General features: G+C 49.4%; 1 long non-coding RNA gene across 1 annotated transcript; it reads left to right on the top strand.

Moving 5' to 3' along the window:
- Positions 1-455: 455 nt before the first annotated feature.
- LOC310888632 lies at positions 456-27125 on the top strand. The gene is made up of 3 exons (XR_014575986.1): positions 456-703; positions 19710-19869; positions 26384-27125. It is a non-coding gene; the product is annotated as an uncharacterized lncRNA (long non-coding RNA).
- Positions 27126-60948: the final 33823 nt, after the last annotated feature.

The following is a 60948-nucleotide window of genomic DNA, read 5'->3' as shown; positions in this document are numbered from 1 at the left end:
GACACTGCTGGCCTTTCAGAAGAGCCTCAATGCCCGCAGCACCACACAGGCGGGTGTCTCCCCGAGACCTTGTTTACTAGCTCCCCAAAAGCAGCCGCAAGGCTGGCCGTCAGCACCGAGTAACGCAGGCTCCTGTACTGATTTGCGGAATTTAGCTTAAAAGTGCCCCGTGGAGCTGTAAGAGCTTAGCTGCAGTGCTGGTTTAAGGGAGCAGGAGGCTGGCTGGGGGGACCACCCACCCACCCACCTGCACTCCGGCTGCCGGTGTTGCATTCCGGGGACAGCTCTCCTAAAACAAGGGCATTAGAGTGAAATATCAGGATTTAGCCCAGAATGACTCTTTTGGTTAATTTTTTAGGCCAAGTGCTATTTCAGCAGGTGTCTTTAATTTTCGTTCTGCGGCCAAAACTCGGCCCGTTTTCACTGACTCCTGCGCCACTCGGAGCGGTGGCAGGGTGACCTCTGGTAACAGTTGAGTGGCTCCAATGTCATCCCGTTTTGCAGAGACATGAGGAGATGGAGGAAAAATGTGAGTGCAGTGCCAATCTGAATGCAATACCTTGTGCTGATGTTTGCTAAGCTCTTTCACAACAGAGGAGTTATGCAAACCCAGTAGAAAGTTATTAGGAAGCCCAAAGAGCCTGAAGACAGATCTGGTTCCTCAGCAGGAAAAGAACCGTTCCCATTGCATCGCTGATTTCAGGTCAGAAATATTTTCTAAAGCCATGAGCTCCCCAGGGTTTATTTAAGAAAACAGTCTTTTTTTTTTTTTTTTTTTCCTTTTTATTTATTTATTTATTTTTTTCCTGAGAGGTTTGTGGAGATTCAAGATACTCCTTTTTATTTGAGGGCAGTAACTTCTCTCGAGTGCAATCTGAAAGACAACTGGAATTTGGCTCAGTGCAGCATCACGGCGAGGAAGAGCCGTCCCTGCGTTTTACCCAGAGTCGTGCTCTCGCAGGAGCTGGAGTCTGAAGATGAGTGTTTGTGGCATTTTTTATGTTACCATGGGGATTGCTATAGTAACAATTCTCCTAACCCTTCATTTATTAATTTACTTTGTTCTAAAACTAAAGGTAAACCAAATATCCAAAGAAACAATAGCTTTAAAGAGATTTTACCCTTCGCGCAATCCATGTTTAATGTTCAGCGCAAGGGCCTTGAGTTTGTGTTTAAAGGACAACATTTGCAGATAATTTAATACAGTCAAAGGAATGAGATTCCACAAGGTTTCCTTTGAGACTGGAAAACAACAGCTGATCTATGTCATAACACATTACAGCACTCGGCAGTTTAGCAATCCTGCAGCAGCGCTCCCCCAGGCAGGAGGCAGCTCCAACCTGCCCCTCGCTGCCCGCGGGGAGCGCCCGGGCTGGGCGCTGGGAAGCCGGGCATCTTCCTGGGCATCTCTTGCCAGTCGGGGGGTGACGGGGTTCAGAGATGCTGCCGAGTGGCAGCTCCGCATCCAGCACGGGAATGGTTTCCCTCTGCTTGCGGCCCTCCTCGCCCCTTCCCAGGGCTGCTGCCGAGGGTTTGGGGTGGCCGTGCCGAGTCCCCGCGGGGTGCGGGGTGCCTGGGGGCTGCAGCCCCACCAACACACCGGTGGGGGCCGGGGGGAGGCCAGCCCCCGAGGCAGGGACCCGCCGTGCTGCTCCTGTCCCAGCCACGGGGGGCTGGGGAAGGAAAGGGGCGGCAGCGCTGCGTTGTGGGGGAAACGCAGGCAGAGACACAAAGGAAAGCCAGAAAGTATTAAATATTTTTAAATGCCTGTTTTATTTTACAAGGTGCAAATATTACACTTTGCAGTTACGTAGTAAATACCAGATTACCAGGTAATTACGCTCAAACATTACCAAGTACTGTACCTGCAAAAATAATTGCCATATTAAGGGCAGTTATTCAGTCCCTCGATAACCCTACAGTTTAACAGTTAGAAACAAATATATCATTTATTCTCTTCACATAAAAGCTACCGACCGTTCAGGTATTGCATATGATCAATAGGGGTTTTTAATGGAAGTGCTGCTGATCTAACCTAATAACCAGAGTATCACAAAAGGCAATAAGCAGCTAAAACCAACATGTGAAGCAAAGTCTATATAGCAAGATTGGGAGCCGTTCCAGGGCCCCAAAGGGTCTTCAAATCACTTTATTTTTATGGGGTAAACGTAACCACGTCAAAAACCAAACTTGACATTTTAAAGTGGTTTAAAACTCACTGTAAAACCTTACTCCAGGCATGAGCTTTCTTTACAAGGTCTCAGCCCTGCAGCTATTGTTGTGTCTGTGTAGTTCGGCTTTCCTGGGTTTATTTTCCATGACTGGGTTGTTGTGTTCTTTTTTTTTTCTTCCCTATTTTTTTAAATAAGTTTTATTGATGTTCTTTTCTTTAAAAGTATATATATATATATATTTTTTTTATTTTTTTTTTCCTCTTTTCATTCTATACTATGTAGCAGGTCTGGCTGAAGGGTACCTTGGCCATACTGTGTAGCCACTTCCTTAGCACACAAAGCTGCATTTTCATCAGAATAGGCCAAATTAAAGGCTGGAGCTGTAAATATAAACTCTGGGATTTATAAGGCAGTGTCGGGTAGTTTGGTGGCCACCTTCCGTTGCCTTTCAGCAGACGTCTCCATCCCATAGGTGTGCTTGCAAATCCTCCCTTCGAAGGCTCTAGAAAGCTGTATTCCTCTCTGAGCGCTCAGGGGAGGGATGCAACCAGGGTCAGGCAGGGGCCATTCAGGTTTTGGGGCCAGGTTTAAGGGGAAAAAGGGGCTCTGGGCAGCAGTGAGCTCTGCTCATCTGCCCTGGCACAGGGACAGCTGCTGCAGGGGTAAGGATGGGGGCGAGGAAGGGGTCGCCTGGCAGCAGGAGCCCACCACTGGCCTTCTCTTGCACATGCTGGGGTGTCACTGAGCACAAATATTCTCACAGAAAAGTAAAAAGGAAAAAGGCCAGCCTTTCCCATTTGGTGTGTGTGATGCAGCTCGTTACTCGGCGCCGGTGAAAGCACGCTGTGTCCCTGCTCTAAAACTGCGCTGGTCCGAGGGATGATGCTCAGCATGGTGACGGCGCCTTGTGGCCACCATGCCCAGAGCCTGGAGCGTTCAGCAGGCAGCCCACGTAGTGCTGGCTCCAAACCAGCATCTCCTGCCGCCGTGACTTACAGGAAAACCATTCCAGGGGCTGGGAGCAGCACGCGGGACGCCGTGGGGATATGGTTATGCATAGAGCGAGCGCAAGGAAATCTGTCTCTTTGTGAGGGAGAAAATGTCATTCCCTACTTAGCACTGCTTTGCATATTCTTTTGTAAACACAAAACTGTTGTTGGCAGCAAAAATTGCTTTTCTGTGGAAGTTACAGGGTCACGGCGCAGGTGGAACAACACGGCGGTGACAAACAAGGTTGGCCGTGCTCATCTGCAGCGTCAGGGCAGATGCTGCCCTCAGCGAGCTGCCCCCACCTCGTCCCTGCCTCGTGCAGGTGTCACCGAGCGGCTGGGCAGCTCGGCCGCCGGGGCTGGTGCAAAAGGAGTGCTTCACACGGGCGCAGCTCCTAAATCCCCAAGGGCCAGAGCCTCTGGGGCGCCCTGGGCAGGTACAAGCGCCTGGGGACCAGACCTCTGCCCTCAGCTCTCCTCCTTCCCCGTGCTCTGGGACAAGCAGATACCAAGGGCCAGGGGACGAGCACTCCCGGCAGCAGCAGTGTGCCGTAAGAGGAGGCTGTGCTGCAAAGGGAAAGGCAAAAACTGCGCTGCGGTGCTGGGGCTGCAGCAAAGGGTGGGGAAGGGCTGCGGGGGGGTGGCCGCAGGTAGGACGGGGGAGGCGGCTCCGCGCCGTCCGCGCCCCTCCGAAGCGCTGCGTCTCTGAGCAGAAGTGGCTAACAAATCTCCATATGGCACGCGGCTCGTGCTGGCGGCCCCAAATCGAGTTAGGATGAGTAAGAGGAATTGTACTTCATTGTTATTTTTAATATTTGAAACTTCGCCTATGTTGGAGGCACGACATTGCTCAGCGTGTGAAGTACACAGAAAATAGCAGCTAGTGGCATAATCCCCGTTTCAGAGGAATCCAGGGAAACGTCACAAGGAGAAGCACGTTCCAGAAAGGATTTTTTTTTGTTGTTGTTAGTTTTCAGTGGCTCTAATATTGGTCAAAATGTTGTAAATCTGAGGTAGAAAATTCTATTAGTATCTCATTCGCAACAGCCTTAACTGTGAAGAAAGAACTGGATTACTGTGAAGGGAAATGAAGGGTTTGTGTGCCAGACTGGGGGGAAATCCAGGAGCGCTGCCGGCCGCAGCCCGTGCGGACACAGGCCCTGGGGGGCTCTTGCCACTGGGTTTCCACCTGGGCTCCGACCTCGAGCAGGGTTTCCTTCAGAGCTCAGTGGGTAGAGGCCTGGAGCTCACGGGCATTTTGAGCGTGCTGTTCTGCAGTAAGAAGGACTTAGGCACTGCATCACCTTGGCACTGACCTCCGGAGTCAGTCCCAGACCAAACACCATGGTTTTCGGAAAGCCCCCCCCCAAAGCTGGGACTGGCCACAGCGGCGGTTAAATAGGACTGGGGAATATGGATCATACGGTGCCTCGGGAAACTTTACTCCCCATCTAGAAAATCGGTTTACAGCTCTTTGAGACGATAAGACATTCTCTGCCCTACTTAGAAGTGGGGCAGATTTCCCAAAATGTTTTGGTATTAAAAGATACGTCGAAGATCTTACCAGGTCCTTCAAAAGCCGCTAAGCACTGAAACCTGTGACAGTGAGAAGCCTACTTTGGGAAGACGTATCAGGTGCCTGTCTCTAAAGTTTAATTTTAAAGGAGTGATCCCCATGTGTTGAAGTGCCGAGCAGATCAGCACCCAAACCCGGATCCTTGGAAGATTTTTTTGGCACTTCTGAAGCCAGTAGCATTGGGCACAACCCAGACCCATGCACCCAGAGCCAGGCCTCCGGAGGGGAACCCGGAGTGCCCATGTTAGCACCCGTCCCGCGGGACCACGGTGGCTCTGCGGGGTGAGCGAGGCACAGCAAGGCTGCTGGAGCTTGTGCTGGAATGGGGCTCGGTGCTTTCCAGTCACTGTGGTTTCACCCACGCAAAAATGTGTGACAAGGCTTTGGAAGGCTTCGGGCACCGGTAGCATGGCTGAAGGAAGGGGAAGAAGAGGCCAAGGAGGACGGGTGGGGAGGCTGCCCAGGCGCGCGCCTCCTGAGCACCTTCCCTGCCCAAGGCTTCCTGAGAACTTTTGAAAAACTCCATTAGCTCTCTCCGTTTGAAGGTGACATTTATTTTCAATTCTCCCCACAATATGATGATGAAATTACATGAACTTTAAACCAAACTTTTGTGCAACAGGATAAATAAGTCTCGCAGCTGACTGCGCCGATCCGGCGTCAGAACAATCGCGCCAGCGCTGCAATTTTATCATCTTAACAAACGTTTGTTTTGCATTTGCATTTGACAATGGAATTAATAAACTATTTCACCAATTTAAGTTTAATGAAAAGTGTATCTCACCACTCAGCTCCTGACCCCACTTATCTCGTTTATAGAGTTTGCAGTTTACATAATGGTAAAACGAGGCATTTTCTTTACATCATTTCAAACGCCTCCGTTTCCAATTTTCGTGGTAACAGTAAGGGCTCTTAACAACAATGGTCCATTGATCTGGGCTGTCTCTTACCTGCCCCGGAGCCGCCGGGCAATTGTTAAATGCAAAAGCCACAAAACCAGATAACAAAATAGACCATTAGTGTATAAGCTTTGGCCACAATGGTTTCAATAATAATTAATATGCAGGATAGCTAGTCGTGTCACACACCATTTCAGACTCGAATTGCATCTGTCAGTCCAAATTCTGACTATGTACGCGGCATCCAGCACCGAATCTAGTTAGACAGCTAACTGAATTAAAACAAAAATCTACAGATGCATGATAAATGCACAGGATGCTATGTCACACATGAATGACTTCTGTGCAGGCCAAATGACAGATGTATTTCCTCGACTCCAGGCCAGACTCCAGCACAAACCACTCTTCATTTATCAATAATTGGGCCTTAATTTCATTTGGCAGTGCTAGAGCAGCATGCTCAGCTTCCTCTCCAATAGACTAACACTAATTAGACTTTTTTTTGGGCATCAATCTTTTTATTTTATCCTCTAATAATCAACCATAAGCATAGCTATATCTTGCCTTTTTCGAGGGACATGGTGCGCTTTACTCATAACTCATTATTAGCAATAATGGAATGGGAATGGGAACTGTTCTATTATTTATGTCTGAGAGAGAGAGAGGCACGGAGGCAGGAGTGGGGGATCGTATTCTGCCTATTCACATCGAATCAATGTCTCGATTCGTTTGCCACCTCTTTTGAATAATAAATGTCATGTTCTATTAGTCCTTATATACCAAAAAGGAGATTTTAGTTAAATAGAGACTATTTATCAGGGAGATTTTGGGTAGAGTTGAATACAGGCACAGCAATTCTGATGTAAATGTGGCATGCAATATCCAGGCACTGGTACCATTAAGGCTCAGTCCCGAGGAACTGCTGAGCACTTCTGAGCAGTGCTGGGCATCTCAACTCCACTTAAAAAAATAAAATAAAATCAGTTCCGTGGTAATTATGGGCACCAGACTGGACTGCGTTTCTTAACTTCATGGTTTGCTAATGGCAGACAGTAAGATCCCAAACAAATCTGCCTTACTCATTTTTTTTTCCTACAGCCCATCAGATATGTGTACCTTAATGATTCTGTGATTCTGTGTATGTGGGCATATGTAGATACACACATACATGCACACACGTTTGTAGAGAAATGAAAGAATATGTAGGTGAGAGCGTGCATGCATATGCATAGAGGCAGAGACGGGATAATCTTATAGCTTATTTACACTGCACATTGTGCCATCAAAGGATTTACCCCTGCAGAGTTGAGCTTTGCAGCTAAATTCCCTGCAGTTTCAAATGCAGTGATTGAACTGACCTTGGTTTACGTAAGTTTTGATCTTATCACCCATCTTCCCCATAAGCTCAGAGACAAGCATGATATTCCCAAAGCCTTTTTCTGCCTTCAGGTGACAAAGTGAAAAGGCTGTTCCCATTTGCAGAGAAGACCTTCGCTTTAGGTAAGTGTTAAGCCCTATTGATTTGCTCCAGGGATCGGTGCTGTTCAGCGCCACTCGCGCTCCCGTCAGTGTTTTCGCACACAGCACTGTGTTTATTGGCACAGACTAAATCAGTGATGTGGTCCTCAGGGCTGATTGCTATGCCCAGATGATCTGTTGGAGTTTGCTGCATGATCCAATCTATGGCATAATTGAAGAGGATGAGGAACAAAATTCATCCTTGTTTCACCCCAGTAACTACGCCAAATTCAACAGAGAGCTCTCCATATGGTCCAACACAAGTTAGGTAATGTGTATATTATGCCATAATAAATGAAGTCTCATAGGTCTTAGTGGCTAGTTATTATCAGAGATCTTTCATAGCAATTCATTGTGATTGGAACAGAATGCAGCAACTGGAAAAATGATAAATAGTGCTGCTGTACGGTTATGATAGTGATGGAAAAATCTGGGCTCGCAGTCTTTTGCTAAATAACAATGTGCCCACATGTGTTCGCTCTCCACTTTTGGAAAAATCTAACTGCTCTGAATTCAAATTTATTTATTTCCAGGATGAATGCAGATGTATTTCAAGGGCCTCTTCCTAAATAAGCTGTGTAACTCCTGGGAGACATCTTTTCCCAGAGGGTACGAAATCTGGGAGTGCTCATTAGCTCTAGTGGCTGTTCCAGCAAGTGAGCGAAGGCAAAACATGCCTGGGAGTCAGACTCTCCTTTCCTTTTAGTTGGTGCCACCCAAATAAAAGCAGTGTTTAGACTCTTCCTTAAGGTGTCAAGCAGTCCTAAAGCTTTTTTTTTTTCTTTTTCTTTATTTTTTTTTCTCCTCTGGTTGGAAACGTGCTTAGATTCGTATCTTCCTCCTACTTCTTTGTTGTTGTTATAATTAAACTCTTTGTGTAATAAATTCACTGAAAAAAAAGTTCAGGTGGAAAAGTCATATCATGGAGTAATATCCCATGGGGGCAGTGGAAGTGCCGTCAAGGATGCATTTAAATACAAAGTACTAGTAAAAAGTTGTTTTTCTCTCCAGCTCCATTTCCATGCCCTCAGTGCACTAAGTAGCCACATATTATATTGCAATTCTGACAAATTATAGTGTTCCTTGTCGCTGCTACTCTCTACAGCAAGGAACTTTATTGTCAGTGTGATACCTGCCTTGCTGACTTATTTATTTCACTTGATGGGAACAATGAGGAGGCTCCTTCCCCCTGGTCCAGGTGCTCCTGGCTGTTAACTTACGCCCACGGCCTCAGCGAGTAGAGAAGATCCAGCACTGCCCCCACATCTGCCAATAGCCTAGCAGATATGCAGCCCAAATGTTTGGCACAACCACCAAATCAGGGCCGCTTACCCCAAAAGAATATTTTTCCTTTCTTGTTATTTTATTACATGTGATTTTGAAAATATAGATTTGCTTCCCAACCTTACCATTGCTTTCTAAAGTAACCCCAGAGCATCAAACGCTATCTATATATACACTCATTTTCACCATAAAAGCAACAAGACCAAATCTTCAAAAAAGTCCGCTCCAACTCAATAGATTGATTACCAGATTCAGCTCCTGATTATCTGGAAATGTGCAACTGCTTTTTCTGTCCATTGACTCAAGATGCAAGCCTGCCACTTAAAAAAGATTTGTTAATGAGGTTTCAGTGCCACTGGGCCCTTAACATTTCTTTTTTGCCTATAAACTAATTTTATTGTTTTACCGTAGTGAGGAAAATTGCTGCATTTGTCTCGGAATGAAAAATATTGCCCTATGAAAGATAAAGAGCTGATTAATAAAAGAAGGTTTTTAAAAATATATTATTTTGGGATAAAAACAAAGTCGATAAGCTCAGGAGCACTAGGGAGCTTTTTTACTTCCTTCGCGCTTCTCCAAGTTCAAATCTCAGCCCGAAACACCGGGAGAGGGCTTGAGTGGCCGACGTGCTCCGCAGGCATCTCCCGAGCTTGGCCCGCAGGCTGAAACCGTTCGCGCCTGCCGGGTCCTGGGGAAGCTCGATGCCTGGAGGAGCGGCGTCGTTCCGGAGAGCAGGGTGGTGGTGGCACGGTGGCCCGCACCCAGCCCTGCTCCACGCTGCCATGCCCGCAGGGACCCGCGCCGCAGGAGCGTCCCCGGGGCGCCCGCCGCACCTTCCCTCCCGCTGCCCCCACTTATCGATACCTTCCTCGTTCCCAGACTTTTCTGGTCTGTTACCATGGCAATCCCTTGCCTCAATGGGGTCCTTGTGAACTTGTTTACCATCCCAATTATAACATTTTCAAATCCAGGCTGATTATGACAGCTCTGTGTCGCCCATCTGTGCCTGATCTGATCAGCACTTCCACAACAATACGTTGGCAGGTCACCACCGCCCGCACCGCGCGCTCCCCAGCAGAAACGCAGTGCGCTCGGGTAGATGCTTGTGGGACGCGGAGGATCGGCTGCTCAAAGCCCAGCCTGCGAGGCAGCCAGGGGTCAGTGCCACGTCGAGAGGGCAGTCGCCATGCCGGCACATCCAAATCTCCTTAGAGGGAGGTAAAACACAAAAAGGAACAACTCCGCTGGCTTTGGGATCGTGGCCCTTCTGTGCATGAGCCGGTGCGGCCCTGCAGAGAGCAAGGTGCTGGTGCAACGACACCCAGGCTGCGTCCGGCCAGAAGGGCTGAATATGAGAAAAAACATGAGAAAAATATGAGAAAAATATATATGAGAATATATATGAGAATATATACGAACATATATATGAGAATATGAGAAAATATGAGAAAAAATGTGAGAAAAATGGGCGAGATGATTACATCAAGAAGAAACCAAACCACATACCTTCTCCTTCACCTCTTTTTATGACTACTGTTCAAAAAACAGCATGGTTTCACATGCTTTGTAAAGAAACCACTTTTTCCAGTAAAAATGCAATTTGTCCAGGGCATCGGACATGGCGCAGCCCAGGTAAGGTTCAGGGCATACCCATCGCTTTTTCCAGTTGACAAAAACCAGCCCAGCTCTGAGGCGCACAAACTCTTCTTCAGATCCTGCATATTCGCAGCTATATTTTGTGTGGAAAACCTGTTAATTTAACAAAGAGGACGGGGAAGGGTACAAGAAACCAGAGGCCTTAACATATCTGCCAGGGAATAGATTTGAACGGGTCTCTTAATCCTGCGGGCAGGAAGCTACCGAGATCCATGGCGGAAGTCACAGCCAAATACTTTCAGGCTAGAGATAAGCAGGTTTTGGTACAAATTTTCAACAGGGATGAAAATTTAGCCATTGGAAGCATCTAGCAAGAAACATAATGGAAAGTCTGTCCCTTCAAGTCTTAAAATCAAGACAGATATCCTTATGAAAGGGCTGTTCTAGCTCGGCAGCAGGACTGTGCTGGATGCAGCTATTCTGGGGTTTAGATTAAATTAAATGATGATAATGGTTCCTTGTCTCTGAATCTGTAAAAGAAAAGTACACTTAAAAAAATATGTTCTGGTGTCACTTGTGCCAACTTGTGACTCAACTGCAACATGCGCATATTTCTCACAGTTGAGGATTTTTCCAAATAACTCCGTGTTCTCAATAGGTTCATTATGAACCTCTGAAAGAGCATTGTTAGCATCAGCCCGGGACCGAGCCTCCTCCCGCTCCATTTCCGTCCCCTCTCCAAATCTCCTCCGTCGCCGGGAATGCTGCTTCCACTGGGTTTTCCCAATGAAGATAAAGCAAATCTGTCTGTCAGCATGTGTCTGATTAAGTATTTTCTTACTGTGCTTAAAAAAATAAAAAGTGCTTTGGCTGGTAACCGGGAAAGTGCAATGTTGCAGATGTCCAAAAGAAGTTCCTGAGACACCATTATAAAAACAACATTGCTCTGGAAAGGAACAAAACAAAACACAACAGGAATTCGTGTTCCCTCGACGGAAACATTACAATGCTCCGCAGATACCACGATAACTGGCTGAACACTTGCTTGGCGCTTAGGGATGCCTGTCTCAGAAGACATCGCTTTCCTGTGTACCGACAAAGCTCTTCCTGTGCAGTTTCACCCTGACGCGGCGGAGCATCACCCCCTGGCCCTTCCCCAGCAGAGCTCGGGGCGCTGCGCACAGCCTCTGAGGCAGGAGCTGGGAAAAGCTGTGCTGTGGCTCCTCGCGTCATTTAAGAACTGAGGGGAATTCTTCTTTCAGAACGGATAGTAAAAAACGGCCTTTTTCTCTTTTTCTCTGGCAGGGTCCCAGCCCGAGGTGCTGTGGCTGCGGGCAGCCCGTGCCACCCAGCCCGGCCGGTGGCATTGCCCCCCCGCCCGGAGCCCAGCGTGGGTTTGTTCTCTCAGTACAGACATCACCGGAGATCATAGGCTTGAACAGGCTTCCAAAGCACCAGTGCTCTCTGTTTTTTCTCTCATGTCATTTTCATCCCGTTTCTGTTTCTCTGCTCCAGTTCCAAATTCTGGAACAGGAATTGGGAGCGCTTTGCTTATGAGCAGCAGCGAAAGCCACCGATAACGGAGTGAGCGGGCAGCACTGGCACGGGGACAGCCGAGCAGCAGCCGCTGAGCTGCGCATCGCACCCTCCTCCTGCCCCCGGCCGGGCTGCCTGTCCTCGTGCGGGGAGGAAGAGCTCCGTCCTCATCCTCTGCATCTGCCTTCCGCGCGCGGCTGCACAGCGCGCGGCCATGTGGCCGTGGGGACCTGCCTCTCCTCAGGCGATTCGCGGCACCAGAAAAATGATGGGGTTTGGGGTGGTTGGCTTTTTTCTTTTGCAGAGCCATTTCCCGTTTTTGTTTGCCATTAAAGCCTAACTTAATTTCAGATGTGCCTGTGGCAGACCATTTTAGTTAAACGCCGCCTTGCCTGCCAGAATACTTCTACCGTACTTTGTTTTTTTTTAATCCCACTAAGCTGAGAACATCTTTTGCTTGGTTTGGAGAGACACAGCTGAAAAAAAAAAAAAAAAAAAAAAAAAGAGCACAGAAGGCCTGGTTTTAAAAATGGATGTGTCTGTGCGCTGGGGAGCGAGCTCCCTTCTCTCACTCGTGTCGGTGGTGCTGCTCGCGTCCGCAGGGCGGAGAGGGGCAGTTGCAGAGGCTTCTGCCCTGCCACTTTATAGGGCCTGCCAAAAATCGAGCTGTATGAAGGAGAAATGGTGTCTCCCTTTCCACAACACAAGCTGCCTTCCTTGCCAAAGCGAAGGGAGAGGAGAGCAAACCGTGGCGGTGACAGCCTCGTTCCCTGGCCGCGGGAGGGGACGCGGCCCGAGGGTGACTACAGCTCAGCCTCACGCCTCCGGTGCGTGGTGGCTTTCTGGGGATACTGAGTGCCACTGCTTTTGTTGTAAGGCACGGTGGTTTTGCCTGCTTTATTATTTTTTGTATTTTAATAAATATTTATGATGCTATTATTAGGTTGTAAGTTGCTGCATTATGCTACTAAGAGAAGTTCCTGGCAAAAAAAAAAAAAAAAAATCATCTAAAATCCTCCCAGTCCCAAGCTCTGACAAATGGAAGAAACCCTGGTTCCAGTTTCCCTGTGGAGGGTTCCCTGTGCCATGGCCCAGCCCTGCATCCCATTCCTGCATCCCTTTCCCACCCGAGTGGGAAGGGAAGCGGGGCCCGAGTGCAGCCCAGGCCTGCAGCGCGGCCGGGGCGGGTGGCACCGCGGTGGCCTCGTGGGGCCGGGGCTTTGGTGAGCACAGGCCCTGGGTACGCCTGCCCACGGGTGGGTTGGAGCTCTGCTTGTTGATCAGATGATTCATCTTCCTTGCTGGGTCTTTGCTTTAGATCCGATTTCCAGGGCATTTGAAAAAACAAAGCAGAATCAGTTAGGTTACCTAAGTTGATTACCGTGTTTGTTATTTAAAACAGAAAACTTCTATTAATACATGACAAGGCAACCGCCTCTGGTCCTTCCAGGGGACGCAGCTGTGTCCTCACGCTCAACCCCAAGCCCGGCCACGCTCGCCCCTTCTCCCCCCCGCCTGGTTCTCCCCCTGGCCGGGTGGTGGCCGTGTCCCAGCGCCGGGGGCAGCTCCCGCGCTGGGGGTCCCCTGGCTGCGAGTCGTGCGGCGGGGCTGCTCGTGAGCATCCCCAGCACCTCCACGGCACCTGGCAAGTGCCAGGGCCCCTTCCTGCTCCCATACAGCCCGGGCTGCTCCCCCAGCCCCTGCCCTGCGCACACCAGAAGCCCCTTGGTGCTCTGGGTGCTCGGGGAGGAGGAGGAGGAGGGTGCTGCTGGATGGCAGAGGCGCTCTCAGCGCACGGCTCTGCACCGAGTGTCATGCTGCACATTTGGCTCTGGGCCCAGGGCTGGATTTAGTCATACAGTGTTAATTTTAAATTCTTAAAAATACCGAGAGGGAAGCGGGGAGGGCAGCTGGAGGACTCCGTTAGTGTCGGCGAGACAGATCCATCTTTGTGGCACAGCGGGGACAAAGGCAGGGAGAATCAGCTGGTTTCTGCAGCGTTTGAGCATTTTGTTAGCGATGGGCAGGGGGCAGGCGTTGGCCTCGCCTCATGCCCACGAGAGGGGAGGTGCCCTCAGCTGTTGGGGCAGGGGGCTTGCTGCCCAGCTCTGTGGCAACCCTTAGTCCTGCAGAAAGGTCCCACTGCCGCCAAACCCATGGCTTCAGCCAACAGCGGGGGCTCGCGCCAGCCCCACGGCCGCCCCAAGGGATGGGGCTGCGTGCCCCCCGGCCCGGGACAGCTCCCGCAGAGCCGGCGCTGACACCGGGGATTGCATAAGGCAGCCGTCAGGAAATAGCAACGCCACCGAATGAGTCACACAGCCAGCCTCTCGCTGGAGCTGTGAATTTCTCCTTCAGGAAAACGTTTGGGGAATTTTCTGGAAATTGATAATTTGCTTTCAGTGACTGCATGGACAAATATTCACAGGCCTTTTCCCCAGTGAAGCCTGAACAGCTAAGCGTTGTCAGGATGTGCCAGTAAAGGCCACAGGACAGAACACGCAAGCAAGCCTGGGTTTTATTTGATTTTCTATGGCAGGTGGCTCGGGCTGTTGCTGTGTGCTGGTCAGAGCTGCAAAGGTGCCTCTGCCATCGGGACCCTGCACATGCCGGCAGAGCTGACGGGCACCACGCTCACTTTTCTGCAGGGGCTGTGCTTTTAGCTTTATTCCAACAGATCCCCAGCACCCCGGCACCGCAGCCTCCCGAAGCCACCCAGCAGTGACAACCAGGCGGCCGCCGGCAGCCCCGGCCCCGGCGGTGTGACACCGGCCCCTCCGCGGCTGCTGGGCCCGGACTAAGAGCCGGCCTCTTCTTTTTGTGGTGAATAATTAGCTTTTTTTTTGCACAGAAACTTTCCAATGTGGGAGCGAGCACTACTTTGCCCAGGAAGGGCATTTTTTAATTGGGGATGACCAAAAGACAAATAAGAAGAAGAACAGGCTCGCTGTGAACCTTGGGATGATTTGCAGTAACCCTCGGCTCCCTGGAAATACAGATCGTATGTCTACTGGACATAACATATGACTAAGATTGGGACTTTTTTTTCAACCTCATTTTCAAAGCATACACACCCAAACAAGCGCTGTTCAGGTCTTCATAGAGTCATCTAGGTTGGAAAGCACCTTCAAGGTCATCGAGTCCAACCACAAGACCACGACGCCCCTTACAAAGCATCCTGCAGGAAAAAACATCAAGGGTCACACTTCGGCTTTGCCACAAACAATACGATATGAACTCCTCCACGAGAGGCTCCAAAATGTTTTAATTTCCTGTTTGTTTGTTTGTAATCTGGTACGGTCGCTGGCAAAGCCGGTGGCAGCGTCTGCCACAGCGCTGCTCTGGGGCAGGGACACGTCTGTCCCCACCGCAGGTCTCTCTCTTTCTCCCACCCACTTAATTTATGCTAATTATCAAATGCTGAATGTTTGGCTCCAAAATATCAGTGCTTCCAGTTCCTAGGTTTTCTCGGCAGAGGGTGAATAAAAGCGATTTGCTTAAATGGGGACTTAATATTCAAGTTTCTGTATCAGTCACCTATTTTTGATGGTTTATTATGATCAGAGGTACAACTCCATTGAGCGATCAGTGCCTGCGGAAATTTTAAAAAGAATGGGGAAAATTGTATACGGTTATAGAATTTTTGATATGCATGTTAGTTTTAATCTGAGCAACATTATCATAATTTAACAGAGGAGATGTGAAACATTCAGATACAATAGCTGATGTAATTAAATGTAGAAGGGAGCTGCAGAGAAATGACAGGTTTCCATTTTCAGTACAAACACTCTTCCAAAAATTATGGGTGCTCAGCAACAAATATGACACCTATCTAAATTCAGGAAGTACAAAATGTTCATATTCATATTAAAAGAGAATGTGCAATCAGAAATCAGGCTGAATGGCAGAAAAAAATGCAGACGCGAAGACCACATCAGATGAGGGCGAGGCGCAGCTGACCGAGCCGGCTCTGAGCAGCACCTCTTATAAATGTGGGGTAAAATCCTACGTGCTCTGATACAAGCGGAGCTGTGGGAGGCTAAAAGAGGTGAAATATTGCCCTACATCCCACTGACACGTTGCAACCCCTTTCTGTTATCTGAGCAGTGGGGAAACTGCGCTCTCCACGGGACTCCTTCCTGAGCCTTGACCTCCTCGTCTTCACCCTTGTCCTCCTCTTCTTCCTCCTCCTCCTCCTCCTCCTCCTCCTCCTTCTCCTCCTCCTCGATCTCCTGCTCCTCTCCCTCCTGCTCCCCACGGCACCGTGCCCGGGGCAGCAGACGGGGCTGGGAGGAGGCTGCTGAGACTCGGGGAGCACTGGGCAGAGGTGGAGGTGTCGCCGCGGAGCCGCACTGTGTGAAAAGGATGGGGAGGAGTGCACGGAGATGGGGAGAAGGCAGATTCGTGGGTGTCTGCTGATTTTATTTGCTTTATGGAAATGTAACAATTGCCTCCATTCAGCAGATGAAGAAATGAGTCACGGAGGAGCCGATGGTTCACATGTAGCTGTGTAGGACATCTGTGTCACGTCAGGCAACCGAGGCCTTTCCAAGGGCTGGCTGCTGCCCCCGCTCCCATCCTTCCTCCTTCCCCTTTGTTTCCTTCACCAGCTCCTTTTCAACCTAACGTGCTCCGTGGCGAGGGTGCTTCAGAGCAAGGGTGTTTCTCTGAGGCAGGAGGATCAGGACGGCTCTGCAGTCGCAGTTTCTGAGCTGAAAGGAATGTCAACTATTCCGTTATTGAAAACTAGGGGGAAGAATTACACCGGGCTGGGAGCAGCGGATAAACAGGCAGCTGGCACGGGGATTGAAATTTCTTCCTTTCCCTACCTTGTGCTTCTGCAAGTCACAACTTTGTCAGTGTGTGCCTAACTGTGGATTTAGAAACCCGAGTGTAGACTCCCAGCCTTCCCCATGTCTATTTGCGTCTCAGACATGAGGCCAGATGCTCGGCTCGGAGAGGCTGGTGCGCTTCCAGGGGAGCGGGGGGTGCGGGAGCCTTCCCTGCCCAAGGAGCTCCCTCGGTGCCTGCGGGCAGCCCGGAGGCACGCAGGCGGAGCAGCAGGGGGCTTCACCTTTCCCCCATCGCTCCTGCCGCAGGATGGGGGTGGCAGGGCCGCAGTCGGGCAGATGAGGTGCCTGGAGGCCGCAGACACCGCTGGCCCCCTCGTGCCACCGGAGGAGCCCCAGCTGGGTGCAGCCGCCGGGAGCGCGGGGCTGCGGGCACTGGGCTGCCACAAGGCTGGCGGGGGTCCCCACGGTGCCATCGGCCCCTGCCCTGACAGGGGGACCCGCGGGCAGCCGGTGCTCAAGGGGTGGGCACCAGGCTCAGTTTGCATGAAACCTGCAGAAACGTGCGAGGTGAGCGTCCTGGCGCTGGGCAGCGTGTGCAGCCGCCTGCCTCCCAACACTGCCACGCCGCATCTGCCAGGAGAGGACACGGCCCCGTGGCAGCGAAGCCCTCTCCCACGACCGGTCAGAAAAGCAGAAGATTTGGTGCTGCTTGTAAGGCTTCCTCCTCCCCTGGTGCAAAGCTCGTTTGCTTGGTAGACAGTCCTCATGAGCATTTCAAGCAGAAGGTAGAGCTGGCGGCTTGGCAAGGCCCACACTGAAAATCCGTATTTGGATCATGAATCAGTACCATAATTTCTGTGTAAAGGAACATTTCAGGAGGATTTATAGCATAGCATGCTAACATCGGATCTGCTTGTCACAGATCGTGTTAAAGGCTACAGATAAAAGGTTTGCAGTTTACAGCCCTGGAAAATTAGAATGAATTCCCTGCTGTGAGCACAGCGCAATGACTAGCAGAAATCTTCCCTCAGACACTAAGTTGGACCAAGAGCCACAGCTGACTGATGGCAAAAACAGCTTCGAGAAGATGGTTATGTACCCAGCCACCGAGAAACAAAACCTCGGGGGACAGTGAGCAGCGGTGGTGCCACAGCCCACGGCCTCGCATGGCGAGCACCAGGGGCCGGCAGGGACAGCACGAGGGTGTGCCCTGGCAAAAGTCAGGGGCACCGTGAAATGGCTGAAAAACACGTGAATAAATCTGGAGACAGAGTTCTTAATCCAAGACCTCTGACTCGTAGTGCACATCGTTTCCCTGTGTAATTTTTTTTCTTTCTTAAAGTTGCCATCTTATGTTGTGCACTGACTTCTGCTGTTCCTCGGGCCTTCCACGAAAGGATGCTGATATGAACTAACCCGCCCTTGACACTGGCAGGATTCAGGGAAGTTCGGCTCAAGCTCAGCTCCCACAGCCAACCTGTCCACGTCAATACGGCTGGGACCCCGCTCCCAAGCACGCAAACACGTTGCAGCTGCATTCCACCACCCTCCAGATTTGCTTGAAATTAAAGACTTGTGCTTAAAACTGTGTTCAAATCCGCGCACCCCTGAATAAAATCAGACATGTGCACGGCAGTTACATAGAAAACAGAAAGTCTACTTGCAACACGAAATTAGGCTCATTGGACTTGTTCAGATTTTTTTTTTGTGCAATTTTAGGATATTTGAACTCAAAAGACAAAGTAGAATTTCCAAACCATTGAAACTAATATGAAGAAAAAAATTAAGAAGTTTGCCTAAAAAGCTTCTGAAATGGGACCGGAGAATTTTTCACATAGAAGAAATGTACAAAAGCTCTATGAACATGTTTTCTCTTTTCAAAAGCTGTTTTCTAAATGTCAGTTTTATCGCCTTTTTTTTAAACCATTTATGACCATATGTGTTTTTATGATATTCACAACATGCTTGTGCCACACAAGATGCAAATGTAATTTCCTGTTATAATGGCACAATATGCATAGCAACAAATGAGAAATGAGTGACACAAAATAATGAAAAGTGGCTCTGTGTGTGTGTGCCGGGAGGTTTTTTTTTTCCCCCTAGGAGGGAATTACCCAGGGAGGTGACAGAGGGCTCCGGCACTGGGTGTCCTCGGGATGGGACCTCCCGCACCTCCACCTCTAACACGTGGAACCTGCATCTCCCCCAGAACGACCCGATACGCTTGCACGTCAGCAGCGATGTCGTTGCTCGCAGAGCAGCGATTTCAGGGCGTTTGGGGCAGGGCCACCCTCAGCAAGGCAGGTTGTCCTCCTGCTGGGCTTGCAGCAGCAGCCCCCAGAGCAAACCGCAGCACGTGGTGGCACGTCCCCTGCCAGCACCAAATGCCGGGCGAGCTCCTGCAGGACCCAGGGCAGGTGCTGAGAGCAGCCCTGTGAGGGCCACGGCACCTTGCAGCCGAAGGGCAGCACCACCCCGGCTCCTGGAGGTTCAGGGCCCGAAGCCTGCCTGGGCACACCAGCAGGCCGTGAGAAACGAGCACGGGGCAGTGCCTTTCTGACGGGGTTTGAAAGAGAAAGGGAAAAAAATGGAAAAAAAAAAAAAAAACATAATCAGGAAATGCTTGATTAAATGCCGTTTGTGCATGCTGTCCAAAACACCAAAACAAATGAAATGAAGAAGCAAATAAACAAGAAAAGGGAAAGAATTTCCTCGCAGGCAAAAGCGGTGCGGGGGCTGCGGGGCCAGCTGGGTGCCGGGGTCCTGCCTGCACGGGGTGGCCCTGGTGGCGGGGTGCAGCCCACAGCCGCTAGCACTGCACCACGGAAAGGTGTTCTTAAACCAGCTGCAAGCTTCAAAAGCCTCAAGTGAAATATTTTATTGCCTATTTTAAGCAAGCTCTGAGAGCACGACACGTTGTGACTGAGGCTGGGCAGGAAAATGCTGACTGAAATTGTTTCTTACAGGAAAGAACAGTTTGAATAAAACCATTTTTGTCAGGACATCACACTTGGCAAAAATAAATTATAAAGAAAAAACATTTGGAAACAAAAATGTACATTCAAAGTTTTATTCTGCTATTTTAAACATTTCAATTTTTCTAATGCTTTTCTTCTGTGTTCCTGTTATCACAATGGTGTGACATACTAGCACTTAGTTTGTCAGTATAGAATCAAGTATAGCATTTTTATTATTATTATTATTATTTTTGTTTGCATCCTGCTTATTAATCATCAAGGAAATTTGCAAATAGATACCAATAGAAACATTTTATCCTCCCAAGAACAATGTACTTTTCATCACTCTAAAATGATTTGAAAGCCTCATTTATTGTTTTATTCCAGAATCCACAGCCGATTACACGATCTTTTGGGTTGATGTGCTCCTCACAAAAGGCCAGACCTTCCCAAACACGCAGCGTTGAATTTGCAGATTCACGGACACAGAGGAACCACCACAGGCAATGCTGACACACGGTCCTGCGACTGAGATCAGCGGTGCAGTGTAAGCAGTACATGTCTTATGCACACAGAAATTAAAACAACATCTGAGGTGAAATTCTGAAAAACAGAGGAGAGTCCAAAAAATAGGAGTCGGTGGGGAAACCCCTTTTCCTGAGAAATTTTAAAAACATTTATACATTTTTTTTTTTCCAGCCTGGAGCAAGTGTCAGAACGTTATCATTCCTCATGGAGTGTAAATCAAGAGTTTTGGCCAGTTCTGGCTATGGCCTGCAGTGACACATACAGTCTGTTAAAAAGGGAAAAAAAAGTTGTCGTACTTAAAATATTCATACCTCGGCTCGCAGACTGACATGTGTAGCAGTTAGGAGGAAAACATTCCTGAGGGCTTCAACTGCCTGATTTTAGCTTTTGTAGGAATTACTCATTGAATAATAAATTCCTATGAATTATTTAGAGATTTTTCGTGTAGCACACTGGAAAACAATTCCCACCTTGATCCGCGTTTTAAAGTACACAACTTTATTACAACTTCAGAAGGGCGATCTTGCACCTTGCTCGCCGTGTGGCAGCTTGGCGCATTATTCGTGATAGCCTCGGCGGAAGAGTGCTGACATATTTTTCTCACACGTCTCCGAGGTCACAGGTTTAAATCCCAGCGGAGACCAGGTGTAGGCTTCCTCCACCATCTGTGAATCCAAGATGAAATATTTCTGCTGCATTTGTGAAACGCGCGGGAGGCAGCCGGGCGCGTTCCCCGCCGCGCATCCCCGACCTCGAGCCGCTGCTGCAGGCAGCAAGAGGGGGCACTCGCCACAGAGGGGTGTGGGGTGCACCAGAAGCACGATCGTGCTGCCAGAGGAGCTGACTGAATTACTCGTGTACGATGTTTGATTCGAATTGATCATCTTTTGCCCTTCGTAAGTCATAAATGTCTGACACACGACTGGGGTGCGCTGCCAGCAGCTGCTGGCCGGCCTAGGCCGCTCGCGGTGTGTTTGTCCAGACTGGGGCTGCCCCGCTCGCCGCCAGCCCTGCGGTCACCGGTCAGACAGGAGCCGGCACAGCCCAGCCACGAGAAGGCCTGGGGAGCCCATGAGGGACATCAGAGCAGCATTCGCAGGCACGGCCAAGGCCACGAAGCCTTGCACCAGCCGGCTGCTGCAGTACAGGGACAGGACTCCGCGAGTGGCTGCGTCACCCGACAGCGTGACTGGGTTCCACATGTGGGTTCACTGATTAAGAAAACGGGGTTGTCCTCATCACCCACTTCATGCCTGCCCCAGCCATGCCATCGGGCGGCTTCTGACCGTGTCCCTCCACTGCCACCTCCAACAGCTTCCCGCCCGCCTTGGCACGAGGGGACGGGCAGCAGGGACCTGGGGACGGCACCAGGATTTCGGGTCAGGTCAGGCCGCGCCACAAGCATCAGCCTCCGACAGAGGGGAAATGAAATGAATTTTAATCTTTAACAAACACTCTGGAAGTGCACCGGTGATGGAGTCAGAGCAGGGGGCCCCAGCAGGGCTGGCTGGGCACAGATCCCTGTGCGAGGAGTCGGGGCTGGCCTGCCACATCCCGTATGTGTTCGTCAGCATCAAGCCGGGGGACGCTTCTTCTGAATGTGTGCGGGACCGTGTTGTCCTAATTTAGGAGCTTTTGTGTCTCACCATAAAGAGCCCTAGAACAAGACGATTAGGGGAAAACTCTTTGAAAATCAGAGCCCATGTTATTGCTTCTTGATGGACTAACAATTCAGATCTAATTGATCACAGCATTAATTATACATAATCTCTACGTACGAGGGCAGCCTTGTGGGATATTTCTAATCAAATTAAAACTAATTCAAAGCAATCTGACATTACAGAATGTTTTGTCTCTATTTTAGGACAGGGAGTCAGGGGATATGAAATGCATATTACATCTCGATCTGAGTGCATGCACTGTAAAAAGGCCTTTAATATAATCACTTCCACGCAGCGGTGATTATGAGTACAGTAGTTGTGCAGCTCACAGAAATGATTTAAAAAAAAAATAAAGCGGACTGGCAACATGAAAAAGCTGCTCTGCTGAAATGTCGGCGTGAGTAGGTGAGCTTGTGCCTGAAGGAAGAGCTGTGAGGACGGGGCGCTGCTCGCCCTCCCAGGCCAGCACGTGCCCATGTGTGCTCGAGCACACCTCCAGTCAGCAGAACATTTGGGGAAAAACGTTCTGAACAGGGACAGACTGTTTAATCAAAGCCCTAGTAACATATATACATTTGCGGATTAAAGGGCTTTTCATCATTTTTAACTGAAAGCACGGGTAGATATGTTTTGATTTCTTTTTATGAAAACACTCTGAGGAGTTCAGAGGATGTATTTAAGTTAAAAATAGTGTTTTTAATTGCAAGTCAAAAGGCAGTGTGCTTACCTCACAGCTTGAATGGAGCCCATCCAAAAACACACAGCAAGAAAAAAGGCGCGGGAGCAGATTCTCGTCTGGTGTAAATCAGCGCGGCGTTGCTGGCTTGGTCCCGCCGAGGGTCTGCTCTCACTTATCCGCTCCTCCCGGCACCCCCACCCCTGCCACCGCCCCCGTCCCCATCCCCGTCCCCATCCCCATCCCCATCCCCATCCCCATCCCCATCCCCATCCCGTCCCCGTCCCCGTCCCCGTCCCCGTCCAGCAGCTCGGCGGTGCTGGCGGGGGTCAGAGCCCCGCAGCCGGCGCAGGTGGGGCGGCAGCGCTCGCCTTTGACCCGAAGCTGCTAAGATCCTCGGGCGGCTGGCGTTAGCGGCTTCCCGTGTGCTCGGAATCCAGCACAGGCTGGAAACTTCAATAAAAAGTGCTTTATTGATTCTAATTAAATCTTTTTTTTTTTCTTTTTTCTTTTTTCTTTTTTTTTTTCTTTTCTTTTTTTTTTTGAAATGGATAGCAGACACCGATCCTAGTTAACTTTAATTTAGGACTGACATTTACATGCTGTCTAAGAAGTGGGAATTCAGAGTGGACAATTCATTTTAATTTTGGTGAAAAATATCATTTAAATGTCAGAAAACTGCATATTTAACATTTGCAGTAATTAAGTGACTTTAATTTAATAATAAATCTCTCTTGTCTCTATCTATTTACACTCACTCCTCTGTCCTGTCCCGGCACTTTCTGTAGAGATTGAACTACTACTAATTACTTCTTTTCAAGTGTAAATATCTTTTAATACTTTCTTCTAGCCAGGTAGCACGTTTACTATTTAGTTGATAATAACTTTTTGTAATGAAATCCTTGGTTCAGGGACTTCTTTCCTACGACAAGCTCCTGCGTCTGTCCCGCAGCAGAAACAAGTCTAGACGAACCAGGCTGCATCTGGTCTGGGTGTAAATTCCTCCTAACCACCATCTGGAACGGTTTTCGTGTAAACACAAAGAAAACCCTACAGTCCCCCCCCCCTCCACCCTTAGACATCCTCAAACCATTGCTAAAATTCACTTTTTCCATTTTCCCCCTTGGTAGCGCTGGGTTTTACCAGGCACGCAATGCAAATGCAGGGCCTCGATGTTAAATTTTCTAATCGAAGATGAGGATCCAAGGGCTCTCGGCATTCTGCACCAAGGCCCGGTAGTCGGTGACACTTCCCCTCCCCCTCCCCTTCCAGGTTTCTCTTCTAGTTTCTGTTCAAAGTTCAGAAGAGAAACACTTTTTCCATAAAAATTTCTCCTTTAGTGCAAACATCCCTTAGGGGCTTATTCTGCATGAGGAGCTAAACCTTTAAAATTTAATTTGGAAGAATAAATGTTCATGCTAAAATGTTCAAAAAGTCAGTCTTGCTGTCTTCTGATGCGGCATTAGCTAATGTGTGTGAAAAAATTAAATACATTTCTGCATCGTGACGGGACTCCAAAGAGGAGTGAGCAGTTCTGGGGAGAAATAGCGAGGGAGAGGGAAATTCTGCAAACAATTCTCTTTTTGCTCCCTGGCAGCCCTTGGTGCACCTCACTGTCCTGTGCCAACCCTGCCTATGGGATCAGCTGTTCCTCGGGGGGAAAACCCCCCAAGCACCTGGGGCAGCCCATGCGCCCCACGGCTACACAAACCCAGCGTGCCCACCTCCGCCGGCGCTATGCGCTGCCCTTCCCCTGTCCTTACAAAATGCACCGGTAGCAAGCACCTGAGGTTGCTCTCTCCGCAGGATGCCCTTCACCTCGGCTCGCTTTGCTCTCCTGCATCCATACATCTTGCGGGGCTGCGATGTCCGGCTTCAAGCTGCCGCTGCGCCTCTTTGCTGACTGCTCGGGATTTTGCTCCATATGTTATAGCTAGAAGTGTACATGTGTCAAACCCCTTTTTGAGCAGAGTTAGCTTAATGATACCTATTATTTAGGAACTGTAAATCAGTTTAATATTCTAATTAAGCCGTTCAGTACCTTCAGACACACGGCGTACTGGAGTCCTCGGGACCATATGGATATGCAGGGGGCAGCGCGGCACGCAGGGATTCGGCCATATGACTCCCATTAATAAATAGGAGGTGCAGGAAACCCACCTCTGCTCCCGTGGTCTGACACCCTGCAGACCCACCAAAAGCAGGAACCTGGGAGATTTGGGCACCTGAATACGGCAGTGATGTGTGCCTGCTGTAAGGCTGTGGGTAGCGCTGGGTTTGGGGTCAAGCTCCACGTAGCCCCGGGCTCACAGTGTCCCCATCCAGCCACGTGAGGGTGGCTCCCCGCAGAGCTGGCCCCAGGGAAGGGGATGGGGACGTGGGGACACAGGGACACGGAGGGGCTGGGCCGTGCTGGCTGCGGGGCTGCGTCCCATCCGTGTCCCCTACACACATGGCTACATGCACCACAAGCAGGAAAAACCTTACAGCATCCCACCGCCCACCCCTGCACATGCCTCAGCCCGACAGGCTCGCTGCAGAGATGCCGTTCTCATACATCACACAATTATTTATGAGTTAAAAATTAATCCTAATTAATATTGCAAAGACCAGAATCCAGTAGGAAGGTGCTTTGTTATAGGATGTGCCCAGTCACACACCTCCGAGGATGGACTCATTCAAAGAAATCTTGAGCTCCACAACAGATGTTCCTAAATGTTTGGATTTATTTTTTATGAAGGTTTTACAAGAATCAATTCCAGTTTATAAGGCTTTTTTTTTTTTCTTTTTTTTCTTTTTTTCTTTTTTTTGTCCTGAGGACAGAAGAAGATTTGGAGAGCACTTTCTTTCTCCTGTTCTGGTTGAAGCTTTACTTATGGCTTTTAAAACTCCCCAGTTTTATGTGAGCTGCAGCCTTGCAGACAGAGCAGCTATCGCATTTCACAAATCACTACTTCTCGTACCGTGTTACATGTGAAATACTGGAGCTGCTAGACTGCGGGATGATAGATTTACTGGGCACATGATGCAGAAAGAGAAATTAGCTCTACACAAGGCAGTAAATATTTTTTAATTTTTTTTTTTTTAGGTGAAAAGGGGCCGCTGCCAGCACTGATCACCTGAGGCATGGGAGCGAGCTGGGGTCAGCCGGGGCCGGTCCCCGAGCCCCCATCCCCATGCACACACGTGCACCAAGGGTCAAAAAAAAAATTCAGCCATTTCTGAGAAAGAGGCTATGGAAAAATGCATTCTTCCTATTTTAAAATACTCTGTCAGGCTTTTCTTTCATAACAATGTTATATCAGACAGCTTGGGCCCACCTATAGCATTCTGTGCAGCATAAACACTCGCCTTTGTCTCTGTTGTACCAGCGTGTGTATATATTTATAGAGAGAGAAAGCAAATATCATTTACAAGCAAAGGTCTCAGACGAGATATTTGTTGAACAATCTTCCTGAGGTGACTAGAAATTGATTTTTCTAGTAATGTCAAAGTCTGTTGACAGAACGAGATAAAAAGAAAAAACATTTATTATGAAAACATTCCCAAAGTTAAACCCTGCCCCAAGCTGTCCCCACGCACGGGGGACGCTCAGGGCTGCCGACAACCGGACAGACACCGGGGCACTGCCCCAGCCCGTGGCAGCCCGTGGGGTGGCCAGCACCCAAAACCCCAATCATCCATCCCAGCTCCTCGAGCACTGCCCAGGCTCCTGCTCACCCAGCGCAGCCCCCCGGGTGCAGCCCCTGCGCCGCGGGATGGGGTCTTCTCTATCAGCGTTCAGCCCTTGATCAAGTTCCCAGGCACTTTGTATTACACTTGATTTAGCTTTGCTAGACTAAGCACATTATTAATTGGTTCTCTTTTTATTTACAATACTATTGCTTGAAATATATACTACACTCGGTAATTGAATTTTTGGAATACAGTAATTAAAAAAGTCAAAAGAGCAATAAACAGAAGCGTTAGTAAATAATTGCATCTGAGAATGAGCATAAATCATCCAGATTAAATGATTTTATATCATATTTGAACTCTTTAATTTTAATTTATGGTTTCCAGACAATTTACAACCACTGCTGACTTTGTTTTCCTCTGTCTGCCTCGTAGCCTTAGCGCTGATAAAAAGGGTTTCAAGAATCCTTAGACTTTTTTAATGCCGTTTTCCCATGTCGTTTTTTTTTCACCCTCTCCAGGTGCAGTCAACGGTCGGACACCGGGGTCAGCAGGAGAGAAGCGAACGGGGACCAGCGATGGCCACTGGGCGAGGGCTGGCCCGTGCAGTCTGGAGACAGGAGCGGGGCTGGGGCTGGGCAGGGGCAGCACCCACAGCCCCAGCGGCTGTCCCAGGCTGCTTGCCGAGCCCAGCACCCCTCCAGCAGGGAGGGGAAGGACTCATCCCAGCGTGTTTTAGCCCAAGGATTTCCAAACGGGCTGTCCCATAGCGAATGGTGCCGCTTGCACAGAACCGGGTCAGCAAGGTGGGCAGAGGCCACCGGCCCCCAGGGCAGCGGCTGTGGCAGAGCGGGGTGGGTTTACGCGGTGTTTCACTTGGCATCTCCTCCTTGAAATCATGCGTTATGCGGCTTTGGTGGCCTTAATTTCACTGAAAATTCCTGCGAGTCAGACTAAGAGAAAAGAGCCGTTATTTAGCACAGTATTAGAAGGAAATTCACGGACTGCTAAAGCTACTTCTGTTTGAAGTTTGTTTACTTTTTTTGCAGGGAGCTGAACTTTATTCATTGTCACTTTTGAAATGTGCCATCTTTCTGGATTACACTTGATAAGCACTTGCTGAGGATATAAGCTATCAGTTTTGTAGTTTTGATCTCCCAGAATTCAATTTTTTCTGGCTTAAGATCAAAAGATGACAAATATCTTGAAAGAAGACAGAAGCTTTATTGTTGCTATTTGAGGATATCAGCATGTCAAAAGTAGAGACGGGTTGTAAACTATCCTGTTATTCGGGACAAGTATTTCCAACCTACACATTAACTTGGGCTTGATAATTTTGCACATCTTTATTGGGAATAAAAGATGTTCTGTCGCGCTGCTGATGGCGTCCACTCGCGGAAATCTGACAGGCGGTGCGGTGACTCTTCTTCAGGCATTTGAAAATGTCACTGGGGAAGTGCTGCTGCCAGAGGCAGATTTTAACTGGCACTGGGAGGAATCGGCGTATCTCAAAGCATCTTTTGGGGGAAAAAAAAAAAAGAAAAAAATAAAAGAAAGAAAAAAGAAAGAAAGAAGAGACTTGCAATGCTGGCATCCAGAAAAACCTTCTACAGGGAAGGAAGGATTACAGTTATTAGAAAATGCTGAATGAGGGGGGAAGTTATCCCGCTAGGGTCCCCCTTTTCCCCAGGGGAAGCACAGAGTTGCTGGGGATGGGTCAGCCAGGCTCCAGCTCCCAGGGAAATAACAGGCCACAGGCAGCAAAACCATGGAACACAGCGGCCAAAACACGGGGCCAGGAAGGAGAGGAGAGGAGAGGAGAGGAGAGGAGAGGAGAGGAGAGGAGAGGAGAGGAGAGGAGAGGAGAGGAGAGGAGAGGAGAGGAGAGGAGAGGAGAGGAGAGGAGAGGAGAGGAGAGGAGAGGAGAGGAGAGGAGAGGAGAGGAGAGGAGAGGAGAGGAGAGGAGAGGAGAGGAGAGGAGAGGAGAGGAGAGGAGAGGAGAGGAGAGGAGAGGAGAGGAGAGGAGAGCATCACCTCCTCCCTGCAGAGCTGCCACCCCACGGCTGGGCGCTGCGGGCAGGAGCCGCTGCGGCGCTGCGTCCCCCTGATAACGGCAGTGCCACCCGCGACAGCAGTGCTTCCAACCACCACAGCATTAATTGTTCTGCGGCATTAATTATTAATTTTCTTCATAGCAACCTGGTGCCTGGGGAATCACCTGCTTTTCTGGCTGCCGTACAGCGGGAAACAAACTTGCCTCCGAGTGCTCGCAGCCCCTCTGTGCCCCTCGATTCCCCTGCTGCAGGCGGCACTGAAATAACCCTGCCCAGCACCATCCTGCCCAGCACCGTTCTGGGGATGGCTGGGCCTCCAGGCTCTGTCCCACGAAGGAACAGGGCAAGATAAACTGCCGAAACAACTGCTTTTCTCTAAGTGCCTGTGTGCATTTGAGAGACTACTTAACACATCGCTGGCTTCTAAAGAGCCCAGCCTCCGCCTGGATTTATTTGTACTTCTGGAGCAGCACAGAAGACGAGAATAACTTGGTGCAGCAGCAGACTCACGGCTGGTGGGTAAAAGCAGAGGCAGGGAAGGATTTGTGACCTGTGCACCTCGGGCAGGGGCAGAGGCGCAGCGCTCCGGCAGCAGCCCCCTCCAGGCAGCATCGTTATCTGCGGGCACCTGCTCTTTGCAGGATTGGGTCTCTAAGCCCTCGCCAATATTACTTGTGTCGGATTTTTTATCTGTGGCCATCAGAAAGGTCTTTTGGACTCCTAAGCTTATGTCAAATTACTCTTTCATGACACATTGCATGGCTTTCATAATGTGCTTTAGCACCTGGTGGAGCAGTGGCTATTTGCAGTGGTTCTGCCTTTTGAGGCAAGGTTTGAATCACACCTAGGTATTTATAAAGAAAAAAAAATGCTGTGGTGCATCAACAAAAAAAAAATGAGAAAGACGTGGACTAAGTATGTCTTTAGATCTGCTCTCACCAGAGAAGAGACATTGTCATGTTACTGTGCTGTTGGATTAAACGGCGATGCTAATTAAGGATGTATCAAATTACCAAAAGGTAATTCAATTTTTTAGCCCACAAGACAGTGGCAAAATGCATGCTGAAGTATCATATCAATTGGCGTACATTATTTAGAAATGTCTTTGTAACGTAAATTGGATGCAAAAAGGCAACACTTAACCCAGTCTTCCCAACATTTCTTTGCCTGAAAAAAAAGAAATCCCGAACCACAGAAATCGTGTTGACTAGATCCACTAGAAAGATTAAAAACCACAACATTTTCAATACATATTCAACCTTTCCAATCCATATTCTAAGTCTTTATACACCAAGGAAAAAAGAAAAAAATATAGGGCATAAAATACCCTAAGAATCTGAGCTGAGAAGAAGCTGAGGTGGGTTTCCTGGTTTTGGTTTGTTTCCATGTTTTCAATCCAGATAAATTACTTTCAAAGCCACGTGATGAATTTCAATTCAGTCCTGTGAAAGACAAAATGTGGACATTAGCTCTCCGTTTTCCTCATTAATTCTTATACTTTTGCAATTATGACGGCTGCAAACCTTTAGCATCACAACCTAGAAATAATTTTTAATTTTAACGTAGAAATAATTTTTTAAAGAGAGGGAGAATGAACTTGAAAGCAGAGATAAATTTATTTCAGTAACTCACGCTGCCAAAGAGGTGTGAGGCCAAATTCATCCCCGGCCAAGCCCCACCGAACGCGGCGTGCTGCACCACGAGGGCATTTGGCCGCTCAGGTTTCAAAGCAGTGGATGGGGGTTTCTCATGTCGGCGACTTCCCAGGTGCCCTGCTGTGGTGGGACTTTTCCCCCCGTGAAAATGGTGCAACTGGGATCAGCAGGAGGGGACACGGGGAGCTCGAAGGCTGTGTCCAAGAGCCGAGGTGCTCGCTGTTTGCCGGGGGTTTGCCCACCCTCGCTGCGGCTGCCCGCACACATCACCTTGGGACGGGGTCTGTCCGGGTGTCTGTCCGTCTGTCTGGCCGCCCGTGCAGGTGGAGAGGGTGTCAGGGACCCTGCCGGCTGCGGAGATGCTGCCAGCGTTTACACAAAGGCGGCTGTTGTGCTGGATGTGTGCAACACAGGGCACTATGAAAAGCAAAAAAAAAAAAAAGAAAATTGCGCCTATTGTTTTGAGTGCGATTAAAATTTCGTTGTTAGGAGAATTTATTGGAGAAAGATGGTGTCGGGCTCCTGTAAAAGCTGGCGGCTACCGGAGAGCCGATAGAGGTGGGGCTGCAGCAGCCACTTCGAACCCTGGGAAATCTGGGCTGTAGGAATGAGCAATATTTTGCTAGCCCTGCAACGTTGGGACTTGAAGCGTCCCCACACCACGCAGCACCGACACCCGCGGTGCTGGGGCTGCAGCCACGTGGATCCTGCGCCCTGCTTCGCCCCGCTCTGCCGCCTGCGGGTGGGCAGCAGGACCAGCACCGCCTGGGGAAGGCCCCTGTGCCTTGGGAGCAGGAGCAGGAGCAGGAGGAGGAGGAGGAGGAGGGGGAGGAGGAGGGGGAGGAGGAGGAGGAGGAAGGGCTCCTGCTGCCACCTGCACTGTGGTGGGACAAAGCAGCTCCTCAACCCAGCCAGCATGGCCAGGGAGGCCCACAGGGACAGAGAGGGGGAATTCCCCAGCATCCTCCTAGCCCACATCCTGAGCGTTTCACCCTACTGAGCCGTCTGGTGCTGTGACTTCACGGCACAAGGTCAAGGAAGGCCACGGTGGCATGGAAGATGAGCTGGATGACCGTACTTTGGTTAACATGAGCATTTTCTCCACAGTGGAGATATACAAAGGGAAGTTGATAAAGCACTAGTCCAGAAATAAGGTCTAAGGCCCATATTAAGACAGTTTTAAAATGTAAGGAGGAAACAAAGGCTGGGACAGCATCCTCTCCCTGGAGGAGTGAGGAAGCATGTCCTCTTGCTGCAGCAAAGCGTTTGTGTGTTTTTCTTCTATTTTTCTTCTATCTTCCTGTTACCAGATTGGTCCCGTTCTCTATTTCACTATCATTATTTCAGGAAGGCAGGATTTATTGACTTCACGTGTCACCAAAGCAAGGGCCACAAATAAAACAAAGCGGAGGCTGAGAGAAATGAACCCCCCTGTGCAACGTGCTGCAGGCAGGTGAGGCTGGCAGCACTGAAAAATGCGGCAGCATTTGGGAATCCTAAAGGTGGAGGCGGGGATGGATCGAAACTCTTCTCCTCTCCTGAATTTCCCACCTCCCAGAGCAGACTCTCCTGACAGCCCAGCGCGGGAAGCACTCCCCCAGCCTCACGCTGCCTTAGGCTTCTCCCATTTTCCGGAGCCTCCGAGCTGTTGGAAGCGGCTGCAGGTGCAAGGCTGCCAGCTCCGGGTGCAGCCTGCGATCCTTCTGCGCGAGACCCATTGGGTTTAATGGCTCAGATGCAAGAACAAGCTGATGCACTCTGCTTTTGAGCTTGGCATTGTGATACGCCTGACAGTTACATATGAATATTAGCCATCTGCAGGATATGAAGACACAGCTATGGCTTCTCTCTTTCTCTGTCTCCTCTTTTTCCTCTTTTCTTCTTTTTTCTTTCTGCTTTTTCTTTCTTTCTTTCCTTTTTTTTATTTTTTTTTTTCATTTTTGGTGAATCAAGTAATTGCTGAACCATGTTTACAAGTGGTCTCTTTGGTCTTCGATTTAGATGAACATCTCAGAGCTCTGTTTGGAAAATTCTACTTAGAGTAAGATAATAACACACACACAAAAAAAAAAAAGGAAAAAGAGAAAACTGTTTAAAAGCTATGTTGAGAGAAATGTGCTGCAGATAACGGCAGTTCTGATATAAAGAGTTTATCTGAGCTTTGGATTATCCTGTACTTGAATGGGAGCTTGGCTCTCGTGTTGAAACAAAGGTCATTTATCTGGATGGTTGGGATGACTAAATATATACGCCTAACTCGCAAGGCATTAATCATGCGCTTTTTAGCTCACCAAAATTAATTGTGTCTGTGCAGACGAAACTCCCTGCACCTACAGCTGCCCGCAGCCCCCTCCCTGCGGCCGTCAGCTCTGCCTGGAAGGAGCCTGGCGGAGAGGACGGGCCGGCCCGGCACGCAGTCCCACGGCGCTGCCAAGGGCAGAGGGCCCGTGAGGGAGCAGTGCCCGGCCCGGGGCTGCTGTCACCGAAAGACGGTGGGGCTCCAGCAGCCCGTCGGGCCCCGGCAGCCCCTCAGGCCCTGCCGTGGTGGCCGGCAGCTGGAGCAGGCCCAGGTGAAGGCCGGAGCTGCTCCCGGGGCTCCCGCAGCCGAGCGGCCCCGGCCGGCTTGCAGCGACTGCAGAGAAAGAGTGTAATTGAGTTCAAGAGCGCAATTAAGAAATCGCTTACTTGGGCTTTGTGCGATTTTGCCACAAATCATTTTAGCATGATGGGATGTGTACGCTGTGCCTTGAAAACATATGCTGGGGCATACTGGCATGCGGAGAAATTTAATCCAGTGCATTGATGTGCATCTAAATATGGGAATAGAAAACATCTTGATTGCCCATAGAAGGAATAACCTTCTCTGGGCAAAAACCATGCTCAAAGGGAATGTTTCTCCCTGTAATTCCATTGCCTTTGTGAGGATATATATAGAGAGAAGGAGGGAAATGGGTTGTTGGTTTATGTCCCTCCTATCATAAATACACAAGGAATTTGGGGGAATTCTTGGGACTCTTGCAACACCCATGCTAAACCCACCTCACCCAATTAAGCACTCGGGGCAGCTGCTCAAGGAAGTAAAAGGCTTTGCCTAAACGAAGCACAAGAGCGCAGAGCAGCCCCGGCAGCACGCAGCCCCCCCGGGACCCACCCCAAAGGGCGAGCACTGCCCGGCACGCCAGGCACCGCCACCGTCTTCTCTCCCGGCTAACCTTACTGGGGTTTTTATCCCATGTGCAACAGAGAGGTCTCATTAAACAGAAATAGCAGATCACATTGATGTAGCTTTTTTGGTGTGTGGCTGTGGCATTGATCGCTTTACTTTTAGCTGTCTTACCGCCGAGAACAGGCGGTCAGTGCTGCTGTGGGCCAGCCGACAGCTCCCGTCCCTATTTCTGAGGTGCTTTTCGCCATCGTGGCTCTTCAGCTGCACTTCTGAAGCTCATCATCACTCAGCTATAGCTCATACTGCCCGCTGAGGCGAGAAACCCCATGCAGGCCCACGTTGCACATGCGGTGGGTACCCACGGTGTCTCCTGCACGGCTGGGGTCAGCACACCACTGCACATTGCTGCGAGGGCAGCAGGGACATTCAGCTCCTCCTAAAGCAAAGGATAAACTCCAAGCCCCCACGGCTCCCACCTGCACCAGGGAAGAATGAGATGGCTGGGCCCTTGCAGAAAGTCACCCCTGTGATACTTCTGCCGCACCCCAGCTTACCTGGGTGGCCTGACCCTGGTGCAAGAAGCAGGGTGAGACCAGGTGGGAGCAGGCAGGAGAGGCAGGAAGAACGCACAGACATGCAGGGGACTTTTTGTGAAAGATGATTCACGATGAAGAGCTGACTCACAGCGGAAACACACACTGCATGTACTGAGCTGAGCTTGCGGCACAAATAAGAGCCCTTACCGGAGCAGGCACCACTGGGAACAGCCGCTTTCGTGCCAGCACCGTCTGCGGTGACCTGGCTGCTCCCGGGAGAGGGTTCGCGCTGCTGCAAGAAGGGACGGGGAGCCGATAGCCTGCTTCTACCGGGCTTGAAACTCTGGCAATGTATTGGCTGGATGAGTTTTGAGCCAGAAAGCGGTTATAAGAGTGGGTGCAAGGAAGCACAAGGAGCAGCACCAGCGGAGCAGTGCCGCTGGGGAGTGGGGCACGGGGTACTGGGGGCCCAGCTGCTGCAGGGGACAAGTGGCCGTGACAATGAAGCTTCGGGCTGCGGGAGGGGGCTCCCTGGTAACTTTGCAACTTCGTGATTAACAAAGGTTGCGCTTAAGATTCCTGTGTCTACTGCTTAATAACACCCAAATTAGTCTCGATGGAATTAGCTGTAATTAAGGACATTGTGAAATATGGTGGGGGCAAACAGAATTACACTGTATTACTTTATTAATAATATTCTTTAACTACACTGTAAATTGCTATTAGGCCTGCATATTACTGCCTGGATATGGAAATAGTCTTTTGCTATGCTAATCTAACACAATTTTCTTTTAAATGTAAACAAATTATACTCTATTAATATGCTGTTCTACTTGCATAGTTAATTATTGTAACAGTAAGGAATAAAATTGTTCTGCTTTCTCTGTTTCTGATGGAAAAAGGGCTACATAAATAGTTTAATGGGGAACTAATTATGCAAAAAATTTAGATGCCTAAAATGTGTTTGTAATTGCATTAAAATGGTCTTCTGTTCAAATATTGGAAAGCCTGCTAATTGGAGGCTAGCTGGAAATTTAAATATTGTGAATCAATGATTTTAATACAGTACATGTTTGGTTGTGTTTCTGTTCATATTTGTCTTTGGAAATGAAGGGAACGTTCGGCAGTGTTTAACAAGAGGAGCTCTGGGTTTCATACCAACGAGGCTGGCGAGCGCGGGGCACGCAGGCTGAGCACATCCCTCGTCCCAGCACGGGGCAGCGAGCGCGGGCGGCGATGGGCACCCGGCGATCGGCGCCGTGGGGACACCGAAACGTGAGGGGCCCGTCAGCCCCACCGCTCCCGGCAGCGCCCCGGGGCTCGGCGGCTGCTCCCGGGCGCAGCAATTGGAGTGGAAGCAGGGGAACAGCTTGTGGTACAAAGACAAGGGTGGATTTCCAAATGGCTAATCTCCAGCCACCCACACAAGTTTTGTCTCTCTTTAGCACCTTTCCCTGTTGCTAAGTCTCGCATCCAAAAAACGAAGAGGAGACACTTCCAAATTATGCAGCAATATTGTGTCGAGCCGCCGAAAACAGGCGCCGAGGAGATCTCGAGGAGCGCGGCAAAATCGTCAGCAGCCCGGGCCTGCCGGGCCACCCCAGGCACCCCAGCGCCCTGTGGGCACGCCAGCGGCCTTGGGGAACCTCTGCACACAGCAGGCCTGGCACAGGGCTCAGCAGGGACACACAGCCGCGGTGCCAAAATAGCGCTTATTTTCTGAGCTGTTGCAGCAAGAAGAAGCGTGGCGGGGAACAGTGATGCCCCCCTGCCGGTCCTCATCCCCCCAGCGGGCAGGAGGTGCTGGTGGTTGTGCCATGGAAGGTAAAGGCCGCAGGAACAAAAACCTCCTGGCCGCAGACGAGGCAAATTCCTCTCAGCTTCTCCCAGCTTCCAGAGGGCTGGGCTGCGAAAGAGGCTGCGGAAAGGCGAGCTTATTCCCCGCGTGCTAAGCCCTCCGTTTGCCTCTCGGGATGTGGTGCGTTAAATAGACTTAACTTTGTTTGACGGTATTTGACGTGACTGCCCTGTGCCGTGCTATTTCTGTATTGAGATGACAGGGGGAAGAAAAACCCTTAAAATATACCTGAGGTAGAGGACAGCCCTCGAAGTGAAAACACCTGACAAATTAGATCGGTCCATGAGTTATCACTTCAATTTTCATAGTAAATACCTTATCAAACAGAATTTCTTTAGCCTGCTTGTAAGGAGCTGAAGAAATCATTTGCTACGGGGAGAAGAAAAAGAATAAAAAAAGACATGTCATATCCCAGCTATCCTGCCAAAATCCCCAAACAGCTTCCTTGCTGTTTAAGAGAAGAGCGTTTTAAATATCTTTGCAGAGTCTTGTCTGTTTGTCTGACAGATGTCTGCAATGTACTGGGAACTGCATTCATGCTTAGAATGTAAATAAGATTATAGGTCTTTAAATATTCCCATTACAATGTATTTACCTAGATGCTGATGAAAATAAATAGGAAGCATTTCTGGTGTGGTTTTTTTTTTTCCCTGGCAGGTTTTTTCTCTGCATCCCACAAACAGGCTTAGCATTTTTTGCCTTGTCAGTTAAATGCTCAGGTTTCCACTCTAATCTAGTGGCTAGTCCAAAGCACACATCTGTTAAACTAAAAGGCTAAAAATACAAATTGCTCATTTGGAAGCACCACCGATAGCCTTTTTTCTTCAGGCCACATAACAGAAGTCCGAACAATAGGGCTTATTCAGGGCCTGCTCTGCTCACCTGGGAGCCGGGGCATTCCCCAGGAGCAAGGGGCAAGCTCGTGTGACAGCGGGCACTCAGCAAATGCTCAGAGTACGGCGGTGCTGCGGGTGGCATCTGGCTGCTCCGGAGCAGCTCAGCACCCGCAGCCGTACCCGAGGACGCGGTACCTGGGCCTGTCCCCAGCCCGCAAGCCGCCTCGCCGGGGCCTGTCCCCGTGGGGGTGAGTCGGAGACTGCCCGTGGGGCTGAAATCCAGAAATTAATTCAACAAAATCGGCATTCCTAAGACAAAGCCTTACTTCGGAGCCCCGCACCAGACTCCACGGCCCCGCTGATTCTCCCTGCCCCTGCCCCCTCCGGGGGCTTCCAACGGGTCGAGTGGTTTTGCTAAATACCCAGCGATTCGGGGCTTAGATCTCGGATGCCAAGAGTCAACCCGATGTTCTGGCTGAGCAATAAATCCCTTAAAAGCAGCGTTTGAATTTGTAATGGAAATGTTGACAGACCCTCAACTAGAGCAGCGCGAGATCCACAAAGTCAATCCTGTAATTGATCCTGACTTCTACACGGAGCCACATGTGCGGGGCTTTGTGCGCTGGGCAGCGGTTGTTAATATAGCTGCTTTCACCTGAAACAAATGAGGTCTAATTAGATTAATCTGTAAATCAGTGCTCACCAGTTGTATGATTAATGAGCGCTTTGCATTTCTCAAAGATCAGATGAATGGATTATTTGAAGGGATTTAATAGGAAATAATAGATTTTCTCGTCTGTGACAGGGCTAGCGGGGAACCCGCGTCCTCCTCGCGAGCCTCCCGAAGGCAGGCAAGGAGAAGTGTAGAGGAAGAAATTTGCGGCTCAATCTGTCCTTTTTCTCGAAGAGCTGAACTTCTGATTGCGCGGGTGTCAGATGGACACTCTACAGCTGTTATGGAACCATGTGTCAACATTATTTACTAAACTAATGTGATGATAATTATGGCATAAAGTATGGGGAGAAGCATGCGGGCAGAATGGACATACATACTTAATGATTTTATTCTCCTGCATTCAGAGTCAGTGGGAGCCGAGCTTGTCGCTGGAGACATGTTGAAGCAGCAGTGCAAGCTGTCTGTGCAGGATCCAGCGATGACTGTATGCGGCAGCATGCATTCAAAGTAAAAAATTAATTTACAAATGGTTTTCAGGGTTCCCACCAGATGGAAGAGCAATGAAGTCACGAGCGGTTCTTCGCCGCCGCTTAACCCTTGAGCGGACGGGCTGCAGTGGGAGCGGGGCCAGCCGTAAAAAATAATCATCTGAGGCCCCATTCGGAGTTTATTTTTAAAATGGTTACTTTAAAACCGAAACACCTGTACTTTTACTGCTTGCTAAGATGGACTGCAACATCACATGCAGAAGGCAGATGTGTAACCGGAGCCCTCAGAACTGGTTCGAATTATAAAAACATTGCTTTAAAAGAAAGGGAGGGGGCTCGGGAATGCGTTTTTAAGAAAGGCTTTTATTTCCAGATCAAACCTGAATCATTAAAGAGTTTCTTCACATCACCTTTTGCTCCTGCTGAGCAGTGCCTCGCTTTACAGCGAGTCCCAGTGACGCGGGGAGATCTGATGGTTCCTTGCCAGGAGCCGGGGAAGGCAGAGGGCATCGGGCCCCGCAGGTTCACGCGGCCATCGGTTCCTCGATGGCCAGCAAACCTTTATTCCTCCCAACCTAACCCCTGGTCGGGCAGCGCCAGCGTGCAGGGCAAGGATCCCAAACCTCTCCCCATCTGGACAGGTGAAAAGTGCACTTTTTGGGCGAAACCTCTGCTTCAGGAGGGAGCGCTGCGTGCGCACAGCGGGGACAGAGCCCGTGCCCCTTGCGGCCACCAGGAGCTGTTCAGGGCGTGCTCAGCCTGGCTCCAGCCGCTCCCAGGCGCAGCTTTTCTGGGAAGCTGCTCCATCTCTCCATGAATTAAATTCTTCAGGCCGCCTGCGAGAGGTGGGGGGGGAGAGGGCTGAGCTTGGACGGGCTCCCCGCGTTTTGCGCAACGCTGTTATAAAACACGCTTTGTGGTCGAGGACGAGGTTCGCATGCCTCCCGCCAGCGAGCCTTCGCATCCCTCCCACTGCCTTTCCGCAGGGGGGATATGAAATCCGTGGATGCGCACCAACTTTTATCGGAAGAAGAGCGAGGCATCCTTGGAGAGGTCGGCAGCCCTTCCTGCCAGCCCCAGCTCCGCCTCGGAGCCGCTGCGCCCTGCGCCCTCCGCCCAGCCCCGGCCTGAATAAAGCCCCCTCGCCACCACTCACCACGCTGCTGCTGCCATAAGCTGGGGGCCTGGGGGCTGGGGGGCAGCCCGGGGGGCTGGGGGCGAGCTCTGCCCGTGCCCAGACATGGCCAGCACGGGCCAGGTCTGCTCAAGCCCACCCGAACGCGCAGGGAGACCCCCGCTGTTTGTAAAGGTCGCTTTGGGCATCACTCCTCCATCTGAAATGCGGCGTGTTCTCACAGTAAAAACAGAGGGGTTTGTCTCAGCTTACACCAAAATCCAGAGCAGCTCCTGCTGCAGACGTGGAGGCAGGGGGGGTGTGGAGGTCGCAGGGGCCACTTGTCCCCAGCCCTGGTCCCCGGGCCGCCGAGGGCGGGCGCTGTCGCACGGCCGCATGCGTCGCTCTGACAGGGTTCAGATTATTTCCTCCCTGCAATTTGTCTAGCGATATTGCAAAGACCATAATAGGAAGAAGAATCTCTTTTTCATCCCAGCCCTTTCAATACCTTTTGGGATTATCCCGTGGCTCTGCAAAGTGACCTGACCTCCAGTACATGGTGCCCTTTTTTTTCTTCTTCTTTCTTTTTCTTTTCCCTTTTTTTTTTTTTTAACTCTGAGCTCATTTGAAAATTCCAATTTCTATAATAATTTGATGCAGCTGCTAAGATGTTCTTTTTCTTTTGATCACTGTTATTAATGATGTGCTGTAACATATGCAACGCTAGCAATCCCAGCTACTATTTCTTACAAAGATCATTTTGTACTTCCCCCTCATTCTCCCCCCCTTCCTCCCCCCCCTTCTCTGATGAAGCTCATATGTTTTAGGAAGTTCATCTCAGAGTTATTAGTCTAAGAATTAGGAAATGTGTGGGCAGCTCCTCTGTGGTATAAAAGAAATTGGAAAAAGAAACCATTCCCCTTTATTCCCAAAAGAAGGATATTGGCTTTATTTTTGGTCCTGAGTTTGCTGCTAAATATTTCACGGTTCATTCCTAATGTCATCCTTTGTAACTTTTACTTGCTTCGGTGTTTTGGTAAAGCTGAGCTTTCTACTTTGTTATTTTTTATTTTTTTTATTATTATTTTTTTTAATTTCTTAAATGCTAACAAGCCAAATTGCCATCTCGGTGATGTAAATGCAAATGCCAGGTGACTCCACGGGAGCCTGGGGATTTGCCCTGCGCTGATAACACTGCGAGGGAGCTCAGCAATTGAAAACCAGGGCTCTGGTCGTGCTCCCTCCTGCTGCAAGGTCTGCGGGGGGGTCGGGAGGGCAAGGGGTGATGCCGTGGGTGCCCCCTGCCCGTGGGGAGCCCCCGCTGCCAGCACCCTGCAGCAGAGGCCGGTGCCGAGAGGGCTCCTGCTACGGCGCCCACCTGGCCCTTCTTGGCGCCCGCGAGTGTTGCGAGAGATGCTCCGTGTTCGCTCTCTGCATGGGAAAATGAATTTGCTTGGGGTACAGGCCGGCTTTTGTCTGTGTGTGTGTGTGTGTGTGTGCCCGTGCCCGCACTGATGGATCGCATCTACTGGCAAGAACACGGCTGGAAAGAAGGAAATTTGTAATTTTCAGACTGGCTCTTGTGGCCGTCAAATATAAATAAATATACAGAAGGATCTCATCTTGATTCACAGATTGGACTTTCCTCTTTTTTTTTTTTTTTTTTTTGAAATTTATCTTGTGTTTGTCCTAATAATTTAAATATAACTACATGAATGAGGAATTTCTCACACCAGAAAGCCACGCTGGAGGTGCCCCCACCCCAGGAGATGGGAGGCGTGGGGCAGCCTGGGGCTGGGTCGGGCGCTGCACCCCGCTGGAGCTGCTCCCTCGGGGCTGGCGGAGGTGCCCAGGGGGGCAGGAGGGGCAGTTTGGGGTGTCCTCCACCCCACATCCTTCAGCGTCAGCCCCGCTCTGGGGCAGCAGAGAGCTGCTGCCCTTCTCACCCCGGCTTCCCATCCTCGTGCTGCAGTGCCAGGCACCGCGGGGACCCCGAGGGGAAACCCAGCTCTTGGTGGCCCCCTTGGTGGTGTCACACTCTCAGAGCCCTGTAACAGCCTCTCAGGGAGTCTCTGCTGCCAGCACATGCCTGCACGAGCATGCAGAAGCATGTGCTTGTGCACACACACGCGCACATGTGCTCACATGCGTGCACATGCACGTGCACGGACGATGTGTGCGCACATATGCATGCACATGTGCACAAATGCACACGCACGTGCACAAATGCACACACGTGCACAAATGCACGCACACGTACACACCTGCACGCACACACGCAGCCACGCACACCCCCCAGGGACGAGCAGGAGCACAGCAGGGGCACGGGGGTGCCAGGCGTGTGCCAGCCCAGCGCCACGGTGCACGCGGGGGCAGGCGGCTCCGTGGGGCTGCTGCCAGGAGCTGAGCGGCGAGGCTCAGAGCGGCGATGCCTGCACGAGGCAGCACTCCAGGTTAACGGGAGGGCAGGGGGGGAAAGGCGGGCTGCCGTGCCCTGAGCCGGCGCTGCAGAAGAAGTGCCCTGCTCTGAGGCTGCTGCTGCTAAAATGGAGCAGGGGAGCAACGCCCGAACAAAGCCGCGTGTCGAGGCGCCGTGCGCTGACATCTCTTGGCACAGGCAGGTTGCCCCCGGCCACGAGAGTGGGTGACCAGGTTGCCAGAGCACTCGCCGTCCTTCCGTACCGCTCACCCTTGCTGGAACGCCGCAAACTCGATTATTTTTAGCCCGCCAGCCACGGAATAAAGGGAAGCAGGAGACATGATTGAGGGTGCGCGTATTGACAGGCTTTGCTAAATGGCTCCTTATTCATGAGGCTGGCTGCGGAAGTTTTCATGCCCTACATTTCTCCCCCCAAATTGGAATGAAGCAGCCACACAAAAAAAAAAATAAACGAGGCTGCAATTTTCCCCCCTTCTTTTCTTTCATTCTTTTCTTTCTTTTTTTTTTTTTCTTCTCCTTTTTTTTTTTTTTTTTAATTGCTTCGCTATATGGGCAAAACAGGTGCTGAAATGTGAAACCCTACTGAGGGATTTCCTCTGCAGAACAGCTTGGTGCTAGCGCGGACCTAAAGTTAGCCGTGCTCCCAGTGCTGCATGCTAAAACGGCTGCATCTCCCGTGGAAAGGGGCTCCGTGCCGCCGACTGTCAACAAAGCAGCACACTGTCACTTTAAGAAAAAATAAACTAAAATATGAACTACCAAAAACCCTGCCATTTCCAGCCTGGGCTTGATTAATGATTTTTCTATCTAATAAAAGGTTCACAAACCATCTGTTTTTCTCCCTAATGCCTTGCCCAAAGGTTTTTCGTTCCTATTTCAGGCTTGGGGCCAACTGACATTCCCCTCTTTTTTTTTCCCAGCCTTGTAAACAAACCCTTCTCTCTTTTTAATCTTCCAGTGCTGTTTCCTACCCATCGTTATGCATATTCATTGCGAGTAAACATTTTTAGTGTCTACACTTAATCTCTTCCACTGGCAATTACTGTTCTATGCTGTTTTGTAATGCAGAAGGGCCAACGCTTTCCCTTCTAATAACAGCTGGGTCGCAGATGGGGCCTGCAGTCATTGTAGAAAATAAAAATTTACAAGATGCCAGTGGAATTTATTTCAGTTTTATGGAGTCACAGGAGGAACCTTTCTGTTATCCGCCTTCAGTGAAATCTGCAGGCACAAGGCAAGCTTTTGACATTTAATCAAAGGGGGGTTCAGGTAGGGTCTGGAACAACACGAGGAAGAAAGCAGGTGGATCGTATTAGGCAGTGCCATGGTTAATTTATTTAGAAGTGATTGGCTTAGATGTGTGCAGCCAATATTTGACATCGTGTATATATCTTGTTTAGCATCCCGCTCCTCAGCCGTTACCGCTGCCGAGGCGCGGGGCCGCCGCTGCGCACCGGGCCAGGTGCGGGGCTGGGTGCGGTGCTGTGCGGGGCCAACCGGGGAGGGAGCCGTGCCGTTCCGTGCCGTGCCGTGCCGTGCCGTGTCGTGTTGTGCCGTGCCATGCCGTGCCGTGCCATGCTGTGTGTGCTGCTCCCCGCGCCGTGCCACGCCGTGCTGCACCGTGCCACGCCGCACCGCTCCCAGCCCCGCTACCGGCCCCACCGCCAGCCCGTGCTGCTGAGCGCAGGCACCAACCTGCAACCTAGCGAAGGACTTTAACGAGAAATCCCCCGTAATTGGGTGCTGCGAAAATTACTTTCCGCGGAACGTTTTCGAAATGCCGTGTTTATGTGGTAGCACAGGTCTCGCGCAGGATTAGTCTCCCGGTTACGTGCCGGTAAGTCGTTCTGCCACGTTTAAGAGCTAAATGCAAATATATCGATGAAAAATGAGCATCTTTAGATTTGCCAGGCCACGCTCTGCTTTCAGCAGCGGCCCTGTAAATCCGGGGGAAGCTGTGGCTGCAGCACACCCGTGGGGGCTTCACGCGGGGGTGCAGGGAAGCCAGAGGGGCCCTGCGCTGCGCCAGGGGATGTTTCGGGTGGCGGGGCTGGAGGCACTGCCCAGGCCTGCCCAGCTGGGCACAAAGGCATCCCGGTGAGCACCGCCACGTCCCAGCGGCAGAAACCATCTCAGCGAGAAATATGGGGCAGGCGAGGCCACGGTGCGGGGCGCGCAGGGTGCTGGCAGCGATCCCCAGGCAGGCAGGTGGGCACAGCCTCAGCACGGCCATGGCACAGCATGGGAATGGCACGGCACGGCACGGGAATGGCACAGCACGGCACGGCACTGGAATGGCACGGCACGGCACGGGAATGGCATGGCACGGCACGGCACGGGAATGGCACGGCACGGCACGGGAATGGCATGGCACGGCACGGCACGGGAATGGCACAGCACGGCACGGCACGGCGTGGGGCAGCGCTGCCGGCCTCCTCCCACCCTGCGGGCCTTGGCACGCCACCACCCCGGCAGCACCCTGCATGCACCCGAAGGCAGGGTGCCTGCCACGGCCAGAGCAATCCCTAGAGCATCCCGACGGGCAAATGCATGGGTGCACATGACGAGGTTAAGAGTGGAGGTAGTCACAATAAATAAGGAGCATATCTCTATTTATTCTGCATTTTATGGAGATTTTTCCATTTTCTATTTTTTTTTTGAATGAGGAGGGGGCAAATAGGAAGCCTTGCATTCCTCTTTTTTTTTTTCTTTTTTCCCTCCCCCTCCGTTACCATTATCCAGAACCAGAAACTTATCGACTCACTCAAATTAATTAGATTTTAGGTTGTGTGTTTTTTATTATTCTTGCATTTTCTTCATTTATAAACCCAGGGTTTTCAAGGCTGATTTTCTCTTTACCAAGGGCAACAGATCTTCTCTGTTTCCTAAAGTTTCATAATTTTTCTTCTTAGAGCATCTTGCTTCAAGTGCAAGGAAAATACAACATTCGTGAGACGAAAAATGGAAGAAAAACCTTCAGTTATTACAAAGAGTTTATTCTTGCTCAAAGAATATTTGTTAAAGCTTAGATTTATAGGAAAAAAGCCATTAAAATGTGTAGCTTAGTTAAAACTTTCGCACACGCCTTCCATTTTTAAAAACACGATATTGCTATTTCTATATGCAAATGATGTTCAGAATATTGAATTTGGTACATTAAATACCAGAGATGAAGATCTTAGTAGCTTTTAATGAAGAGGATAAATTCTCATAACTAGATTTCCCTGTGTATCACCCCCGGTCCCCTTTTCCCAGCCCTTTTCCTCATTTACAAATTCAAAAGCTGCAAATAAGCCACTGTGAAGTTTGCTAAGCTCGGCGAAATGCTGTTTCCACTGCAAATATTAGTAAAGATTACCAGCCCTAAGTCACGGGCGCGCGGCTGGCTCGGCGAGGACCTCGGGGGTTATCTGGGCTGCGCGCCCCAGCAATCCCAAACGGGTCTGGTTAATCCCAGCGTGAGCGGGGTTCCTCTGTGGGTACAGGGTGCCTGGGGACCGGGCACCTGAGACGGAGGAATAAAGACGGGGTGGATGCGCTTGTCGCCGCGAACGTTTAAGAGCTCACCCCGCGTGGAAAAACTTAGAAGGCAGAAGGGAAAGCGGAAGAAGCGCGGGTGCTGGGCGGGTCGGGGAGCCCTGTGCTACTGGCACCAACGTGGGTGCCCCAGCAGCGGGGTGGTGGGGTGGCCTGGGCTCTGAGCACCCCAAAACCCAGCACCCACCCCCTGCCCCGCCTGGGGCTCCCTGGGTGCCGGCCCAGGCCGGCTGGGCCTTGCCCCATGCAGGCGTGCGGTCCCCCCCGAGCAGAAAGCCTTCTTTGTTTCTTTTAATTGTGCCGTGCAGAGAGAAAGCAAATAAAGACTAAACTACAGGCAGTCTTGACACACAACCTAAAATTACTTTTGCTCTGTTACTGCAGAAACAGCCAGAAGAGGGACCACGGATTAATTAGCATACTCCGAGCTGACATCACCGACGATGTTGCCGAGGACGCTTATAAAGCCAAGCACTGCTCTGGGCATTTCAGCTCTGCTGTTAACCAAAGGGAAGGGCAATGGCTCCTGACAAACGGAAAGCAGTGTTGGTGGCAGAGGGTGGCAGGCTTTGGGAAGGAGCTGAGGAAAATGGAGCATTCCCGAGCGCCGTGCTCCCGGCGGCTGCTGCGGCCCACGGGATATTGAGGAGCCGAGGTGGGCTGCGGGGCTCCGGCTCTGTCCATGGCCTTGGGGTTTATGGCACGGTCTGGGGCTTGCTCTCGACTCTTGTCCTGAGGACAGCTCCTGTGCTGAGCATCGCTTGTGCTCGCAGCGAAGCTGCGTGCGGTGCTCGCAGCCGCCTGCTGCACCCTACTCAGTTGGCACCCTACTCACTTTGTCACCCCCAGTGGTGTCCGATGCTCTTCAGGGGATGGCTTTGACATCTTCCCTGTGTCTTACGCCAGCTCCCAGGCCCTGCGATTCCTCCTGTGGGTATTTCGGGTCTCTTCAGAAAGGCAGGCTCCTGCCTGCAGCCAGGGCGCTGCTTTTGCCCAGAGGAGCTGTGGATGCCCCATCCCTGGAGGTGTTCAAGGCCAGGTTGGGCGAGGCCCCGGGCAACCTGATCTGGTGGGTGGCATCCCTGCCCAGGACAGGGGTTGGAACTGGGTGGTCCTTTAGGTCCCTTCCAACCCAAGCTCTTCTATGATTCCGTGATTTGTGCCGGGATAACTTAAGAAAATACCCAACAGGATTAATCCCATGCCTCTCCGCCAGATGACTGCAATTTCTTGACGTGCTCCGGTGGGGTTTGCCACCTGCCACCTCTTTGCATCTCCCCAGAAGCGAGGCAGCCCCCCTGGGTGTGCGCAGGCCACCAGGTCACCCTGCACGGCCGCAGCACGGCCCTCCGATGGGCGCCCGGTGCCGCTGTTTTCATTCAGCTTCAGGCTCCGCTTTGTGGAGGCTGCTTTCGGGCACCTTCGGGCCGTGCCATACAGCCCTTCAGTAACACGCAGTTGGCTCCTCTTCCCCTCTCACCGCCTGCATCCCACTGGCTCTTCACCAGTGTGCTCCTTCCTTCCAGGTTTTAAGTCAAAGCAGTCAAAAAAAGGCAGGAGGGAGGCTGGGGGAAAGGACCCACAAGCGGTGGGTCACAGCAGCAAGCTGTGCAGGATTTCTGGGGATGCTTCGCTGCTACTGAGGGTCCAGGGCTACGTGTTGAAGCAGAGACTGACAGGAGAGGAGACTTCTCATTTTTAGCAGGAGAAAAATCAGTGAATTGTTAGTTGGGTACCAAAATAAATTAGTTTCCTGGGATCTGAGACTGCATCCTTCTGTTAACAATATTCTCAACCTACATCGCAACCTTTCTTGAAACTACGCTTTTCCTTCCAAAAGATACACCAGAATTCTCTCGAAGAAGCATGAAACATTAAAATATGTGGGATGTGTTTCCCAGGCACACAACAAGGTACCAAAAAGAATAGAAATCCCCAGCGTGGCAGGACCACTCGTCGGGGCACACTTAGATTAATGCACACTTAGATTAATGCATTATTCTGCGCTGAAGGATTCTGCCCTGGATATACTGAACCAGCTCACTAATTCTGAAAATATAAATAAATAAATAATAAAAACACAGTAAACTACCTGTTCAAAATGAGTTTCTTGTAGAAAAGCTATAGTTTCTCATCCACAATACGTAATTCGGAATATGGGGAAGTTTCCTGTGCTTCAAAAGGAGCACGTAGGATAGGGAAGAAGTCACTCCAAGAAGGATCCTTTCAGTTACTTCTGATGCTATTTTCTTCCAGACAGTGCTGTCATTGTATCCTGGGCTTTATCTGACATACGAGTGGGTGATTGCTAAGATAGAAGCTGCTCCTACCCTGCCGAAACAGGCATTTACAGGGAGCGCAGCCGTCTGCAACCGGGCTCCAAAAACAGCCAGACTGTCGTAAACTCCCTGGAAGAGCTACAGAAGCAGTTTGACAGGTGGATTAGCTCTCTCTTAGCTTTGGCTTTGTGTTCCCATCTCAGGCAACGGTGCAAATATAGTTTATGCTATAAAAGATAAGGGTCATATGCACACAGAGTATCTGCATTACGGCTGGCACACCATTTGCAGTTGTTTGTCATGGGCCGCTTGCCTGTTAAAAGTGACATTGAAAATATGAAAGGGGTAGCACATAAAATCCGCAGCTAGTTTAGGCAGTTTGTCAAAGCTAGAAACAACCGAGCAGCAACGAGGCAGCAGCTTCCAGAGCATCATCCGAAGCAGCTGGAGTTACTTATTGAGAAGAAATCACCTGATAGCAGGATATACACCAACATTTTCTGAAAACACAATGGGATGGATCAAATGCAAACCCCAAATCTGTCACCCTTATCGTTGCTGTTTTCCATGCTAAGGACGTAATCTCGATGATGTATAAATTAGAGAATCACAAGCCACAGGCTTCAGCTTTGGTCCAAATACCAAGCATTGCTAAAGATCATTTTTAGAGGACTTATTTTTTCCATTTTATTGTGATAACATTTTTTTTTTTTTAGTTTGCTCATCAAATGGTACTTATCAGTTTCTAAGATTTTGAGGCTGGCTTTATTTTTACACTCATTTTTTTGTAGTAACCCTGCTACTCTGAATTTTCTTGTGAAGCGCCATGACCATTGACAGTGATAGAGAGTTAAGGGCTGTGCTGCCTAAAATCAGCCTTTCAAAACCTGCACTCACACACAACTGAAAAAATATGCAAGAAGCACCCAGAAAATGTCAAAAGTGCATGCAGAGAGCTAATAATGTGGGACTGATGATTATCCATAATTAAAGAACTGTCAGGGAGTTTACCGATCTATGAATCGCGTCTTTTCTTTCAATAGTAATGACTACTGAAACTACAGTTTTTACCTTCTGTCTACCAGTAGAAAACTGTCTGAGATTAGCGAAGATGGGAATTATCACACCAAGATTTTCCACGGCCCACGCCAGAGGAGACACCCACAACAGTCGCTGTTGGAGAAGCCCCAGAAGAGAGCGTAGGGCCTGAGCTGGGCTTTGAGGGCAGCCCTATCTCCTCCAAAGGTCATCGGTTTAACCTCACCGTGGGTCAGTGGCACCACAGCAGATGCGGAGGGGGAGGAAAGTGAATGATTTTATGGCTGCAGCCAGGAATGTGGGCACAGCCCCTTCCAGGAGGACGTCTTGTAGGGATGAGCAAAGAAAATGTGCAGACGGGTACTGACCAAAATTGTCTTGGAAAGTGTCATGGGTGAATTCAGAGCCAGGAGCAAATCCAGTGAATGACACCCACATTTTGCAAAATTTCACAGCCTACCAAAGTGCGCAACAGTAGATTCAAGAGCAAGAGAAGTCAAAGAAGCTGCAAAAAGCGTTGGGAGAAACGTGATTGATTTAGTACTGATAACTGAGTGACGGGTATGTGCAATATCTCTTTGAAGGAGTTTCCCTGAAGAAAACATCTTTTAATTCCACAAATTTGTCATCTTCAATGTCAAACAACTTTGGCAGAAGAATTAGCTGTGAAATCCAGTCCGATACAGCCACAAGGCTCTACACAAGCTGGAGGTGAAAAGCATGAAAGGAATGCGACTCGGGGGTGCTCAGGGTCCTGCTGGGAGCTAAAGAATGGCCCCAAATGACTGAGATCTGAGGTGAGCTAATCAAGATATATGAGAAAAGAAGAGATGTAAGAATCCTAGATATTAGCAAACACCCTCCACTGAGCAAGTCAGAAACACAAAGCAAAGGGTGAGGAGAGGTTTTTACGGAGATATATTCAGATATAATAAAAGATGCAGAAAAGGCAAGAGGTGAAGGGAAAGAACAAAGCCTGGTCTCAAGGAGCTGAAGTGTTCAGGGGAGCATGAGCAGGGGCAGACACTCAGAGCACTCAGCTTGGAAAACCACCAGGAGATACTCATTTGGGAACAAGGATGTCTCTGTGCTCCCCGGTGCGAGAGATGGCACGAAAAGGTGGGTCAAATGGTACCAGAAGTTACATGGAGGATTGGTAGAAAAAGGAGTTTAGAGGCACGCAAGTTGAAAGCCTGCCAGGGACAGAAGAAGAGAAACAGAACATCTTGTTGGAGAGAGCAGTCAGTACTCATCAAACACAAAAGCCCAGAAATACATGATGTACCAGCAGTATGGATCCATCAGTTGTGTGTGCTACCAGCAAAGGAGAAGATATTAATGAAAGACAGGAAAAGGTGCCCTTGAAAAATACTCAAAAATGGCCTGAAGAACTACTCAGGATAGTCTTCCTTGAATGTGATGAATAGGTTTGCTTCAGAAGATTCAGAACTCAGACAGAAATAAATAGCACTGCCTTATTTGTGACATCTGTGACATTTCAAGTGAGGTGGTGCAGGGGCCAGCAGGGCCTGTGGTTAACTATTTGCAGTGTCTTAAAAATAAAAGCTTGCAATTGCCTTCAGAAAACAGTATAAAGTCTGTAATTCCAGCTGACGCAGAAGTTCAGAAGTCTGATGATCAGCGGAGAGCATACCCAATAATGCCTTCACAAGCACCTGCCCGTTGTGCCATGGGGACACTGAGCTACATCCTCACGAATATGAAGAGCACAGACATCAGCAACCAGCAGCTTGCTGGTGATGCCCGTCTTTTAGATGAGGAAGGATAAGGGTTTGCAGAGTGGACCAGCACCTTCTATAACAGTGACAGTCTTCAAGTGAATGCGGTAGCAAAACAAATACTTGTGTGAGAGGAAGAGAGAGAACTCAGAGATGTCAACAAAGGGGCAAACAGCTTTTTCTTCTTGCTAAACTAACACGTAGGACGTACTTGCTTTCAGATGCATTTGACGATTCTGCTATCGTATGCAGTACAATTGATTTGTAGCCCACGGGAAAAGAAAGGCGAGCCTCAGACACAAAGCTCAGGCTGCTCAACACACATGTTGAGCTTGATGTTCTGCGCAGTGGAAACATGAGCAGCTAGATGTCTGGACATCAAAACACAGTGTTACAAGCTATTACAGATAATTCTGTACCTCCCAGGAAAAATTAGAGTGTTATTGATCTGTTTTGAATGCTTAGGAATATATCCATCATGTTGCTTTTGTGTTTGGGAAGGGGAGGCAAGAGAAGAGAATGTGATGCAGAACTTTATTAATAAGAGCAGTAATATGTGTAATTTCATGTGCACTGCACTGGGAAATTACTGCTTGCTATCTAAAACATGTTCCTAATTTAAAAGAGAAAGAGAGAGAGAGAGACGAAAAAGAAGAAGAAAGTAGAAAAAGATTCGAGAGTGGAAAATCAGATAAAATCATGGAGTTTCCTCTAAATAAATATGAGAAATATGCAAAGAATGTTAGAACAGAAGATGATATAAATCTGTTGTACCTGTCCTGTACTTACAGACAGATTTTTAGCAGTGAGTTCAGAAAAGCAAGCTAGCTTTGCTTTTGTTATTTTACTTCTAGAAGTAATGCTCTTAAACAAGGCAACTCTGCAAAAGGAATGCCTTTTCTTCATTAAAAAATAGTGGATTTATGCCTAACTGTAACACCATTTTCTCTTTATGTGGTATGTTCATTCGGTATGGTCACTGGCCGTGTATTAACACGCAGCGCCACATCAGCTGAAATCTGCACAGTTTGTTTGCAGCCTTTCTTAAAACTAAAGCTCGCTTCTGCTGTTGGCTCTGATGGGCTTTCTATTCTGCTCCACATAAATCAGCAGCAAGGCTGCCACTGGCTTTGCTGGAGCACCTACAAGCCCATAACGAAGCTCTGCGTGAAATGGTTCTCATTCTCCTCGTTTCAGTACAAATAGGAAGAACAGTATTTGTATTTGGTTTGTGCAAAAAGGCCGCTTTTTGTACAATCAGCTGGGCAACTTTGCATTTGGCACCATCCAAGCACATAAATAACCATTTCATGACTCCAGAGCTGTAATACATGGTTTGGTGTATTCTATGCAGTAGTATAAAAGCAATATCAAAGCAATCTGCAGGACAAGCCAAATTTTAATCCACTCCTATTACTAATCTCTAATAACACTGCAGCAGTCCTTCAAATGAACTGTTCCTCTAGGACCAACAGCTACGAGGCAGTTGCCCTGGCCTGTGCACACACACGTGCGAGTAGTGCAGAACACCCCATTGCCTGAATTTCGGCTCAGAGACTTACCCGAGCTGGTGCTGTCGCTCAGGAAGAAAGCAGGAGTCTCCTAGCTCTGTGTTGACTGCAGTAAGCTGCAGAAAGGAGCAGGCAAAGAACTAAATCTGGCTTTTGTAGCGTAGGTGCCTGCTATGCCATGATTCTATTAGCTATACCTACAAAAAACATGCACCACTAGGGTCTCTTTAATATGTAAAAACTTAACTAGCACCACTTTCAATTTTTGCCACATATTCATCAATACCCTCAAAAGCTAATGAAACAATTTAATCTTTAAGTAAATACCTTCCATAAAATACCAACACATGTACAATTCATTACAAGCTTGGGCTGTGCTTTTAGTATGGTACTGCCTAACATGGCCTAACTGCCACTAGGACAGGCAACTTCATGTGCTATTTCCTTATGCATGACAAATCTAAAAGTCAACTGCTCTTCTTTCAGGATGAGTGCCCAAGCTTGAGATGCAAAGCTTCTAAAGCTACTGCCTGAGAACAAAACTCTTCAAAAGTGGTAGTATTTATTATTTTACAATGGTTACAAGTACTCTGGATCCTTTTCAATTACGCATGAAACACATGCACTCTCCCCAGTTGCTTTACAAGAAGGCTAGACATGAACTGATGCTGTGCTGGGAATGAGGATGAGGATGTCCTCTCCAGGTCCTTTCAGACTACTTTTTTTTATTTGGCAAGAGCAGACACGAAGTTTGGCAAGGCAGACACAAAGTTTGGCAAGGTAAGGGTCTATGAAGGTCACTGCAGACCATCATGCTAGCAGGCTGCATGCTGCCATGCGATCATTATGGAATACACAACTTTTTCTTCCACCCATTTCACTTTTGCATTTTCCCATCAAAAATCCATTTTCAAAAGAGCTAAAGAGAATGGTCAACACAGTAAAACAATTCATATGGTGAATGACAGGATTTTTTCCCCCATTTTGACACATTCAAATGTTTGTTATGCATTGGCCTGCCCATTAAAAGCAGCCAGTGTCTCCTGACATCTGCACTATATAGCCAGCCTTATGCTATTAACCATCCCCGCTACCACAACCGCTGCTGCAATATCCCTGCTCTCAGCCATGCAGTCATACACATCTCGACTTGTTTCCTGGCACAACCTGTACTTTTAAAAGTAGCAGCAGTTTTCCGAGCTGCACCGAAGCCTAAAAAGAGCTGGCACGGGGCGAAAAGGGGCCCCGGAGCCCCCTTGCCGCGGCTGCGCGGTGCCGCACACATGGCCCACCTTCTCACCCTTCCCTCGCTCTGCTGTGGGCCACGCAAGCTGCCTCGCTTTTGTCAATGCTTTCTTTAAATATTATTTTGTGCTTTTGGCACGGCGATGAAGCTGCAGTAACCAGCTGGCACTGCCTCTTCCCTTTGATTGCAGCATTGATTGTGCACCACATGCCCTTCGCCTCCTCCTCCTCCTCGGTTTGCTACATCACTGAAGCTGATTGCTGTGGCCACTCGTAGAGAAGGTTTGGCAGCTGCAAGACCCAGATGCCAATTTCTTTCGGCAGTGGCCTGTGGGTGTCAGCTTGTCTCCCTGTTTGGCATTTCCTCTGGCAACGAAACCCGCTCTGTGTCAGTGTGGAGTCCGCAGAATGGAAAAGTTATCATGGAAATACATCAGAGCGAGCCGTGGCGAGGCTGGAAGGAAAACTCGTTTGAAGTTTGCGTGTGAGAAGGGAGATACAAACCTATCTTTAACTCGGGACTTGCCCAAACAGCCTTTGCCATGGTCACACAACCCAGGTGGCTCAGGCAGCACGGGCGTGAGGGCTGCGCACGGGGCGCCCAGCGGGGCCTGCTCGCGGGGCCTTGCCTCGTGTCGGCGCGGGCTGTGCCCTGGCACCACCCGCCGGGATGCAGGAGAGCCCCAAGGCCTGTACACGTGCTGCGGCACACCGAGGGGCACCGGCTGCTCCCCGGGGCAAAGTTTCTGGCAGCAGTGTGTGCCATACACAGCCCCCCGCCTTCCTATCACTGGCGGCATCTCCACCACGCAGGGATTCAGCCACATGTCGGGCCGCCGTGCGCTGTGGGTGCCTTTCGTGTGGTGGTCCCGGCACCAAACTGGGCCCCAAGCATGTCTGGTGGCCATGTGGCATGCACAGGGAAGGGGACTGGGAACATCAAGCCACTGGGCAGGACACGTGCGGCCAGTGGAAAAGGCCCACGGAGCTGAGCGGTCTGCCAGCCGTCTTTCTGTGTGCCGCCACTTCCAGAAGTCACCGTACTTCCTTTCGCCCCTTCTCCACCATCGTTCTCATTGAAACAACACCAAGTTTTCTGATTGCTTTCAAAATGTTATATATCAACGGAGTTGCAACTGGGAAAAGCGGCTAGAGAGAGATGTAAGGAGCCAGGGAAACAGCCCTGCCACAGTGAGGGGATCGTTATCTACACAGAGAGGACTGTATTTCTTATTAAAAAGAAGAATGTACTTAAAAAGGTTTTCTTGGGAAAAGACATACTCAGAGCAATGTTTTAATCAGTAAAACTTGGCTACCAAAATATAAATAAAAAATTGCATGACCAGTTTGGTATTTTTACAACAATTTTCCTCTATATATCTGAAGTTTACTTCTTTTATGACAGATTTTTACATGTCACATTAATCTAAAATATCATTTACTAAGAAGTAAGAATTTTACTAAGAATACTAACAATTTTATTTTGTACATAAATCTTTTAAAATGTCCAACACCCTACAAAACAGTGAAAAAGATAAGTGAAACAAGCTCTAAACATACTTTTTCTTTAAATAACATTTTAATGTAAATTTCACAGTTGGTTAAGGCCTAAGTAAGGGTCTTTGCCTTCCTGGAGCTGCTAGAACTGACTATCAGAGAAAGGAAGTCATAAATGGAAATCTGATTATTTTCACAATGAAACTGAGGGGTTTTGCTGCCAATCTCAGCTGGAAAAAAAAAGGGGGGGGTGGAGCTTAGCAATTTGGTTGGAAAATTTGTGAATGATTGCTTGTGCCTTCTATATAGTTAAAATAATGGCCGGATCGCCATCTGCAGCAATTAGAAATCCTGCTTTTCTCCAGCCTAGCCTTAAGAATTTATTTTATTTATTTATAGATACACAATTAATGCCACTTTTCCTCGCTTAACACCTACACGGGTTCTCAGGCCACCTCCCTGGAGAAGGGCGGTGCAGGGCTCAACCAGGACAGACCTGGGGCTCGCAGGATGCCCCTGCCCTTCCCGCAGGAGCGGCTGCAGTGGCACCGGGCATGGCACTGCGGGGCTGGGAGCAGGGCTCGGGGCACTGCTCTGCTGTCCCCTGCTCGGGATGGAGGAAATCCAGAGAAAAGTGAAGCTGAAGCTGCTCGGTTCACCGAACGTGCCTGAGACTCTCGAGGGGGTGTGAGGCTGTCACAGTCCCCGAGTGCAGAAGAGAAATTTGACAACGGGAGACCCACATATGGTAGAAAAAATGTGGCTAAACACAGAACCTAGACAAATTTAATGTAGGAATAAGGCATATTTTAAACAGTGAGGCTACTTAGCTACTGGAACAACTTACAGCTCATCACAGGAAATTTTAACATCACAATTGTATTTTTTGTTTGTTTGTTTGTTTTCTTTACCCCCAAAAACCTTTGTTTCTGGGATCGAAGGCAAGAGCCACTGCCCGCCCCAGGTCAAACTGAAGGACCACAACAGGTCCCTTGAAATGCTCACCTCTATACCAAGGGGTTGGATTCAAGCCATAGGTGCCATTCTCTCCTTTTGAGCTCTGATCCAGCCGCTACAAGCACTTCCTCCAGCTGCATATCCTGGGCAATTTTCTGTGCTGGAGTAACTCGGCTCCTTCGAAGGCTGCAGGGCTGTGTCACATCAGCATCACATCTTTTCTTGTGACTGTTAAAAACCAACTCTCTAAATTGTATTTTGTTGTCCTGTCTTTACCTCTTAGCATTTAAAGGCGTGGGGACTACAGCTCCTCACTTCCACTTTAACTGAAAGTCCTCCCAGTAGTGCCACAGCTGCTCTTTTTGTGTTTCTAGCATAACCCTGGCCCAGGGAGCATCTTCCTCTTCCGTACACAAGCACTGTTGAGCACAGCAGGGCTGAAAAATTTAGGCACTCAAATAAATAAGTAATAATAATGCACCACAGCACGCAGGCAGAGGAACATCAGCGAGCTCCTGTCATACTGGCACCGCAGCCCTGCCTGCACTGAGGACAGCAGGACATCGGGAGGCAGGAGAAGGAAGGACTCTGCCTGCATCCAAGGGAGGTTTGCATGCCGTGGTCCGAGAATCCCCCCTCAGGACCTGAGTGACCTCCATTAGCAGTACGGCTGTGAAAAGATTTGTTGGTCCAGGTTTTATTCAGAGAGGCAGCACGAAGGATGCCACACGTGGGGGTGCAGGGAACAAGCCCAGGTCTGCTCTGCATGCGGCAGGGAGCTGGCTGCAACCAACCCACCTCTTGACCTTGTTCCTGGGATGTTCACGGTAGTCACAGCAGCTGGTTTACCCAGCAGTGGCTTGCTCAGACACAGGGGCAAGGCAGGAAAACAGAAACACTGTTTTGGGAGCCAACACTGGCCCTAAATAGCCACCGCGCTCTGCGGTCACAGCCCTACCGCCCCGCTTTGCTAGCTCGATGGGCTTCCTCGGGAGTGAATTAGTCCCAGGGAAGGAGTGGGGATCAGCAGGGTCAAGGGTTAAAATGACACCAGCTCCCTTGAGGAGTTAAATTTAGACAGAAAGACAAGCTTGGAGACTGCAAGCTCCAAGGTGCCAAATGGGAGTCTCGGAGAAGTGGAGCACACTGGGGTCTGCTCCAGGAGATCAGTTAAAACCTTAAAACCGAGTTTTCAAATCCTTTTATGTGTTCTTTCTGCTTTTTAGATTAAACAGCACTAAGTCTGGCTTGGGTCACTGTAATCCCCTGTTTCCTCGTGGTCCCCGGGGAGACAGGCCGCAGCTGCGGGCCGGCTGGGAGCGGGGCCGGGAGCAGCCGGTGTGGACATGGGGCCGGGAGCGGGGCCGGGAGCAGCCGGTGTGGACATGGGGCCGGGAGCGGGGCCGGGAGCAGCCGGTGTGGATGGACACGGGGCCAGGCAGGCAGCCCCCCGTGTCCCGGTGCAGGAGGAGCCCCGTGCCCGGCCCTCGGCGGGTCCCAGGGGGCTGGGGAAGGCGTCAGCAGCACCTCCTGCCTTCACGCACCTTCTGCCTCGCTCGCTTCGCAAGCACACAAACATGCACACGAGCCCATATTTAATGCTTTCAGATCTATGTATATACACACACATATGCTGTTATTTTTATAACATTTGATATAGATTGTTGAGAATAACAGCTCACAAGTGGAAATATTTTACCTATGGCTGAGTAATATAAACCGAAGTTAAAACGCTCTTTTCCTCAATAGGGTCCTGAAATAATGGCGTGGCTTTAAAACACAGTTTCTAACTTTAATTAACCTTGGGCTCCTCTAGGGAAGGACAGAACAGGGGGTCGGTGTGGCAGGGACCTCTGAGGAGGGAACTTTTCAGCCGGTCTGGAACAGGCAGGAGAGAGATCTCGCCCTGCGCTCAGCCGGGCTCACCACGGCAGCCCCTGCTCCGGGAGGGCATTTCTTGGTCAACACGCCCGCACGGTGCGGGGATTAGCAGAGGAAAACGCCGCCTGCCTGGGGAGCACAGACAGCCATCACGTCGGCCTCAGAGAAAACTAGAGCAGGAATTAGCTACGGCTGGGGCAGGACTCCAAAAAAGGAGCATTTTGCGGGGTCACAGAATCATGATATCCCTGAGAATTAAAGCATCCGGCTGTGTTTCAGGCCTCGGTTCCCAGTGGTCACTTGGAAGTGAATCTCAGTGCCTCAATAGGCTTTTAGGAATTTCCAAGGATTAGGTTTAATCAGTGATCTGAGGTAATTTAATATATTTCCAGTGCTCTCTTCTTTAATACTTAATGACTGATGATTAGGTTTGTGTATCAGATCTGAAATCTGCAAGTTATGTGGCAATTAATGTTTGAAGTACACTGTAACTTCAAATATAATGATCATATTTGCAAAGTAATTACAGAATATATGTGCCTAATAAATAATAACACTTAGCACTTACGCAGCACTATTCACCTGAGGAGCTCTAAATGAAAAAAATCCCAAAAATAATGGAAGCATTTCAGATGCGAAGCAGGTTTTCAGCGGCAGCTCACGAGCGACGACGTGACAGTTTCTGTGCAGAGCAGCGTGCATTCACCGGTGCTAGTAAAGCCCCGTGAGCTGCACATACCACAGGTGACCAAATATTTTCCTCAGGTTTGGGCAGTGGACCGGGGGTGTAGCTGCTGGAGGAGTTTTTCAGGGCAAAGGCAGCGCGGGGAGCTGCTGCCTCTGCCCCGTGCCTTTTTGGCTGTGCTTGAACAAGGGTGCACGGTTCAGAATATATATATATATATACACACAAACTTTAAAAAGCTCAGACCACTTAACCGAAGGACCACAAGGCAGCCCCGTGCTCAGCAGCCAGTTCCCCCTGCACAGCCTTACCATGCCCCGCACAGAGGAGCGATGCGGGACGGCAGGCACGCAGCGGGACGTCGCTGACGCCCTGCAGCTCGGCCACGCTCAGTGGGAACAAGCAGGTGAAAGCCCAGCACAGCGGGGCAGCCAGGCCCAGCACGGCCCCAGGGGCAGCAGGCGAGCACCCCGCTGCCAGCGTCCTCGTCCTCGTCCTGGTGCCCTGCAGGGCACTCGGTGCTCCCCTCCCTCGCGCGCCCGCTCCTTGCCCGGTCAGCAGCCGAGCGAGGCACCCGGGGGTGATGTAACGCGGCGGGGTCCGGCCGCGCTCGTTTCCATTACACCAACTTCCTCCCTGCTTAATTCCTGGTTGACCTTGAAGTTTAATTGCAGCCTAAAAAGAACGGTTACGTAACGGAGGCAGCAAACCTAAATAAAACAAAAACAGAAGGGCCATATGCCACATAGCCCAGAAAAATCTAGAATCAAATTACACTCTTTGAATTATTTACAATATTTCTTCGTGCCAAATCTAAGCAAATATTCCACTTGCTTCAACTGCACTGTAAGAGCTTTAACTGTTTACTGTAAACCCAAGCATACAATAGCTCTTTCATCAAGCATTTAACTGCACATTTCACATTAATAAATATTACAAGGATGTTATGAATGCTTCCTTATTATAATAGAGGCTAGATGTAGTTTTCATGAGTCCTCTAGCTGCTGCACAGAAAATGAGTCTGAACAAGACGTTTCCTCTCAGGCCATGTAGCCTAGTAGCATTTGAGCTACTGAGTAAATATAGCGAAGCTAATATTATTATTATTTTAATAGTGGTTTCCCACCGCACATTGAAATAGAGAAAATGAACAAGGAAGCATTTCATAATCATGCATTGTGTTTGCTCAGATTTTTGTTGTTGTTGTAATATGATTATAAACCACTATGTACTCCTATTCAGTCTCTCAGATTAGGCAAGTGTCTGAACTGGCCTATCCTTATTTTCAGCAGGGAGCAAAACATGGTTTGTGCAGTAGGAGAGCTTCCACCACCGTGGGTCATCCCATTTTCAGACATTTAAATTAAAGATTTTGATGACAGAACATGGATTTGGTAACCTCATTTGGAAAATGGTGACCACTGGCTTAGTTCCCTTATCTGGAAAACCAGGATAATACTTGTTTGCCTGCACCGTAGGAACCTCCTGAGGGTTGCTGACATTTGAATGGCACTGTGAAGAAGTAACAAAGTGACGTGATTAATCACTGTGTAAGCTCCGTGCTTTACAGCGAGGTGAGATGAGAACATCCCTGCCTTGACAAGATGCGCTCTTGAAAGACAATGTAGAAATAAAGAATAAGGAAGGTTGGAAGAGTAGAAATGAAGAAGGAAAGAAGATATAGCAGACTCAAGCAGTGATTTCCAGCTCCATACTCCCACCCCGTGCCACCTCCTCTGCCTTCACCAGGCATGGCTGGCGATGAGGAGGTGGCCCCCGGTGCAGCAGGGCACCGACCACCACTCCTGACCACCGCTTTGGCTCTCTGATGATGTGAATCCGAAACTTTTACCCTCTTTGCAGTTGGAAGTAGACTGTTTTCTCCTCTACCTCCATACTCCTGGTAGGTATGTATCCACTGCTCCCAAAATAAACTTAGCTTGGATCTAACTTGAGACAGGAATTGACAGCATGAATCATGCTGGTGCAAACGTCATCTCAGTAATTGGAACATGGATATATGCCTGTGGAAATTATAAAAGTAGCAAATAACTGTATTATAGAGCTAAGGAGAGGAAACCTGGATCTGCCAAATCAAAGAAAGCTTTACTTGGCCTTCAGTAATGTCAAGAGCTAGTCTCATTGCCACTTATTACAGCTGACAGTGTATTCTGCTTACTTCACTCGTCTGCAGATGGGATTCATTGCACCTAACTTTAGTCATATAGGAGTTGGCATGCTGGTCTGAGCCACGCTTCTCTGCTCGTCTTGCTGTAAATGGAAGAGGTGAGTGCCTCAAGAAGAGGTAGTTCATCACATCTATTTCTAAGAGCCAACTTAGGTCAGGACAAATCACCTCTCAAGAGTCCAATGTCTCTCTCTATTAATTATAAAGGGAACCTGGATTTTCTTAGACTAAAACAACTAATTTGCACGTAGCCAATGACAGATGTGATAAATCTGGCCATGTGGATTGTACAAAGATTTTTACTGTTACCCACAGTTCAGATATTTCCAAATCTCTGTCATCCTTGTCAAATGGTGATCAATACTTCACATCAAGAAATATTATGGAACTGGTGATTTGTTCTTTTGAGTACATTATGAGAGATAGACCTCTGCCATAATGCTTTGGAGCACCTCATATAATATCCTCATAAATATAAAATGAGTTGAATTATCCATACTGTATCCACATTTCTCTTCGCTATGACATGCCAAATTCATCTCCTCTCATGGATCACAATTCAGGTAAGTGCAAGCAAGCCAGGAAGATGTTTATTTCATTTTTAATGACTTAAAGCTGTCTCGAGGTCCTTCTGGTTATTTGAGAGACAGTATTTCTCAGCTGCTTTATTTTATTCATTACACTAAGCTGCTTCCTTCTGTGCTCCTGGAAGTGCTCAAAAGAGTCTGAAGAAGTCAAACGTGAGGTTCCCTCCAGACAACATGTCCTCGTATATATTTTTACAATCTGAGGAAAACATCCAGCTCACAGAGCTGTGTTAAGAAGTAGAGTAACTTTAATTCAGATGCCTCGTGCTTGTGGGACACGGGTACCCCTTATTCTGTCGTTTCTGTCATCCAACAGCTCTTCCTCAGCCCTTTTGACCAGCTAGGCCCCTCACTGCTGTCATAAGCTTTTGTCCAACTTCTGCTTTTGTCCAACTTCTGTCTCATTGCCAACTGGGGCTTCTCTGAAAGCACACCCCAAAGTAGAAGTGTTTTATAGGTTTGTGCTTGGTGAGAAGAAATTAGGGGGAAGAGTTCTTTCTTACTTGGATATGAAAACTAGACTCTGGGAAATATCAGAAAAAGCAAGACAATATCTCTCTTCTCCCACACGGTAAGCAGAGCCCGTGTCTGCATATAAAACATGTGGAAGAGAAAGCCACACGTGAAGCCTTTATTTGATGAAGAGCCATTTCCCTCAGGAATACAACCTCTCTGCACACCCTTTGATACAAATAGAGATAAACCAGGAAGACACTTGACGGAGGAGCAGCTTGTGGCTTATGAAATCAGCCAAGCTGGTTACGATGAGCCAGATCCAGAACACAGAAGAAATTTGCTTAAGTGGATCATTATGAAAATGATACCTTTGCGGCCTTGGGAAAAATCCCAGAGAACTGGGAACACTGTTAGCACGGACACCGTGTCACCTAGCTCAGGAACAGACATCTTCTCCTGACCAAACCCCTTCGTGCAGCTTGGGAGAGTGCCAAAGCCAACGGTGGCTACCAAGGCAGGTTTAGCTCCAGCCTGCCACATCTGAAAGCAACGCTAGCTCTCCCCTTCCCCCTTCTCAAGTCTTTCACCTACTTGGACCCGTACCAGAAAGAGCCCGAACAAAAGTGAGAGACCCTGAAGCTCGAAGCCACTCTAAAGTTAGAA

This window comes from Anser anser, assembly GCF_964211835.1.
Source record: "Anser anser genome assembly, chromosome: W".
Classification (NCBI taxonomy): Eukaryota; Metazoa; Chordata; class Aves; order Anseriformes; family Anatidae; genus Anser; species Anser anser.
This window is presented reverse-complemented; position numbering and strand designations above follow the sequence as displayed.